Here is a 54,296-nt window from a genome sequence, read left to right as displayed (position 1 = left end):
AGATTCAAAGACCACATAACAAAAACCACAATACTAGGAGCCCTCTTTTGAGTTGTTGGTCAGGGCTGTCCAAGAGACTCCCAAAACATACAGCCTATTGCTAGTGCCCTTGGCTACTCCCAAGAGGTAGAAGGTTAGTCCCTAATGCTGAAGACACCATGCAGTTCAGAAACAAGGCCCAGAGGCCCCTGAGCTGGAACTGACCTTCTTGAGGACTAGCTTTTATAGTACCAGAGAGGCTTTGCAACCTTCCAAAGGAGGGAAGCAACCAATGGTCCTACCTTATTGATGTCTATGAACCACAACAACGACCAGCATGGTACAATAATCCTAAGGGTACTGTAGAGGCACACATACCTTGTCAGTAACCAAAAGCTTTCCATCTCGACTGAAAACTCACTCAACAAGAGGGAAACTATACCTGACACTAGAAACCTAGCTGATTCCTCAGTGCTGGTGAAGTCATGGATCTTGGAAGAGAACCTATAAACACAACTTTACTAAACCAGCATAATCCCTAACAACAATCTATAAACATTTGTACTTCTACCCACAGATAATTATAGTCTTCACTCTTCATCAAGGAAAGTTCTCTTTGCAAGAGATGGAGACCATTAGAGAAAACCACAAGCAATTAAAATGCAGAGTTGTAGAACCCAGTCCCAGGGGATACATCTAAGACACAGCTCCCCCTAACTAAGGCTCAGAGAACACTGTAGAAGAGGAGAATATATAGAGAGATTGTGAGAGCCAGGATCAGGGAGTCTGCTCTGAGATTGTGCCTCCTGCTAATGTCAAAAGCTACACTCATAAATCTTACCAATATAACTGTGAACTGAACAAGGAAGATACCCTTGGACATGCTACAGTGGATGGGGAAAAGCCCATGAGGCCTCATCCCTACAGAAAGAAGTTACAAGCAACTGAGAAATGCTGGGAGTAGGTATTTTGACTTCAAAATTTGAATCTAGGGCTGGAGAGATGGCTCAGAGGTTAAGAGCACCAACTGCTCTTCCAGAGGTCCTGAGTTCAATTCTAAGCAAACACATGGTGGCTCACAACCATCTGTAATGAGGTCTGGTGCCCTCTTCTCTATATACAATAAATAAATAAAATCTTAAAAAAATTTGAATCTAAGGATATGTTGCTTGGAAAGGAGACTCTGTTTTTGTTTCCACAGGAAGCAAAAAGCTATGAATTTGTTCTAGATTAAGATATATCAGGATTGACAGCCAAGACCCCCTAAAAGTTCTCCAATGACACCATGGCCCAGATCATCTAACATCCAAAATCAACTTTAAGGCAACTGGCTCAGAGAATACAGCCTCACAGACTACTCCAGCCAGGATTTGACCATAATCTTAGAAATTTTGTTTGTGTCCCCATAAGATTACCAGCACCCTCTATCAGCAGGAAGCAGCCTAGAAAACTATGACCACATTCCCAAAAAATGGATTATGAATATTTGTTTTTGTTTAGGTTGTTGGTTACAAATTGTTATTGGTCATAGTCAATGTCTTTCTAAAAGAAGAAAGGAGGATATGATATAGAAATATAGGATATAGATATGATAGTATAATAAGGTAGATTATTGAACCTCCTTTTAAAGAGCAACAACATGTTTAAAATATTTTACATTGCTATGGATTTTAGTATACTGATAAAAATTTAAGTTTTTACTATATGTATTTTTACCCTTGTTTAAACTATTATGTTTATGGAACTCATTTATATTTTAATGGATAATTAAGAAATACAGATCAATAGTTAGTCATCTATGAGAATCAAACTTATAGTTATTTTAGTTAAGTTTTTAAGGTATACACAGATATATTTCAATTAAGTAGGTAATTTTCAAACATTTCAAAGACCTACAGAATATGGCATTTAAAATGTTTTAAAAATAGACTTTCTGGACAGTGAGACAAGTCTGCCCATGGCAGCCCCAAATTACTTCAAGGAAGATGATTGGCATCGAAAACACTCCATATGGAGAGTATCGTCTTCTTGGCAAAAATAGCCATTTGGGCAAGAAACTCTTCTTGCCTGAACTGCTTGACAAAATGTTGTATTGACTGTACATGTAGGACCCATAGGAAGGTGACCACTGAACATTGCAAGGTGAGATGGTCCTTCATGTTCCTGCTTTGAATAAGAATCATAATACATTCTGCAGAACACAGAGAAAAGTGGCTGGGTTGAAGATGGATGCCCCAACATTGCAGAAGACGTTTGGATGACTGTCCAGGCAGACAACTGTCTCTGTTATTCTAGGGTTTTGGAAGTTGCTTAAAATGCTCTTCATGTTTACTTAGATAATATTGTATCCTTCTGAGGCCTTTGATGTAGTTGAAGACTAGATAGTTACAATTTTCCTTAGTTATGATAAAAGATAAGTTAGATATGAAGCCTTAGACTCACAAATATAGGATAAATAGATATCTTCTTTAATTTTGCCAAATACAAATAGACTAGGTATTATAATTATAATTCATGCTTGATAACTGTTTTCTTATATGTAATTTTACTATGTTAAAGTTAACATATTCTTTTTGAAAAAAAGAAAAGGGGAGGTGCTGTGAATATCGCTCTGTATGCTTTGAATATGTTGCTCTGGTTGGTTGATAAATAAAATGATGATTGGCCAGTAGCCACTCAGGAACTACCGGCAGGATAAGAAGACAAGGAGAATTCTGAGAAGAGAAAGGCTGACTCAGGAGATGCCAGCCAGCCGTCCAGAGAGCAGCATATAATGGCATAAAGGTAAAGCCATGGAACATGTGGTGACATATGGAGGAAGAGAAATGGGCTGAGTTTAAGTGTAAGAGCTAGTCAGTAGGAAGCCTGAGCTAATGGCTGAGCAGTTTCAATTAATATAAGCCTCTGTGTGTTTACTTGGGTCTGAGCAGCTGTGGACTGGACAGGACACTGGAAAACTCTAGCTACAGTTACACAATTACCATATGCAACAGTGTTTAGACTGAGCAGGTTATATTTTGGAATATAACAGCACTTAATAAAAAAAAGGAGGCCATGCATTTGGAAAAGGGCAAGGAGGGATATATGGGAGGGTCTAGAGGGAGGAAAGCAAGGGAGAAATGTAGCACACAGGTGTTCCAGTTGTGACTTTGAAGCACTGCCCCAGTGAGGCAGCTGGTAACTGCTACACCTACCTATGACCTGCCCCTGGGGCTTGGCCAAGACAGGAGCTCTTAAGACCTGAGATCTGTACATGCTGGCCCTCTTGGCTCCTCATGAATCTGGATGCTGGATTGCAGATCAAGTCAGAGTTCTCCAGAGACCCATTCTGGACTCCACCTCACCTCTCCTGGATCCTGAAACCAACTCCTTTAGTGGCTATAGGTTACCCCAGAATAAACCTCCTTTTAACTACCAGATAAACTACCTGGAGTTGCTCTGCTAAATTCCCACATTATCTGGCACTCTTATGGGGCAAACTCCAAAATCTCAGGTGGCCTCCACCCTCAGCCTCCTATGTGGCTTTTGTGGCACACTTTCCACACTTCCTTGTTTCTTTTCTTCTCTGTCTCTTTTAAAATTCCTGCTTTTCCTGGGGACCTAGTGCTTATCCATTCAACCGATAAACACTGGGTACTGCTCCTTCCTTTCCTTCCTCCTTCCCAGCTTGAGGGCATGTGCAATGCTCTCCAGGTTCGGGATAGCCAACCACTAGCCATGCAGGCACCAGGGAGCACCTCTGTGGTGAGTCTGGTTCCATTACTGATGCAAAATAAGTGGCTGAGTCTGGTCCTGTGGCAAACTTAGCCCCCAGACAGGTGAGAGCCACCATTAATGAGCCCCCTTCCTCCCCTCAATGGTAGATGCAGCTGCTGAGCCTGCACTGGCTCCTGTCTGAGCCCATGGCTTCCACATGTCTCTCTGAAGCCACTCAGAGGCTTCCCAGTTAGAATAGATGAGGAGGCATGGCCTGCCCACACTGCTGCCTGGCTGGGTCCCCAAAGGCACTTCCCCAATGGCTGCTCACAGGTGCTGAGAGGGGCTCTGGGCCAGAGCCTCCACCATTGTCCTCTCTGCCTGGAGCTCTCCATGCCCTGAGATCAGGACACTCAACCCCACATGCTGGCCTCTTGGCTGAGAGAAGAGCGCTGAGTGGCCAAGGAAGCCACAAAAGCCAAGCCTGTCCCTGAAGCTCCTGGGAGACTCAGGAAAATCTGCTGTCACTTCACTGCTGCTGCTGCTCCTCCACACATGCACATGGGACACTCCGTTTCTGCCTGCAGCTGCCACCAGCCAAAGTCTTCAGCAGAACCTTCTTTAGCACTATACTCATGACACCTGCTGCCCAAAATGCGCTACTATACCCCCAAAATCATTGCAAGGATGGTAATACAAGCAAGCCAGTGTTTCATTTCAGCTAAGAGAACTTGATAATTTTACACCTTGAAACTCATTAACAAATTTTTGAATATTTTATATACTATAGCAGAAAATACTACTACACAAGAATTTAAAATCTTTTTTGCCTGTATTATGAATGACATTTTACTGGAAATATATGACCTTCCTAGGGTGTAACTGGCAGGCACCATTTTGGCATTTACCATAATAGTCACACAGCATTCAAAAACTGTTTTAATAATAACAACATAGATGAGTCATTATTTGGACTGATACAGGCTTTACAAGATAGCAATGAAAGCTTACATAAAAAGATTCTTTCTCTGGAATCTGTTAACCAGGAGTTACAAGGTCATAATAAAGATTTACATAACAGACTCCTTAGTTTGGAATCTGCTAATTACATGAATCTTTACTAGAGGAGCTTCAGTCCATTAATAATAAATGTACAGCCGGATTTGATTTTATTGATAATAAATATGAATACTTAATGGATAGCACAATAACCTCTAGGATGAAGTTGTTGCTACTCAGACACTTTATAAGGAAGACAGATTATCATTAACTGATAAAATAAGGTCTATGGAATCATGTGTTTCGGAAGAACATAAAAGGTTGCTTGATTCCATGAAATCTCTGGAATCTCTTAAAACAAAGGAGGTTCATTTGCTAGAACAGACTCTAGGTGCTTGTATGCAAACCCTAGAAGAAACTCTCAGGAAATATGACAAGGGACCTAATAAGCAGAAGGGCAAGATCATACAAGTCATAATTTCTCCAAATTGCTCTCATACAATGGCTTATCCTGTCATCATCCATGAGAAGCCAGCAGAAGATAGACACCCTGAGCCATATGTAGAATATATATTACAACATATTCCAATGAGAATTTATTTTAAACATATGAAGGAAGTGGTAGTCATGTATAGCATATACTCAACAAGTAAGACAGATGTTAAATTCATAGTCTACCTCAGATAGAACCTTACCAGATGACTGGAGTCAGTTGATCTCAGCTGTTCTAGAATATAGCCAGCAGTTGCAATGGAAAAGCTGGTTGAGAGAGGAGGCTATGAACCTGGAACAGCAGGGTAAGGTTTTGAGATCTCCCAAGATCAAATTCTTAGTGAAGGACATTTTGCTGATAGGAATGTACATGTACAAGCCACTTATGATGAGCATACAATATCCCTATGCCATACAGCAGCTCTAAATACTTTGGAAAAATTCCAGAACCAGGAAAACCAACTGAGACATACACAAAGATATTCCATGCACCACAGAACCTTTCACTGATATTTACAAAGGCTAACCACAGCTATAATAAAAGCTATGTCAGATAAAGAAATAAGACAAATATTAACTGAATCCTTGGAATTTAACAATGCTAATGCAGAATTGAAAAGAATATTTACACCATTGAAGGTCAGATCAGCTCCTTCAGAAGATAGGATTCAGTATACAAATGGTGTTGAGTCTCTTAACTATAGTAATGAGGCTTGGATAGGAGAGACAATTCTCAGAGGTGGGAGAAGGCCCCATGTTACCAAATGCTTTAAATGTGGTACATCGTGTCATAAGTAAAAACTGTGCCTGGGTTGCTCCTAGAAGTAATATTCCTTCTAGAAATAACCCAAATGGGAGATCTCAACCTTCTGGATTATGTAGAAGATGTGGCAAAGTCTGACAATGGACCGATGAGTCCAGATCAATAATAGATATAAGAGGCAACCCTTTACCACTGAGAAATGCCTCAAGTGGCCTCTTGCAGGCCCCCAAATTGAACGTGGTCCAAACATTTCCAGCCACTGTGAAGGAAATTCCTCTCCAGGACAATTAAATAACCCAGTGTCTAATGTAAAGAGTGATTCTGCACTGGATGATAGAACAGCTCTGGTAGATGAATCAAAAGTTCCAAAGAACATAATAAAATGAATATTTTGGCAGACTTCCATAAATGGACAAAAACCAAAGCTTAGAGTTGGAATTAATGGCATTGTTCTGGAGGGCCTGGTAGACATGGGTATGGATATAACTATAATTACACCAAAATTATGTCATCCAAATAGGCCTCTTCAAGGGGTAGATGACCAATTTCTAGGGATTGAAACCCTATCTCAGATAAAACAGAGTTCGTGATGGGTTGACTGCATAGGGCCAGAAGGACAGAAGGAAGGCTGAAGGAATATGTGGCAAATGTAGCAGTGAATCTTTCAGGCTGAGATCTGTTACAGCAGTGGAATACCCAGATTAAAATTCCTGCAGTCTCAGGAAGTGAATACAGACCAATGCATGTTTCTAGGTATAATATCATAACATGCTATAAAAAACAGTCACCAACCATTCAGGCTTTACATAAACAGAGCACAACTACTGTTGAATTCTCAGAAGTACCAATACCTCACCTTTCTGTCTGGGTTAGTCAATGGCCTTTGACAAAAGGGAAGCTTCGAGCTTTAGAACAGCCGGTTCAAGAGCGGTTAAATGCTCAACACATTGAAGAATCTACCAGTCCTTGGAATTCTGTATTTGTTATTTTAAATAAGTCTGATAATTGGAGAATGCTGAAAGATCTGAGAAATACTAATAAAGTAATTCAGCCTATGGGCTCCCTACAGACTGGAATGCCCTTGCCATCTCTGCTACTCAAAAATGGCCTATAATAGTTATTGACTTAAAAGACTGTTTCTTTACCTTACCTTTACAGGAAAATGAGAGTGAAAAACTTGCCTTGTGTTGGAGGTGGTGACACAGATTTCTGATTATTTTCTTCCATTTATGACTGAGTGTTGGGCCACCTTAACAGTTACCAGTCATAAGCAGCTTGACTAGATGAGTGTCTGCAGTGACCACAACCCTCTGCAGAAACAAGGTTTCCCTCCATGCTGCAGGCTAATGGCACCAGCAATCTACGGGTATGAACAATGTCTTCAAAGGCAAGTTTGTAAGGATCCTGGCTGGAATATGCAGGTATTTTAAAGGGACTCTGTGCCTTTCCTTTTTCCTTTTAGCTGTCAGAATATTGCAACAAATGTTCCCAAGAAACTGGAGTTTTCCAGGAACCTCATGCTGGGTTAAGAAAAGGTGGTAACCATCCAGAGAAAGACAGTATCTTCCAGAAAAATATTTCACATAGTTTTGACAGCTTATCAGGCCACATACATGAGACACTGAAGCCCAGATAAGTGTGGGTGGGGCCCTATCTTGACTGGCATTGCTTAGCTATGTATACTATTCTGCCCTCTGTTTAACCTAAACCTCCAGTTTGGATTCTGAAGATGGAGTAGAGTTGAGAGGATGTCACTAACCTCTTTGTTTCTTCATGAGGTCCTCACTCTCCCTCACCACAGGTCTTTGCCTTGGCTCACAGTATCAAAAGTTCCTTCTTGTGGAGCAGGTCTGAGCAAGCTGTTTGTGGTACCCATCATAGTCACACCATGACTTCACCAGTGGGCAGTTCTTTTTTTTAAGTGCTAAATACCCTTTATTTGATAATATACATAGATCACAGTAAGTGCCTTTCAATGGTAAAAGGCAGTATCCTTTGACAGGGAATTCTAATTAAAATGACATCATAAAGTCAAGAATAGACAGTTGCTTCCTGAGGTTCTATTGCCTATAACAGGCCAGTGAATACAAACTGAAACACAGGTGAGTCTTTTTGTTTCTGAGAGAGTAACAGAATTTTCCTAGTGTTTAAATATATTCATGTTCCTAGTTATATAAATTTAAGTATAAAACCATTCAATAGGTTTCAGGTGACAACCCATCTTTGTAGAAAGTAGAACTTTAATAAGTCCAATCTGATCTTGAGAAAGGGAGAGCTGTGATAGTATATGACTGGAATTGTTATTTTTTAAAAAGATATCCGCTTTACTACAAGTCAGTTTTACTTAAATCAGGACCGTCCCAACAAAAACATTGTTAGCCATTCATGACCTGAATTTTGATGTATGAATCAAATTATGGTACACATTAAAAGCCATGAGACATTTGTTTTGTAATAAATAAGGCAGTAGAATTACTCAATAGTAGCCTTTTTAAGATAAACTATTAGGTCTGCCCTTTCTCCCTTCTTAATTCCAGCAAAGATAATTTTTGTTCCAGGGATGTACTTTTTGAGATTCTCCAAATACCTCATCAGGGTGTCCTCTCCCCAGGTGATGCCTTTGTTCTTGCTGGCATCTGTGTAAGAGAATTCAGCAGCCTGACCTGTCTTCCTCCCAAACAGACCATGGAGATTTGGTCCAGTCTTATGCTTGCCTCCCTTTTCCAAAGTGTGGCACTGGGCACACTTCTGAAGAAAGATCTTCTTGCCTTTCTCAACATCATCCATTTTTATTTTGCTCCTGGGTGATCAACACCATGATCGCTATGACACAAAGACGGACATCCCGCTCTCTACCAGTGGGCAGTTCTTAACCAGCAGGTTGAGAGTGTGGCCGAGTCTTTAGGCAGGTAGAACTACTGGTGACAAATTTCCCCGGTAGCCTGTGTAGTAGCTACAAAAGTTAGGTACCAGGGAGTCCTCCTTCCCTAGGGTCTCTCTGCCACTTCTCTAATGGCTGCCTCCTTTCCAGACTACTTGAAATCTTCTCTAAGACACTAACTCATTAGACAATGCCACATAACACTCTGCCACACTATTCCACAATATACTTTAACACAGTACTATTTTTATTAACTCAAACATGGATATATGAGTTCTGGTCACATTTACCCCCACTTTTCCTCTAACTTCTCCCCAATTCACCCACCCTTTCCTAGCTTCATCTCTCTTTTTTTTTTTTTAACTCACTGAATCAAGTTTGTGCTAGTTAGAAACTGAAGAATGGGGTCATGCACTCAAGAATGACATAGTACTTTGTTTTTAATCATTACATAATGTTTTATAGTTTTTTGTTGGTTACCCTGTTCCTTCATTAGTTGGTAATGTCTGATGGTATATATTTCAAGTTCTTTTTTTTGCTAAAAAGTAAAAACACTTTGTTTATGTGTATGTGTGTGTCTACATGAGTTTATGTGCACCATGGGTGTGCAGGTGTCCTTAGAAGAGGGTGTAAGATCACTAAGTGTTACAGGCAGTTGTGAATGACCTGATGTGAGTGTTGAGAGCTGAACCAGGTCTTCTGCAAGAGCAGTTAGTACTGTTAACTGCTGAGTGTCTCTACAACTCTTAAAATATGTCTACAGATTAGAAAAGTGTCTGAACATGGTAGGGCATGAATAATTGTTTTTAATCCCCCTGAGCGTACACTAGACACTGGACTATGAACAATGAGTCCCAGGCAGATGTCGAGAGAATGTATCATCCCTAAGGACACAGGATACAGATTTAAAGTGTTCTGCTGTACTGGTTTCCTTCCAGCTACAGTGAGAGGAGGTCAGGGTTCTACGGATTCTGAGGTTCAGTGAATAGTGCAGAGTTAAAGAAGAATGTAGTGTTGAAGGCCTTGATGAAAATTTTATTGCCTAATTCAACTACTGAAATGAACAGTTAAAAATGTTAACATGTAAGTGTAGGTGTTGCTAATCAATGTTGTTGATTGTAAGAAATAGCTTTGAAAGTGTATCAAGGTATCAAATTACCTATTTAAACCAAGGCTCACCCAGAAGACCGAAACACACAGGTAAAAGTGACTGATAATTTGGATGAGGAGGAACAATGGAACCGGGCTTCCCATACACCTCTCCTGAATCCTGTGTTTCTAGTCAGTGTCCTGAGGCAAAGTTTTGTGGTTGTGAATCTTAGACTAATTCCTTCATTTGTGAAATCAGGACCTAAGAAGATGACCTGACTTATTCAAAGTCTACAAATTATGGCTTGTAACAGGACCAAAGTCTCTGAACTCCAGCTCACTGTGTTTCACTAGTTTCCTCCTGTTTCTGATGATGAGAATATAGATTCAGGTGCAATCTCACAGAGACCAGTCCTATGGAGAGTATAATCAGTGGACTTTTGAGATCCTGGAGCCTTGCCTGGTATTCTGCTCTTCTTTGACTGTAGGGGTATAGCCTACCATGTAAAAATCACCTGGCGCCAGTAGTTAATGATAGAAAAGGAAATGAGACTCTTTATTTGAAGAGTTGTTTTATAAGACCCCACCAAGTTGATATGAAACCTTGATATAACTGTTGAATGCAAGCAAAATAGTTGGAGTTTTAAAACATCCATGCTACAATCCACAGCCCCGGAGAAGCTAGGTAACAAGGAGGGCCCACATGATGGATGGGGAAACATGGATTTCCCTGGGAAGGGGAAATAGAAGAGATCCCCTGGGTAGACTGGCAGCTGGATATATGGGTAAAAGAGGGATTGGGTTGGGGGGAGGGGAACAGTAATGAAAGAGACATTTAAATGTGTATGGAGCGCATTTTGGTATCAGGTAAAAACTTGGTGCAAGAGAAACTTCCATGAATATACTAGGACGACCCCAGCTGAGAATCCTAGCATTATTGGTACATAGCCTGAACTGGCCATCTCCTGTAATCAGATTGGTAACTACCCCAAATTTTCATCAGAGAGCCTTCTTCCAGTGACGGAAACAGATGCACAGCCAAGTACTGGGCTAAGCTGAGAGAATTCTGTTGAAGAGAGGGAAGGATTGTGGGAGCCAGAAGGGTCAAGGCCTTCACAAGCAACCCCACAGAAACAACCAAACTGGGCTATCAGCAGCTCACAGGCTCTGGAGCAACAGCTAGGGAGCCTGCATGGTACTGACCCAGGCCCTCTACTGGCTGAAGGTTGTGGAGCTTGAACTACTTGTGCGACTCCTAGTGGTGGAAGTAGGGCCTGTCTCAAAAGCTTGGCCTGGCTTCCAGGAATGCATTCTTCACACTGAGTTGCCTTGCCCAGCCTTAATACAAGGGGTGGAGCTTAGTCCTATCTCAATTTAATATCCCATGTTTTGTTGACACCCATGGAAAGCTTGGCCATTTTTGAACAGAAACAGAGTAGTAGTTGAAAAGTGGGGCGGGGGAGAGGGAGGAGTTAGAATAAGAGGAGAGGAGGGATGGGAAAACTTTTGTCATATATTAAATTAATGAATAAATTCAATTAATAATAGAAAATGAAAACACAATAATTTTTTTATGTGGGTTGGTGTTTTGTCTGCATATATGTCTGTGTACCATGTGTATGTCTGATGCCTGTGGAAGCCAGATGAGAGTGTTGGGTCCCTAGGAAATGTGAACAACCATGTGTGTGTTGGGAGTCAAACCTGGGCCTTTTGGGAGAGCAACAAGTGCTCTGAATGTCTGAGCCATCTCTTTAAGCACCTTTATTCTTTTTAAAATGTATAATTTAGGGTCAGTGAGATGGCTGGGTAGGTAAAGGCACTTGCTACCAAGCCTGATAACCTGAGTTCAATCATCGGAACCCAAATGGTAGAAGGAGAGAATTGACTCCTAAACATTGTTCTCTGACCCTCATATGTGCACCGTGGCATATATCCCCCTCCAAATAAATAAAGATAATAGAGAAATTAAATAGACAAAGGTGGGCAATAGTGGCATATTTCTTTAATTCCAGCACTCAGGATGCAGAGGAAGGCAGATCTCTGCATTCATTGCCAGCCTGGTCTACAGAGCAAGTTCCTGGACACTCAGGGCTACACAGAGAATCCCTGTCCAAAAAACCCCAAAACCTAAAAGACAAACAAACAAACAAAAATATATAATTTATAATATATTTTTAAAAACCAAACTATAATTTTATATTTAATATATAAGAGTAAAAATTCACTAAAATATTTTCCATTATTCATTCCTATTTTAATATGTTTTTCTATATAAAAATTTTATTTTATTTTTGTTCTAAAATAACAAAATCTTATGTTTCATGGTAATGAATTTTCCATGAATATTTTGTTTTGGTTAATCCAAAATCTTATATTCCAAAAATCTGGAAAGCCTAGAAGAGAGACAAATTTCTAAATGTATATGGTCTATCAAAACTAAACCTAGGAATTAGAAACAATTTAAATAGACCCATAATAAGCTATGAGATTGAAGTGATAATTATAGGTCTCTCTCCAAAGAAAAGTTCAGGTCTGGACAGATTCAGTACTGAATACTATGAACTTTTAAAGAAAACCTAACCAATGCTTCTCAGACCCATCCACTAATCACAAACAGAAGGAATGATACCAAACTCTTTCTCTAAAGTCTGTATTGTCCCGATGTCAAACTTTGAGACACAACCAAGAAAAAAGTACAGAACAATTTCCCTGATGAACATGGATGTAAAAAGTCTCCACAAAAATATTTACAAATTGAATCAAAGACCTTTAAAAATGTTATACAAAATTACTTAATTTTCCTGGACTCACAGCAACAGGGAGAAGGTCTCAGCCAAGGGAATCCTAACTTCCAATTGATACAGAACAGGTTGGCTCTGATCAGAAAAGAGAGGACCTGATCAAAAAAGGGAGGACCATTCATTGATTCTTTTGAGCTTCAGTTTGAAGCAGAAGCCCAGTCTAGGGCCTTGTCAGGCTGAACTGGGTGGATCACATGGACCACAGTGCAGACTAACTCCTTGGACTACTTGGACATCCTGGTACCTGACACTCCAGCAGAATTCACTGCATCTTTGAAATTCAATGAGTAACTTTCAGAGTTATGTGTTTGCTAGCAAATATAATTTAAGAATATATTAATTTGACTTCCAACCACATGCTGTGGTGGATGGACATCATTTGTGCCATATGCAATTGTCATATCCCAGGCATCAATGACACCCACATTGAGATCCTGGAAAATATCTTTTAAGGCAAGGTACTGGGTGTAACCATGGAAGTCACTAAATCTTTCCACATCACTGCTCATCTCCCTGATGTTTTCTGATTTGAGGACAACCATAGTGTCTGGGCTTCTCAGGAGAAGACGCTGAAGAGCTTTGTGGACATTGAGGGCCCTTCGGATGAAAAGGTCAATGGGGAAAGGTCTGAAATGCTGACCCAGAGAAATGGCAATGACTGTGTTTTTCTCTCCTCCAGTTCTGTCAATTATCCGTGCAATGTACTCCATCTCTTTGACAGAGTAGACCAATGACCCAATAAGGGGGTAACCATGTTTTGTCCACTGGATGTTGATGTTTTCATCCAAGTCCACAGCGAGTTGGTGTTGCAGTTTTCCAGTCTCATGCAGATCCACAGACCTCAGTGCTGAGAGCCAACAGGCAATCCCAAAACAAAAGGAGAATACAGTTACAGAGATCAACTAGCCACAAATATAGAAGAAAAGATCTGGTGTTTAGAGTTGTATAAACTTATGGTATCTGACACTCAAACAACTCAAAGTGCTTTATGATAAGGAACTGCTCTCTTCCAGAATCATTCAGGTTGAATTGTGCAGGGGATGGCTTTAGCTTTGAACTCAGGTTTACAGGAAGATGATGTGATTAGTGTGTCCATGCTGTTCTCATAGGACATGTTACCTATACCCTGACCTTAAATGAGGGTAGATAGGGAAGGCTATTAATTGATGTTATGTGCAAAAGAAGCCAAGCAAAGCTCTGTAATGGCTCCAGGAATCTAAAACTGTATTCTATGTTCTTCTTCTTTCCCTAAGAGTGGAATGGCACCAAGTGTCTCATCTACATTAGTGACAGTAATATGATGGCTCATTTGTGATGCCCTTTACAAAAGCATTTATCTAGCAGATGCAGCCACTTGCCTCAGTGATATTCACACACACACACACACACACACACACACACACACACACACACACATTTAAACACACATCTATTTGTCATGTTGTAGAAAAGAAAGTCAAGACAGGGTGTCAAATTGCCCAAGATGACAGTTTGTGACTCAAAGGGCACTTATAATCCCCACTTCAACTTTTGAGAAAAAAAATCTCTCTAATCTAGACACCTCTGAAAGTAAGCACACTATGAATAGAAGACAACGTCCACCCTGTTCCATTGTGCCGATTAGACCCTAATCAGAACAGCAAGCTGAGTTGTTCTATCCCTACAGCTTCTGAAAAAATATGTAGTCAGTGACCACATTGAACCATGTCTTAATGGGGAAGGGAGGGCTGGCTGAGAAGTCTAAGGCAGGGAGTGAGGCTACAAGAGAGATATGCTGGAGAGTCTCTGGGGGCGAGTGGTAGAACTAGTGTCTCCCTTGCTTCCAACTCACTCCAGTTCTCTTTTCCCAAGCACATTCTGGCTACAGAATTGAACTTTACATACAGTATACAGTGATCTCGACCCACTGTAACCTACATGCTGAGGGGGAGGGTCATTCACACCTCAGATGCTGCATGACCTATGAAACCTGCAACATTAGGCCACGTGATGATAAAGTTTCACTAGAATCTCGATTTTGTAGCTGAGAGAGACAAAATTATGAGGGGCTGATTGTTTACTGGAAATCATGATCTAACATGTCCTCTCTGTTTTGAATATTTTTACAACTTAGAACCCAGGCCCTGCCTATTTCAGCCTTTATAGGGGACCAGTTTATTATTTTTTTAAATTGGAGAACACAAGATTGGTCTCATATCAAGGCCAGTCATAGCCTCAACCTCGTCTTCAGTGACAAGAGCCAGGGTCCAAGGACATAGAAGAGCAGGAAGTGATGGTTTATTATGTGGTTTAACTTACATAGAATATTGTAATCTGACTTAGTGTTGATGTATTCTTGACTTAGTGAATAGAGAAATAAAACTAGGCTTCTTACAGATAGATTCTAGCCTCAACTCTGATACTAACTTTTGATAACATTTCCAATTGCTGTTGCTTTCTGGGTACTGCCTATGTGTTAGTGTGCCTTGCAGTGCGATAAATACTTGCTGTATGTTAATTTATTTCATTCAAAACAAATACTAGAGATAGTGAATGTTGTTCTAGATCAGTGGTTCTCAACCTTCCTAATGCTGTGACCCTTTAATACAGTTCCTCATATTGTAGTGAACCCCAACCAAAAATTATTTTTGTTGTTACTTCATAAATGAAATTTTCCTACTGTTATGAATCATAATGTAAATATATGATATGCAGGTGTCTTTTGGTGACCCCTGGGACAATGTCTTTTGACCCCTGATGGGTCATAACACACTATTTAACAACCATGGTTCTAGGGAATGATAGTAACATTTTTTTTGTGAATAATGCTGATGGTTTGTGATTAAGACTATAAAACTATGATATAGGAGGAATTTCCTGTACTCTTTTTCCCCCCATGATATTAAAACACAGTTTCTGAAAGAGGTGTGAATTATATTGAGACATACTCTTGATACTGCTTTTGAAGTATTCCATCCACTGGCGGATTGTGGAATCACCCATCAGATGGATGAATTTTCCTCTCAGGCATTCTTTCATTTTGATCGGAGCCAAACTACAGGAGGCTGGAGTCCAGGTGTTTTTCCAGACGTGCCCACTGGGGATTGCAGATGCCTTCCCGAGCTTGCATCTCCCTTTTGCTGGAACAGCTTCTTCTGCCAAGAAATCAGCAAGATCGAGTCTTCTAAAACACCACTCTATTCACCTGTGTTTAAGAGCCTCCCATCTTTTCCAAAGAACCCTCTAGATAGGCGTGTGGGTGGTTGGTGACAATAAAAAGAAGCTTATTAAAGTATCTTCATAATGGAATATTTATTTGCAGTAAAAGTTTCCTGTGATGTGAGTTTCCTAAGTGATACCTATTAATGTTTATATGAAAAGTACATGGGGTTTTTCCTCTCAGAATAAAAAAGGCCTTCAACTAAAATTTAACTATTTGTTAGCCCTGCCATGAGACCAGCCTCATCAATTCTTATATAGGGCGAGAGTTCTTCAATGTGAGCATGTTATTCCACTTGGTTCCTGAGCTTGTTACATGCTCTCATGGTGTCTAAAATGTCACCATGAAACTATGAACACTTTGAGATAAATGCAGGGTGAACTTGGCTATAAATTGGCCAGTTTGCATTGAGAGAGGCCTGGAGGTCTAAGAAGGCCCAGATCTTCCACCTTAATCTCTGGGTAATGAAGAGACCTGGGAAGGTGTGGGGGTGTGGGTGGTTAGGATGGTGTGGCAGCAGATTTGGGGTCACAATTATTCATCACTCTCAAAGGGTAAATTAATATTTTAACAACTACTATGAAGGTGCTGATATACATGGGACAAAAGAAATACCATTTCTCTCCCTCTTCCTCTCTAAGTCAGTCTTTGTCTTTGAGACAGGGTCTCATGTAGTCCAGGTTTGCCTTCAACTTGTTATGTAGGTGAGGATGGCCTTGAACTCCTCATCTTCCTGTTTCCACTTCTGGAGTTAGGAAATTATGGGTGTGTGTTTATGTGATGCTCGTGGACAAGCCTAGAGCTTTATGCCTGCTAGGAAAGCACTACACTACACATCACTTCTACAATCAGAAAAGTGTTTTTCCTTCTATGTGGAAAACTTTCTTAGCAATTAGCAAACTTTCCATGATGAATCTAGATCCAGTTGCCTGAAGTCATTTTAGGTGGTATTTATGAGCTCTTCAGAGAAGGAAAAAAAATGGAATGAGAGAGAGAGAGAGAGAGAGAGAGAGAGAGAGAGAGAGAGAGAGAGAGTAGCAGATACGCATGTGAAGTCCTTTGTAAAAGAAATGGTTGTAAATTGACTCCTAGATGGCACATTGGAGATGTCTAAGTGATAATTCTAGGGAGGCTGTGAAGACAGCAGGAGACGGTGGTGGTGGGGATGAAGAACTAGGTAAAGACTTGGGAGAGAGTTTTGTCGTTTGCAGCTTGTTGTATAGGATGGGCAGATGACCTTCTACCTGAGGAGTCGATTGCTGAGAAATATGGTTACTAAAGCAGGTTTTCAAGTTCCTAGTGAATCCAAAGATTCATTCACATATGGACTTTGTGCCTTGGCCCACCTTATGAAACCCGAGACAGTGACCAAGTCCAGCAGAGAGAAGGACCTTTAAATGGGTCCAGTGTTAAGCACCGCCCGCCAAGCACAGAAGCACTTACTGTTGCATTTGGAGACACTAATCACATTGGATTTTCCCATAATCTCCACACCTATATTTGACCTTAAAGAGACAGATACAGAAATTAATCTGCAATGGCCTCAACTCAAGCATAGTTCCAGAACCCAGATTGGCCAATCCTTCTGCTGCTTCTCAGTGATGATCTAATTTCCCTGCCTAGAATTTCAGGTCATTCAGTAAGTTTCCATTTATTTGTTTCATAGTTCATAAGAGCCAGGGACCCAGAAGGTATGTATGCAAGGCAGTGTATTGAGACACAGAAAGAATGATTAGAACACACACACATACATACATTTCTCTTTCCTTTTGTTCTTAGTCAACCTGCGTTTTTAGGTTCATTGATAAGTATTACTTATCACAAATGTCTGAGGACCCCTGGAGATTGAATACTGTCCCCAAATGAATTCACAGGTCCCCTCTCAAAGGACTCTTCTTACAGAGTCCCTAAGTTACAGTGCTTAGAATACATTCCCTGTATCCTAGATTACCAATTTCTCCCCAGAAATGTGAAACAATAATATTTACCTTTCAAAGAGGCTCCTCTCTTGCTGCCTAAGATAGGAAACTTCTTTGTTCTTCGAATGCATGTGGGTAAGAGCCCCACAGGGTACATTTGGAGGCTTCACACAGTAGAACGCTTCTTGGTCCTGGGTGTCCAGATATTGGCACAGCTCGACACTTGAGTTTAGAATCAAGGCACACTCAGAGTGGACCTGAGAGGTTCCATTTACATACCAGCCAGTGAAGATGATTCTGTCGTAGCCCTGTTTCCTTGCTCTCCAGAGAGCTGACACTCCTTCACTGGGATGGATGAGCAGGATAGACAGGGAGACTGGGCCTTCCCAGAACAGAGTGAAGCTGACAAGGTAGGTGCCATTGTTGAAGTCTGTCACCTTTCCAGAAGCTCCTGCCTTCAGGGCTGGGGAGGACATCCTGGCCCTCAGGAAGTCTCCACCATACTCCTTCCTGCGTCCCAGGTGGTCCCTGGCTTCCACCAGCACATCCAGTTTTTCCCCCATGCAGTGTGTGTCTCGAGGGTTGAGGATGGTGGCTGTGCTGTGTGTGGCGCTGGTGGTGTTGTTGAGATGGGTAAAAGGCCTGGGCGGGATCCATTTGTCTAGTTTCTCTAGGACCTCCTTGACTCTCAGCTCTGTCTCTTTTGGTGAAATCGGTAGGTTCAGAGGCACTGTAGGGCATGAGGATGTTGTGGCCAAATTCCAGCGACTGAAGGACACAGGCAACTTGAACTGAATCCGTACCTGAATGGGCAAGAAATAGAATAGAGAACAAAGAAAAAGTTGCTATTTAATGTAAATAGTCTTGGCAGGTTAACTGATTTTTGTCTTTTATAGAACACTGAGAGGTGTAGAATTCACATTACACTTATATTTTGTGGTCACATATGTTTCACACAGAGATGTCTTTATTTAAACTGTCAGTATAACTCTGGTTTTCAATGACTTACTTTGGAAAACCCATTCAATCTCCAATAGCCCTTGCTAGGATCTTTTTCAAAATGGTGGTGATATGGGGATGGAGAGAGGGCTGAGCAGTTAAGAGTGCTTGCTGTTTCTAAGGAGAACCTGAGTTCAATATCCATTGGCTAGTAACCACTGGTAACTCCAGCTCCAGGTGATGTGACCCCATCTTCTGTCCTCCATAGGAACTGCAATATGATAACTGTAAATCAGTTTTATCAACTGACTCTTTTATGTATCTTGAATGGTTATTGTGAGTATTATGAAATGATATGGTGTGCTGGCTAATTTTATGTCAACTTGACACAAGCTATAGTTATCAGAGAGGAGGGAGCCTCACCTGAGAAAATGCCCCCATAAGATTGGGCTGTACATAAGTCTGTAGGGCATTTTCTTCATTAGTGATTGATGTGCAAGGGCTCAGCTCATTGTGGGTGGTGCCACCCATGGGCTAATGGTTCTGGGTGCTATAAGTGAGAAGAAGCAAGGCAGTAAGCGGCACTCCTCCATGGCTTCTTAATCAGATCCTGAGTCTAGGTTCCTGCCCTGTTTTAGTTCCTGTCCTGACTTTCTTCAATGAGGGTCTACGATATAGAAATATAAGACAAATAAACCCTTTCCTTCCCAAGTTGTTTTTGGTCATAGTGTTTCATCACATCAATAGAAATCCTAACTAGGACACATGGGAAACTTCAGAAAGGCATTGGACTCATGGCAAGTGGGACTGTCTCTACGGTTTGAAAAGATATTTAAAAGTATCCTAGCATGTCCAATGAAGTAATAATAAGATGGATCATTGCTATTATCACTAAAGGAAATGCAAAGTAGCTTGCATGAACCCAATTCTTGTGTAGATAATAATAATAAACTGTGAACAAGAATATTTTTAATAGGCCAGGTGGTGGTGGAGCCTGCCTTTAATCCCAGCACTTGGGAGGCAGAGCCAGGGGGATCTCTGTGAGTCTGAGGCCAGCCTTGGCTACAGAGTGAGTTCCAGGAAGGGCACAAAGCTACACAGAGAAACCCTGTCTAAAAAAAAAAAACATAAAAAGAGTATTTTTAATAAATAGCTCTCTAAAAGCAGTGAAAGCTGAATCAGGACAACTGCAAGTCTGAAAGTGAGCTTGAGCTGTACAACAAGAGAAGGGCTAACCTATGCTACAGAGTGAATCCATGTATCACAAAAACAAAAACAAAGTTCTGCACACAAATAAAAGCAGCTAACCACTATCACCAACTAAAGTCCCACTCCATAGCAGAGAAGCAACTAATGAAATAGAGAAAACAGCAACAAAGCCAACACTAACAAAATAAAATATAAGCCTTAAACGCTGCAATGAATTAAAGTTTGAATAGATATTTAGACTGCCTGGTACTGGAGGAGGGAAATGTTTCCCACTCGTAATTCTCCACAGTTTTCAAAAGGCAGGTCCATTTCAGGACATAGAAGTGAATGTATCCTGTCCTACAGAAGTTTCCTTAAGGCCAGTGCAAACACAGGCTGAGGACCTTGTCAAACAATGGCTGCACTTATCCACAAGCAGCACAGAACAGTGTCTGTGTAAGCACACACGTGAATGGCTGCCTATAACGCCTGCCCTCCCTCTGGCTTCCCTGTCTCTGAGAAGCACCCTCTGCCCTGGGTCCCAGCTCATACATGAAAGGTTTGGGACGTTCCCCACTTGTTGCTGTGTTTAACAAGTGTCGGTAATGTTGGTTTGTTAATGCTGCTTGATAAGCCATATTGAGCACACCCCATCTGCGTTCCAGTTGGTAGGTCTTTGCAACTTACACTTTCCTAGATACACAATATCAAGTAAAACAGAAAAAGAGATTAGTTCCTTACCTTCGATGGGTTTCTGAAAACTGTAAACGAGACCCAGAAGATAACTATGAACAGCAGCACCCACAGTGACTTACGACTGGTCATCGTTTTCATGGTTCGAATTGTCCTATGAGACAATCACAGAAACTCATCACGTAATGAAACAGAAAGGAAATCACACACAGAGGTGGGGCACACTCATGGGTCCTGATTACTTTGCTCTCAGTTAAGTTATTCTCAGGTGACATCTTGGCCCTCCTGGTTGTCCCTGCTGTCCCCCAGCCTCTGTCACCCCATTAGCTCTCAGTTTGGAGCCCACCAACAGCTAAGATACCAAGAACCTGAAGTGGGCAGGACACTCACATCTAGGTGGATCCTCCAGGTTATACCACCTCCAGATTCTCTTTTCTCTCCTCTCAACCACAAAGAGCAGACCAAACACTTCACTTCAAACCATGGCAACATCTAATAGAAAGTGCTCTACCAGCCTTCATGTGGTCCCTTTCTTTATCACCAGTTTTCCCTGAACCTCTTAACCTTAAAGAGAATTACTTTAAAACTCTTACCTATTCCTTAAAAAAAATAAACCTTGAAGCTTTAGCCAGTTTTTCCCTTCATTTATATGAACATTTGACTTTGATACGAAGCCTGACTTATCTTTTGCAGGTAAGATTAGCTGGGTGAGGTTACTGCTCAGTGGTACAGATCTTGGGCACCAGCCCAGGAATATAAGTAAAGACTAATCATATTGTTGAACATCATCCTTATAAAACTTTCTACCCCTCAAAACTTCTTAGAATCACCCTTTGCCCCAGAATTCTAGTTTATACACAAAAAGAGCTAGCACCAGAGAATAAATATTGCCCCTTACCCACTCTACTCCTGGTTTTCATACCTTTAACATAAAGGCCTGGTCTGGTCTCATTTCTAAGAACTGGATGAGCTTGGTGGGGAGGCTCCTTCTGTGGCTGGTAGGGTGCTACCACTGTATGGCCTTCCTGCACCAAAACACACCACAGACACAAGCTGCAGAGCATAGGGTAGAGGCTACTTTTCAGTGGGATTCACACCCTTCACCCTAAGGGGGAATCTGGAAGGCAAAACCACAGTGACCAAGTCAAGCAGAGGCTGAAATGAGGGGCAAAATAATCTGCATCATACTCAAATATCCTTGCAACAGACGAAGACGCTAGGGCTCTAAGTCTGATAAGCAGGTGGTAATACTCCCATAGTAACTTGAACTTGGGAGTTTCTACCTGAGCCTTGTTGTCAAGACCCAGTTACCAAGATGAAAATGCACATTATTCTGTGAACAGTACACTATGTAAAACAGAAATTGAAGGGAAACCATCTTGAATGTGATTGATATAGTGAAAACAGTAATGTTGATTACATCTCAGATTAATAGAGTATGGCAGTCACAGGTTCGAATCCACCTGGGATCTGTGTTCTTTTTCTGATAGAAAGAGTCCCAGGAAGAATAGGTGCCTTGGACACATGCATCAGGCCCACAGGAGACAGCAGTTGGTCCCAGGGGTGGTGGTGGTTTATACGTCTTGCTTTCCTTACCCTTTATAAGAGCTTGTGTGTGTTTGAATACATCACCAACCTCCACTTCTCCTTGCTGTTTTTTGGTAGAGTCTCACGTAGATCTTCCTGCTTTCACCATCTAATCTTAAAAACAACAACTAACAAAAAACATAAAACCAGACAAGTTAGACTTAAGTCCTCTCTCCAAAAGAAAATCCTGACTTTTCAGCATCATTAGTCATGTGCTATCAAATGAGCATAACAATACTTTTTCCATACAAAGGCTTTTGAAAAAACTGTTTTAACTTTATGTGGCTTGGTCTGAGTCTCTCAATTGGAGATTATTCTAAAGGAGTCTATTGGGAAGGAAAATAGTTGGGAAGGGTTTGGTTCAGCTGTTTCTGGGAAGCCAGGTGGTGGTAACTTGCCAAGACCACAGCCTCTCTGAGTCACATGGATTCACAGATTTTAATGGGTTCTTTCCATGGAGACATTGTTACTTTATGTGTATTGACATTGTTTCATGAGACAGGCATACTAGGACTTCCTGTCTTCATGAACTGAGAGTAAAGAGAGAATGAGTAAAAAGAGAGTTTAAATCATTTACCAAGATCATCCAGTGAGTTCTAAAACCAGGGTGAGTCCAAGGTTCATGTTCTCGTGGTCTCTGGCTCTCTGAGCATTTTCTATACTCAAATGTATGTGATGTGACCAGGTTCAGGCAGGTTCCAGGGACTGCTTATTTACTTCCACTATGCTTAAAAGTCTCTCAGTCTCTCTGCATCCTTATGGCTATATTGTGCCCTAGACCCTCCTGTGTAAACCCTCCTCTTCTCTGCTTTTTACAAGCCATGCAGAAGCTCCTCTGCCTTCGTGTGCTGCCTTCCACCATGCTCAGACACATGGAACCAAGAGAACATGGACCAATCTGCTAAAAGAAACCTTTCGTGTAGCTGAAGTTTTCCTATGTCCCACCCGGTCTGCAGCTGCTCAGACCCAAGTAAACACACAAAGGCTTATATTAATTAAAACTGCTTGGCCATTACCTCAGACCTACCCCTGACTAGCTCTTAGATTTAAACTCAGCCCATTTCTGTTAATGTATATGTTGCCATGTGTTCCGTGGCTTTACTTATGTGCCATTACATGCTGCTCCCTGGAGGGCAGGCTGATGTCTCCTGACTCAGCCTTCCTCTTCCCAGAATTCTCCCTGTCTGCTTATCCCACCTATACTTCCTGTCTGGCTACTGGTCAACCAGCATTTTATTAAACCAGTGTACAAAAGCATTATCCCACATTACTTTTGGCCTTTGAGTTCTTGGTGGTAAGCATTTCATCACAGCAGCAACAACTAATACAGAAATGCTGGGAGTCCGGGGAGAAGACTGTTAGCTCTCTTTCAGAAATTTTAGGCAGATTTTCAAATGTATAAAGTGTAGCTGAAGTTTTTCTGCTGGTCCCGCCAGGCTCCCATGGCCCCTCGGTCCTGCAGCTGTTCAGACCCAAGTAAACACACAGAGGTTTATATTATTTTTAAACTATGGCCATGACAGGCTTCTCACTAGCTAGCTCTTATATCTTAAATTAATCCATTTCTATAAATCTATATTTTGCCACATGGCTTGTGGCTTACCAGTACTTTTACATCTTGCTTCTCATGGCGGTGGCTGGCAGCATCTCCTCTGCTCTGTCTTTCTCCTTCCTCTCTCTCTAGTTAGAATGTCTCACCCAACCTTATTCTGCCTCACCATTGACCAAACAGCTTTACTTGTCAACCAATTAGAGCAACATATATTCACAGCATACAGAACAACATCCCCATCATTTCCCGTTTTCTTTCTATTTTAAAAGGAAGGTTTTAACTTCAACATAGTAAATTTATATATAACAAATTTATATATAGCAGTTATCAAGCAAGAATTACAGTTACAATATCTAGTCTATTTTTATTTTGCAAAATTAAAGAAAATATTCTATCTATCCTATATTTGTGAGTCTAAAGTTTCATATCTAATTCATCTTTTATCATAACCAAGGAAAATTATAACTATCTAGTCTTCAACTACATTAAAGACTTCAGAAGGATATAATATTACCTAAGTAAACAGGAAGAGCATTGTAAGCAACTTGCAAAAATCTAGAATGACAGAGACAGCTGGCTACCTGGACAGTCACCCAAAGTTCTTCTGTAATGTTGGGGCATCCATTCTTCAGCCTACAGGCCTAGAGTCTCTCAGTCACTTCTTTCTGTGTCCTGTAGAATATTTGGCAGTCTCCTCTGTGAAGCAGGAACTTGAAGGACCATCTTGTCTTGCAAAGTTCAATGGTCACCTTCCTATGGGTCCTGCATGTCCAATTTATATAACATACTGTCAATCAGTTGATGAAAGGGCACTTTTTTGTCCAGTGGCTACTTTTGCCACAAAGAAAGCAAACTCCATAATGAGTTTCTTCAATACCCATCATCTTCCTTGAAGTATTTGGTGCTGCCAGGAGCAGATGTGTCTCATTGTCTAAGTCTTAAGTTTTTAAAGCTTTTTAAATGCCGTATTCTGTAGTTCTTTGTAGATGTTTGAAGATTACCTACCTCACTGAATTATATCTGTGTATACCTAGAAACCTTAACATGACTACAAGTTTGATTATCATAGAGATTTTCTGGCATTGAAAATGATTGATCCTTGTTTAGGGTTTATTGCTGTGAGAAACACCATGACCACCATTACTTTTTTTTTTCCAGTTTTCAAGATAGGGTTTCTCTGGCTATCCTGAACTTGCTTTGTACACCAGGCTGGCCTTGAACTCACAGAGATCCATTACCTCTGCCTCCTGAGTCCTGGGATTCAAGGAGTGTGTCAGCACAGTCAGGAACATGCCAAGGCCACAGCAACTCTTACAAAGGCAAACATTTAATTGAGGTGGTGGCTTACAGTTTCAGAGGTTTAGTCCATTATCATCATGGCAGAGAGCATGGCAGCATGCAGGCAGACATGGTACTGGGGAAGGAACTGCTGCATCTTGATATGCAAGTAACAGGAAATAGACTATCTCACTGGGAGTAGCTTGAGCACAGGAGACCTCAAAGCCCACCCCCACGATGTCACACTTCCTCCAATAAGGTCACACCTACTCCCACAAAGCCATACCTCCTAATAGTGCCACTCCCCCTGGGGGCCATTTTTTTTCAAATCACCAAACCCTCTTCTAAGACATAGTGCTACCTTTTGAAAAAGGCTTTAGAATGATCCAGAGGTGTGAGTGAAACAGAGAAAACCTCTATGGCAAAGTAGCCCTGACTCCAAACATTACAGATGGACAAGGAATTGAAGACTTTAGTACACTGATGGCAAGCACAGTAACCGTAAACTTTAAACCCAGTCCGATTCCTGTATAAATTAACACAATTCCCCACAGTAAGGACCTAGCATAGGAAGCACATGTCCACTCAAAGTATAACTGTTTGGTTTAGGAAAGGAGCTGACAGAAAATTACCCTTCATCAGTGAGCTTGTTGGGAGAGAGAGCCTTGTAACCATGGAGCCTTGAGGTGGGAGAGCAATTGGAAAGGAAGGAGACAGGGTTCCAAAGCAGAGAGAGGGTTCTCTTCAAATTCCAGAGAGGATTGTTGGTGTGATGGTTCAAGAAGTAAAAGCACCTGTCACCGAGACTGCCAACCTGAGTTCTATTCCCAGGTGGAAGGAGAGAACCAATTCCTGAAAGTCACCCTCTGACTTCTACACATCCACTGTAGCAAGATGTACATGTGGGTGGGTACACACACACACACACACACACACACACACACACACACACACACACAAATGTAATTAAAAATGCAAATAAAACCTGGAGAAGAGACCCGTGAAGAAGGGCAGCTGAAAATAAGATCAGGAGAGGTCCATACTACAAGACAGCATGGCGAGCGGCCAGAAGGAAGGAAGGAAGGAAGGAAAGAAGCAGAAACAGAGAGAGGAAGGATGCTCAATGATCACACATTAGTAATCTACTCAAATCTGTACTATTGTGTACAGAATGTGCCAATTTCAACCCCCAAATGAAACTTGTCAAAAGGCACAGGACAACGTGCCACATTCCTATGTTGTGGGACAAATAACTGTCCCATATATGGCATTGATATGGGAATTTTCTCACAGAATTTCTTTTAAAAATCACTATTATCATATGGCAAAGTCCATAACAAGAAAAATAGACTGGCTGAACATGGTGACACACACTTTTAATTCAGGTACTCGGGAGGCTGAGTCAAGTGGACCTATGTGAGTTTGTGTCCATCCTGGTCTATGTAGCAAGTTCCAGGATAGCCAGGGCTGCACAGAGAAACTCTATCTCAGAAAAAATTGCAGAAAGGTGAACAACATTCCAACTATTGAAGAATGAAAGACAAAGAGACATTTTCCAAAGACAACCAGAGAAGAAGATCATATTAGCTGTAATAAGAATTATGGCCGACTGCCAGGAACCAAGCAACAAGACAAAATCTTTAAAGGCTTAGAAAAAAATCAATGGGTTCCAGAGCCTTAGCAATATGACTTTTAAAAGTGGAGTAGAAATGTTTTCTTTTTAATATAATCCAAGACATAATTCTTTACCAGGAGTTCTTTATCATGAAGGAATACGAAACCAGCAGTCAAGTTAATTCTGTACAAAGAAATATGATTGTGAAAATGAAGAAAAGTGAAGTAGAATTGACTTTCTTGTACTTTCAATTCCTCTAAAAGATAAACAGTTTTATAAAGCAAATATAGCAGGTGCCACCCAGTGTGACTAGTGCATGCAAAGGTCAAATGTATAACAGCAAAGGCCAGAAGAACGCAATGGGGTTAAGTCAAGAAAACCATCTTGAAATCCTTATGTTGCATAGGAAGTAGAATATTATTTAAATGTTCATTAATTAAGAAAAATATTGTTCTTGTCTCTTGCCAAGTGATGTTCTGTGCTGCCAACAAGAAAGCCCTCGCCAGATGCACTCTCTGGACCTCAGACCCGATCCTTCCTGGAGTTACCCATGAAGTTTCTGTATTCTGGTTTATGTGAGTTCTATGACTCATTTGACAAAGTTGTACTGTGACATCAACAAGGTATGAGTTGACACATCAGAGTTCATGGTCACACCCCACTTACCACACTGCAGTGAGTCAGATAACATTCAGACCAAGGACACACATTTCAGGACCATGCCCTAGAAGTTCATGATGCTGTAGATTTCTATTGGCTCCTCACCTGATGACTGTCAAGTGTCAGGTCCTCTCATCTGTCAAGATATAAAAGGATCAGCTGTGAGTCACATGTTTACTCACCAAAGAACCAAAACCAAAACCCAGACTGACAGGTCACCCCGGAACAGCTCCAGGACATCCCTGAGGTCATGATTCGGAGGTGGCAGATGGTAGTACTGTATGGTGCTCTTTTGGAGAAAATGGTATCTTTTCTAGGGTCAAGAATATAACTGATCTGAACAGAAGCTACCACCCATGACTGCCAACTGCTGCAGAATGCAAAGTGTTATGTGGTTGACTATATGTTCTTTAGGCCTGAAGGCACCTGATGCTTCTGTGACTGTGGTATGCACAACTGTTGGCATACATATGCTGACTCCTCAGAACTCTCTTTCTTGGTTAGCAGCCAAGGTTTAGGTGTACCTGATATTCAGTATGCCTATGTTCATCTGCTTTGTTTCTTCATGCCCTTTCTAAGCAGAGGAGGCTATAGTTTATATGCTGAGTATAGAGTGATGGATGACCTTAGTAGTTCTCTGGTATCTTCTGATGCCAGGCTGCCTTTCCACACCTGTAGGCAGCTAGTGTCTAGCTGAACTCTTGACTTTGGGACCAGCTACATGAGCAATGTTCCTGGGCATGGGTTTACAAAGATCTGATTCCATTCTAACCAATGGAAACCTGTGCAAAGATCTAATTAACAGTTTTCACACACAGATTGTATTGTTCAGGAGACAGATTTCCTCCCTCCCTGCCCTGCCTCCCGGCCAGTTTGTCTCCTTTCCTTTCTGCCTTCCCTACCAACTTCTCTCTTTTCTTTCTTTTTGATTCAGTGTTAGGGATTAAACACAGAGCCTTGCACATGCTGGTCTACTTGTTTGTTTTGATACAATGCTATGTTGCTCAAGCTGGCCTTGAACTAACTCTCTCTATAACCAGGCTCATTTTAATTTTGTGATCCTCTTGCCTCAGTCTCCCAAGTACTTGGGATTGTAGACCTGCACTATGAAGCCAGGCTCTGATTCTCCTGGAATGTGGAAATGTGGTATAATTCAGAACCTTCAGTCTTTTACTATAGCTGAAGGAGAGAATCATGCTTCTTAAAAAGTGGTGTGGGCTATTTATATCTTCAGGAATGTGACTTCCTCTATACATTCTTATCTGCAATCAGCCACCCATGAGCAAGTAAAGTACTTGGCTTTTGTAGATCAAGCGATTATTATCTCCAAATCAAGGAAAACTGAAGCCTGTGCTTGGGGCGTATTCACGAATTCTAACTTGCAAAACCAATATCATGCCCATAGAGGGATATTAAGTGTGATTTCTACAGGTCCAATTCAAGAGGGTCATCCAGACACCAAGACATTATGTACAACTCTGGGTCTAAAGGGGAAGTTTTTTCTTGACAAGAAATAGTTCTAAAAAATTCCACTCCAAGATTTCTACAAATATCAGTATAAGATAACAAATTCAGAGACTGGAGAGATGGTTCAGTGGTTAAGACCATTGGCTGTTCTTTCAGAGAACTCAGGTTCAATTCCTAGCACCCACATGATAGCTTACAGCCATTTCCAACTCCAGCCTGGGAGATCTGATGCCTTCTTCTGGCCTTCATGGGTATTACACTCACATAGTATACAGACATATAAGCAAAACACCCATATGCATAAAATAAAAAGGTTAAAAAGAAAGGAAGGAAGAAACTAGAATAACTGGCAAAAACAAATCAGATAAAAGTAAGTTAAGAGTTAAGTTAAAGTAAGTACAACCAGCCTTCCACATCCATTGGTTCTCTCACTCTGGGTTCAACTAACCAATGATGAAAATTTTTGAAACAAAAACTATATCTGTACCAAACATGTGCAGACATTTTTTGTGTTACTCTAAACAAAAGAGCAGAACAATAGTATTTGTCACCTTCCTGTTGATGTGATAGAGCATCATGACCAAGAGCAACTCATGGAAGAAAGTTTATTTTAGTTAGGGTTTCGGAGGAATAAGAGGCCATCATAGGAGGAAGGAGCGGCAGCGTGCTACAGGCATAGTGGCAGCAGCAGAAAGTTGACAGAAAACATCCTCAACCACCAGTTCGGAGAGCGCTCCAAGCCAGCCTCAAGTGACTCGCTTCCTCTAGCAAGGCTGCACCTTCTCAACCTCCCCAATCAGTGCCTCCTCCAACTGGGGACCAATTATACAAATATCTGAGAGCATGGGAAATTCTCATTCAAACCACTACAACACCTATTTTCCTTAGTAATCCTTAGTTGGGAACTACTAATATTACTTTTTTTAAAAGAGGAATTGATAACAAGACATTATGGAGATTAAATGAAATAATAAGAGTAAAACTGTTCAATTATCCAAGTAGAAGGCAAAACAAAAACAGAAACAAACAAAAACAACAAAACACAGCCAAGGGAAGGAAATGGAACTTGGAAAGCGGCTCTCAAGATCTCAAACTTCAATCCAAAAACAGGAATAGCAACCTGAGATCTGAACGACTTCACCCAGAAAGAGACAGACTTGTCCTTGAAAGAACCTGACAGAACAGTGACAAGAAAGAAAATGGATGCTTCTATTCAAAAGAAGCCTGTGGGAATTGCTGTGCATCAGAGTTGTCAATATAGGCTCACATCTTCAAAAAAGATCCACAGACTTATATTTGTACCTATGCAAATGTTTGTACATAGATGTGTCCCCAAGCTCTGGTTTCTGAGCTGCTTTACAATAACAATGCTCAGTGTCCAGACCTTTATTTCTAAACTCTCAACAAAGAAAATCAGAGTTCCTGGGAGAAGCATTTGATTGACTCCAGGACTTTAAGATGGGACATGGTAAGAGCCTGGAATACCTTACAAGGCTTAGGAATTACTTAAAAACAAACAAACAACAACAAAACAAAATAAGAACCAGAGGTTAGGCCAAAATGGCACAGAAGCCTAACCCGAGAGAATCCCAAGTTATTAAAGCTGAAACAGTTCAAGTCACAAAGGGAGGGGGCATTGGTTTTTTTTGAAAATCTGATAAAAATAAACAAATACACTGTAAGTGAGACCCATGAAATAGCTGTCTACTGCAGATGAATTCTAAGTGGCAGTAAGAATAAAGAACACGCAGAATGGCAGGGTGGTAATAATGGCTGTGATTAAGATCTGAGGAATCTGGGGCTGCTTCAGCAGTTAAGAGCATGCACCACTCGAGGAAGATCTGGGTTTGGCTCCATGTTAGGCGGTTCGAAACTGTAACACCAGCTCCAGGGAACCCAACACCTTTTTCTGGTGTCCATGGGCATTTGCACTCCTAGGCACACATCCACACACAGGCACACATACATGCACATAAAACTTTAAAAGAAGTGATCTTGATGAATCCTAAAATTAGTGAGTCAAAGATTGAGAAGAAAGAAGAACATCTTTCTATCAACATATTTTTTGGCTTTCAAAATGGAAAAATGTAATTTTACAGTGGAGAAAATCAACAGATCTTATCATGCCTAATGGATCAAGGCTAACATCACGAGTACTAAGACATATCTGGCTTCATGCATGCTGAATTGGGATGGCTATACTGTGATATTCTTGAGAAAAATATATTGCCTCAGCATACTCAGGAGGATTTGAGGTAGAATAAATTTAAGATGCATTCTACAAAACAGCTGATACCATCTTCCAAAATGTATGAGCAACCACTAGTATACCTCACTCTTAACATTTTTTTATTACATTTAATTTGTGGAGGAGAGGGTATGTACCATGGTATGCCTATGTTGGCTAGAGGACAACTTACTGGAGTAAGTTTTCTCCTTCTACCATGTGGGTCCTGGGTATCAAACTCAGGTCATCGGGTCTGGTGACAAGCATCTTTACTTGTCATCCACTGATCCATCTTATGGGCCATCTTCTAAAATGTGTGATCATGAAAAATAATTATGACAAGTGATTGTCATAGAGTAAAGGAGAGGAAGGAAACCTAACAACTATTAATAAATGCAAGGTGCAATCAGAGATTGGATTTGGGGATTGAAAAGAAACATTGGTGAAAAGCTTATGAAATCCAAATGAAGTTTGGAGCTTTGTTGATAGCCACTAATGCATTATTATATTTTCTTGATTTTACACATTGTTGTACAGATGATCATTCAGTTGTTACTGCTGTCTGAAACTGCTCGAAGGATGTATGAGATCTCTGGGTAGTAACTCTGCAACTTTTCTGTAATTCTTAACTCATTGCAATCATTTGGATGGTGACTGTCCCTCAAGACACATTTGTTAAAGGTTTGGGCCCTAAGATGGTGTGTCTAGTAATTAATGAAGCCCTTGAGAGGTGGAGCCTTGGATTGTTACTGCTGTGACAAGAAATACTAACTTAAACAGGATATATTGGGCTGGGGAAATGGTTTGGTGGTTAAAGAGTTTGTCATGCAAGTGTGAAAACCAGAGTTCAAATACTCAGGCTGCAAGTAAATGCCAGGTGGGCATGGGGACACATCTGTAATTTCAGGCTCAGAAGGCAGACATGGGGAATCTCTAGAGCAAGCTCGCTAGCTAAAGTAGCCAAGTCGGTGAGCTCTGTATTTGATTGAGAGACCCTGCCTCAATGAATAAGCTGGAAAGGCAACTGAGGAATATTGAAGACACCAACCTTGGTCCTCAAATGTGTGCCACACGCAAATGCACTTTCATACATTAAAAGAAAGGAAGAATAAAGATGGAAATATTTCCTTGGGCTCATGGTTTCAGGCCAAGTTTGGCTGCTTCTGTTGATCTGGGAGCAAGGATGTGGGAGGGTCATCACAGAGGCAAGACAGTGCAGCAGGGGAAGCTGCTTACCCCATGGTGGCCAGGAAACAGAAAGACAGACAGAGAGAGAAGGGGTCAGGGCCAGCTATACCTTTAAAACCTTGTCTCACTTCCCTACTTGCTCTAACCTCGATGACCCAAACCTTCTATTAAGGTCATTGATCAGTGGACCAATCCACTGATGAAGGTAAAGCCCTCATGATCCAGTCGCTTCCCCAAAGCCCATCATCTGGCAACAAGCATTTAATCCAGGAGTTTGATATTCAAATCCTAGCAGGCCTTGTACGTCTGTGAGCCATTGGAAGAATGTCCTTTAAGGAAGCAGTGAGACCCCGGGTTCTTCTTGTTGCTTTTTTGTTTGCTGACCAGGAGGTGAGACATTCATCATGTCACATGATCCCTGCCGATGCCATCTTGTACCCCCACCAGAGACCAAAAGGATGGTGATATTTTATTTTTGCTGAAATGTGATTTTATTTGTATGTTAATAAATAAAGTTGCCTGGGGGTCAGAGCTAACAGTAAGCCATAGCAGAAGTCTGGCAGTGGTAGCACCCTTAATCCGATGACATGGCAGGCAGAGTCTGTGTGTTCAAGGTCATAGTCAGCTTGGAGACACACGCCTTTAATCTCAATACCAACCATAGAGACCTGGAGGTCTGTATAGACAGGCAGTGACGAGGAGGTCATGTGGTTGGGTTTACAACCAATGAGAAGACAGAACAAAAAGTCAATAAAAAGACAGGCACACAGGAAGTAGGTCTCTTTCTCAGGGGAAGGACAGCAGTGGCAGCGGGTGGTAAGAAGATGGTCTCAACTTTTGTCTACTGCTCTCTGATCTCTGGGCTTTTAACTCTGCATTTGGCTCTGTGTTTCTTATTTAATAAAACGGTTTGGAATTATATCTACACAAAAGCAAGGGCTTCTCCTGACCATCAACTAGACTCTCCTAAGCTTAGCCCAAAGGAGCCTTTTCTTTTTGTAAGCTAATTGTCTCAGATATTTTGTAATAGTGACAGAAAACTGATTACTGCAGTCATTTGGATGTTAAAATGTGTTAAGAATCTTATCAAATGGAAAAAAATAACAGCTCTCCACAAAGTGATCCAAGTTTTCATGTCATCTACCAAATAGTCCTCAAACATTTCATCATGTCCACACACACACACACACACACACACACACTGGTGTTGCCATCTGTATCATCCCAAATTACCATCAATTCGTGGATATAATCCCATGACTTTAAGCTTTTCATTCTGTTTTGTCTATATTCTATTTTCCACCAATAAGTGTCACATAACTGGGTTTTGTTTCATTATTTTTAAAGCGTGACACTTTCTTTTGGGAGTTAAACCTAGGCTCTCATAAATGCTAGGCAAGCATTCTACCATTGAGCTATAGCCTCAGCCTTATAAAAAGAAAATGTAGCGCTGACTGGCCTCAAACTCATGGTATTTCCAAGGTTGGCTCTCAACTAATGATCATCCCGCTTCCACTTCCTGAGTGCTGGGATTACAGGTATGTACCCCAATACCTGGCTCTGGATATCTTATCTTCTAAGATAAAGTATTTTTTTTTATAAAAAAGATTTATTTTTATTTTTTTAATTCACATGTGCCTGTAACTTCAGCACTGGCAGTTGAGGGTGGGAGACAGGAGGAGGATTCTGGGAGCTTACTGGCCATTCAGTCTAACTGGAATAACGAACTCTATGGGCAGTTAGAAACTGTCTCCAAAAAAAAAGTGAGTTGAAGAATGACAGAGGAAGACAGCTAATGTGAACCTGTGGCCTTCATACACCATGCATAAGTCTATGCACCTAGACATCCAACACACACACACACACACACACACACACACACACACACACACACACAGAGAGAGAGAGAGAGAGAGAGAGAGAGAGAGAGAGAGAGAGAGAGAGAGAGAGAGAGAGTTCTGTAACAGTGTCCTCACTAGAGCATTGACTGCTCCCTTATCACAAAAAGGTGGACACAATTCACATAATCATTCAGCACCAGCTGTGGTGGCACCAGTCATTATCAACAACTCCTGAAAGCAGAGGAGAAACCCCCTGGTGCAAATGAATGAGTCACATCTAAACTCCATTCCATTATCATTACCCACGAGGACACTACTGTCATTTTGTTTGAGATGGTACTTTATCGTATGGGACACTCTCATGCATTTGGGGATGTTCACCTTTCTTTGCCTCTTGCTCTGCATGCCTGTAGGAAGCTGTAACAATCCCTAAGGTTCCCACACAGACGATCAGATCTCACCTTTTGCTGAGAACCTGTAGTCTAGATGATGAGATCTCAGGAGGAAACAACCTTTAATAAAACTGTTTTGGTGGAAGTGATATTTGAGATAATTATGAGTGAGAGAGAACGGGAATGGAAGAAGATGGAAGATCCAAACAGAAGTTCTTAACACTAAAGAATCCTTTCAGATCCATAAATTCACTACCAAGGGCACAAGCTAAGGCTTGGGGTTTGTACTATTCCCTTTCAGAGACATTACCACGAAAATAGTAGAAAATCGAATGCTGGGTGTGACCTATGGGTGTATGTGTGGGCAATACAAACTCTGAGAACACAGTCACTGTATAAGAAAGGGGAAAGATAATAGACCATACAAAATGGAAATCAGAACCAAGCCTGAGCATCATCACAGAGTGATGAGGCAGAGACAGAGAATGTAAAGCAGAAACAGGTGTTCAGAGGGAAAAATTGGTAGAGGAGTCTTAATCTGAAAGTCAATTAGGGAGCTAGAAGGTCAGATTAAAGAGCTCTTCAAGAACCCAATGAGAGTAGAGTTGAGAAAATATGGAAGGTCTGCTGAAAGGTAAGGAATACAAACATCAGTATCTACATATCTATACTTTTAAAAGATAATTTTATTTATATTTTTGGTATATCTGTTTGCCTTCATATTTGTATGTGCACCCTGTAAGTAAAATACCCTCAGATGCCAGAAGAGGGCATTGGATCTGTTTGAACTAGGGCTATTGACAATAGTAAGTCACCATGTGAATGCTAGGAATTAAACCCAGGTCCTCTACATGAGCTTTTAACAGCAGAGCCATTTCCCCAGCATTCAATATCTATATTTAGTAGAAATCCCAGCAAAGTAAGGGGAAAAAAACTCAAAGGAACAGAGAGCAATTCATTATTTTCAAGTATATATGAAGATGAAAAGTAGCTTACATACTGAGTCACAAAGGAAATCTGGACAACTTGCAAATTCCTCATTTAAATGTAAATAAGAATGAAAATGCAAAATATTTGACAATGGATAATGATGAAAGCACTTTATACGGAGCCTTGTACATGCCACCAAATTATATCAGGAAAGAAATAGATATATGTAAATTCTGTTATAAAGTAGCAATGAGAAAAAGACTCAATGGTGCTGGCTTTGGCAGCACGTATACTAAACTGGGAATGAGGCAGGAGATTTGCATGGCCTCCATGCAAGGAAGAAAAGACTAAATAAAACTAGTTACCCAAGTCAAGGTTGGAAAACAACACAGTGAACCCGGGAAGAATGGAAATCAGGAGGTCGTGAATAGGATAAGATACTAATAGCAGATAAAATGATAAGAAACAATGAAAGTGGTCAATAGAATACAAGCTTATTCTCAGAGAAAGAAGGAAAAAGACGAGCAATTTTGAAGTAAAATTGAAAATCAAACAATTATACAAGTAATTGGGGGTGTAACAAAAGGGTCTACCACATCTGACATAGGAAGATTATTGTTTTAGTCATGAGAGAAAATTGGAATAGCTTTATGTTAACAATTTGCAAAGTTTGACATGGAGGATATATTTTTGAGGCATATCACTGCAAAACTAATCAGAGGAGAAATAAAAAGGACCAAATTTAAAAAAAAAAAAAAAAACAAAATCCACGACAGATAATGAATCTGTGCGTGGCAAGCTCCTTCCAGAGTGCAGCCATGGAAAGAGAGGATGAGTAACTTCTACAATGGAGAAATCTGGGCACCCCTACAGCCAGGTGATAAACCTTGGAATTTGAGGGGGAGGGCAGAAAGATGTGGGAGCTAGCAGGAAATGGGGGAAGGGGCCTCTCATTCTGGAGCTATTGAGTCTCTTTTCATAATGTGCCAAGGCTTTTAAAAATGTGTTTAATTTTTAATTTTTATTTTATTTACACATATATTATTTTTTTTCTCTTTTTTCCTTACAGGTCCTTTGCATATGCATTCTGGCTCCCACTTCAGTGTTTTTATGGGATTCCTGAGTGTGCAAACAAATGGAGTCTCTGTGCTCTATCTGTGTCTTGTGCCTCTTCTTAGCCGCTTTCCTTCTGTTGCTTTGTTTTGTCCTATTCCAATGTGTTAGTTTATCTTTTAATATTGTTTTATTATTATCCTTTAGAAGACTGTTTGTTTTCTAATGAGAGACAGGAAGGGGATGGATCTGGATGGGTGGGGAGGTGGGAGGAACTGGGAGGAGTGGAGGGAGGGGAAACCATGATCAGAATATATTATGTGAGAAAAAATGTTTTAAATATAAGGGAAAAAAAGAATTGCAGCATGATAAACACAATCTGCTGGGAGGTTACATAGACAATCCACCTTTTGTAAAGCAAGCTTTCAAATGGGAACGTTTATAGTTAGCTATTAACCAATGGGAACGTTTATAGATAGCTATTAACCATGCTTAAGGCCTAAGTTCCCATGACCTTCAAGGAGACCTTACTCCTTTCCCACATGGAAAACTTCAACTTGCTGGGAGTCTTTTTGAAAAGAGACTATACACTTGGTTTACAGTGAAAATGTCGTTGCCCTCTTGTGCAGCTCTTGTTACTTACTGTATCTATAATCATATCCAACAAGCCACCCTATGACCTCACTGAGCAAAAAACAAGGGGAGACAAATCTCTTAAAACTCTTTCAGCAGCCACGGAAATCCTATATATGGCCATTCTTAAGACATTTAGGGAGTCTCTCTCTTGAGAAGTCCATTCTCACACTCAGGTACACACTAAGCCCCTGTCTTCCTGTTAATAATCATGCTTAAATCTGTGTTGAAATCTTTTTAAAGGGTTATTTTATTTCTAGTTATGTGTACCGTAGGTACCTCTGTCGGGCATGTGCCCTCTGTGCTGGTGCCCTCAGAGGACAGAGGCTTCAGATCCCTGTGGAACCGGGCATACAGACGTTGGGAGTCACCTGTCCCAGGTGCTAGGAATCAAACTAGGTTCCTCTGCAAGAGCAGTCAGTGCTCTCCACCCCTGAGCCATCTCTCCAGCCCCTGAATGTCTTTCCTTAAGAACGCCAACTCTGCTTCACACTGACTGAGTTCTTTCCTGCAGTAGAGTCGAGAATCCCATCTTCCTCCCGGTACAGGTCTCTGAGGAGAATTCCTCAGTGCAGGGCTGTGTCTCCAGTTCCTGCTCTGGGTACTCCTGACAGGACAGTGATTTACCTCACATTTAGGATGTGATGAAAAGGGCACTTTACTTCTCTCGCGTTCTTTCTCCGAGCCGTATAAATGCAGTCTAATGCAGAGAAGAGCACCAGGCAAATCCCTCTTGAGGGACAGCCCTCATAAAATGCCTGACCAACCCTTTTCAAAAGAAGTCATCAAAGGGGGAGAGGGGGATGCCTGCAGGGTGGCTCTTCCCCCTCTCTGCTTCTCGGCCACCATAATGTGAACTGTTGTGCTCCACTACACTCTCTCTGCCACGAGGGACCCGAACCTCTGAAACTATGAGCAGACACAAACCCTTTCTCATGGTGTTTCGGTTAGACATCTGCCACAGAGATGGAAACACATTTCAAAAGGACTCTCACTAGTGTTTCCCGCCATTGTTTGTTGCACTGAAGTTAAACATTTTAACCTAGCTAATCATCCCCATTTCTTCATGTCCTCTTCCACGGCCCCAGTTCAAGAACCTGGTTGAAGTCTCTCTTGGGCAGAGGAAGTGTGAATTCCAGAGCCGCCAACAACTGCTTGAGGCTTTTCCCAAGCCATAAACCTGCAATTTTCTAGGAATCTCCCCAGAAATCCTGTCTGCAGGGAAAGGACTTGTGGCTCCTGGTTCCACCTTGTCAGACTGTAATTCTATTCAAGGTGTCTCCAGAGCCACCTTATGGAACTCTCATAGAGAGACAGGTGGAGGGAGGGTTTCTTAGCAACCTCTTGAGGTGTGTAACTTGAGTTGCCAAAACGGTATCTGTGGCTAATACTAAGACGATGAATTACTTACTCTCACTAGAAGAGCCTGTCTTATTTCCCCATACTTTCTCTTGGGAAGCACATACCGCCACTTGGATGGGTTTTTTCTCTTCTCTCAGCCCTGAAGCCTATATTAAAATCCCTTCAATAACATTTCCAACTTTGCTTCACTCTATCTCTTAGTCCTGAGATTCTTTTCAGTGTTGAAGCTATGAGTTCTAGGTTGGCCTGGACCAAGGTCCCTAAAAATCTAGGGGAGCGCCCCAGTGTGTGGCAGTGTGGAGCTGTGTTTCTGTCCTCTGACAGCTGACAAAACTACCCAAAGTTCACACTTATTTAAAGAAAAACAAGGGCTCTGTGCTTTTCTTTTTTCTTTCTTTCATTTTGTCTTTTAACCATTCTATTTCTTTAGTGTCTGCTGCTCTATTTAAGGCTGTTTATTTCTCCTTAAGCCAATTTTGTCATTGTCTATTATTTTTTAGAAGCTGACTTTTCTACTTGTTTAAAATTTGCTGGTTAATGTATTTATAATGTCCCAATCCCCCTCCCCTCCCCATGCATGCTGTCTGTGCCTTCCTCCATCCCCACATCTTTCTCCTTCTCAATCAGTTCTTAAGAGAATTCGATTTCATTTTTTTTTCAACGATTCCCATTTCAGCTTTGCCAACCACTACCCCACCTCCCTGGACAAAGCACAACTGGGCTTTGTCCCTGATTCCCAACACAGCACTGCTAAGGGTAAGACATGAGGATCACTTGTTACTCATAGGGAACGGTTTGGTTATGTTTAAGTTTACACTTAAGACTGACCTGGTCCGGGGCCCCAACATTGCCAAAGATAGAATTATAAAATAAGAACATTCCGTCACACTCTGGGGGAGGAAGAATAATGAAGACTAAATGATTAAAAACTTCCCAGCAGTGAAACGTGGGAGCGAACGGGTTGGTTAATGCCCTTACTTTCTAAAAGAGTCACAGGAGGTGTGGGTGACCCTCCTCCTCCTCCCTCTCCCTGTGTGTCCTTGCACTTGGTTGTTCATCTTTGTGTCACTGATGATAACCCCTAATGGTAGCTAGGATGCTTACCCCAGTGTCCCGAGCTGTCCGGTGAAACCATCCCAGTGCAAAGCACCCCTCTCACTTCAAAAGGAGCAGGAGACAGTGCATGCTTGAGCCAGCTAGGAGTGACGGTGACCCAGGGACACGGATTCAGGTTGTCCTGAATACTGTGTTCCAATAATGGGTTTTATAGCTACAGAACCAGAGCAAGCCACGAATCAAAGTATTTTCCAATACCTCAGTGGGAAGGCTGGGTAGGAGTGTGACAGCGAAGCAACCAAACTCTCTTGCACTCCCAGATGCTATCCGATGAGAAATTCTTAGTTTTGGTTGATGGAAGCGAGTGGTCTGCTAAGTTCATATATTCCAGAGATTTTTTTAACCTGGTAATCAAAAGAGCATTAAGTCAGACACAGGTGGGCAGTGAGTGTGTATTAAGGGGACTTAAACTAGTCTGAGTATCTTGGCTCTGATTGGCAATGTTCCGACTCATCACAATCATGGAATTCTAATCAGTCAATTAGCCTGGTAGACTCTTTAGACATACGTGTGCCTTGCCCCTCACTCTGCCCCCGGAAACTTCAGTTCACACTAAAATGAAGAGAGGGAGTTTGGGTATCTCAGTGTTCAGCAGGTAGGTCAGACATGTTGGATGATCCAGCCTTGTGCATTTGAAAAGTGCTGGCGATCTTGTGACATGGAACCTTTACCTGAGGACAAGGCTGGGGAGGAGTGTCTATGCTGAGTGACTGTCAGAGCCACAATTCAGTGGCTCTCTTGTATATCCACTTAGTGTCAGTGACCTCAGGGCTGTCTGGCGAATGACACACATTTGGTGTCAGAAGAAAACCTGCACTCTTATCTGTTCCTTTTTGGCTTTTTAAAAAATTTCTTGCTAACGGTTGGGATTGACTGTGTCCTGGTTCCTCTCTCCCCTGCCACTGTCCATCGATTCTTTCGTTATTGACATAGGGTCTCATGTGTGGGTGGTTTGTCCATATGTGTTTTCCACTTGTATGCAGTCCCTGTGCGAGCCAGGAGAGGGTGTCAGATCCTCTGAGAATGGAGTTAAAGATGACTGTGACCTGCAAAGTGGGTGCTGGAAATCAAACCTATGTCCTCTGGAAGAGCAGCCAATGCTCTTAACCACTGAGCCATCCCTCCAGAACCTATTTAATTTTTAAAAGGATGTTCTTTATTTTTTTGAGGATTTCATTTGTGGGTGCTATAATTACATCATTTGCACCTCTTCCTTTTTCCTCTCCAACTCCTCCTATGCCTCCCCTTTCCCTCTCCTATTCATGGCCTCTTATTTTTGTTTTTGCACACACACACACACACACACACACACACACACACACACACAGCCTGCTGAGTCCATTTAGCATTGCTCCTATGTTATATGTTGATGATTTAGGATTGGATAACCTCTCTAGGGCCTTTTCCCTAGAGAAGACTGATTCTTCTCCTCCCGGCAGCCATGGATGAATTCTCTGCTGCTCTTCATCTAGGGGCAGGGCCTTATGAGATTTTCCCCCATCCACACTGGCATGGTCTTGTTTAGGTGACCCTATTTTTGAGATCGAATCATTCTGGAAGTTAGCCTCACCCTGAAGCGAGGAAGCAAAGGGTATTTGGTAAAAGAACCGAGCGGCCGGCAGCACACAGGATGGGAAGGAGGGCAGGCCAGGAACCTCTCTGTGTCTGAGACTCTAGGTATGACAGTGCATTCACACCTTTGCACTCTAGAAACCCTAGGCCTGGTCAATCAAAAGTGCCTCTTTAGCTTATCCTGTTCTGTTGGTGCCAATCCAAGCCCAGTGGTGCCAATCATCTACTTTTCAGATGAAGCCTGAAATCAAGGTAATTATGTAAAATTTGATTTTTTTTAAAAAAAGAATTTTGCTCTTGTAGTCCAAGGTGTTTTGGGACTTGTTACGTAGCCTAAGCGTGGCTCTAGTACATGAGGGCCCTCCTGCCTCAGCCTCAAAGGGCCGAGATTATAGGTTTGAGCCATTATTCTTGGTTCTGAATTTTTAGTGTTCTTGAAAATATTGAGCAAACACAGATGACAATGAGGAGCAAATGCTGATCCTAATTGGATGTCTCCTAGTCTTTCTTAGTCACCTTTCTGTTGCATTGAAGAGACACCATGACCCAAGCAACTCTTATAAAGGAAAGCATTTAATTGGGAGCTTGCTTACAGTTTCAGAGGTTTAGTTCATTGTCATTATGGTGAGGAGCATGGTGGTACCTATGTGCTGGAGCAATGGCTGAGAGATTTATATCCTGATCCACATGTAGGCTGAGAGACAGAGATATTGTGCACGGCATGGGCTTTTGAAACTTCAAAGCCCACATCTGGTGATATACTTTCTCCACCATGCCATAACCACACCAACAAGGCCACACCTATATGAGCCTACGGATCTATTCTTATTGAAAACATCACATGTACTATTCTGCACTGTTTTACTGGTTGTGAACATGAATTCTCAACAAGTGGGTTTCTAAAGACTCACAGGTTGACAAACTGACTGGATTTATAACTTTCAAATTTATAAAAGTGTTTAGAGGAAGAGATTTTTAAACTGTAAAATCTCTCATTCTTGATTTAACAATTTAAGATTTAGAGATGAAAAGGAATCCTAAGAGAATATTATAAACAGATTTACTGGGCCAAACCCCTGGGCAGGACTGTCCATGGAAGTGGCAATGTCCATCTGCATATGGCACTTTTATTTTCCCAGTACACTTAACAGTTTTGTGTTATAGGCAATAAGAAATTTACAGTTCTTCTTCTTGGGGCTCAAGTGTTCTCTAGCCCCATAAGGCAGCTTTACAAAGATTTTCAAAGTTATTTGCTGTTCATATTCCATTCCAATTCCATTTCTTTGTTGTTGGCAGGGTTCTTGTCTGTTTTTTTTTTTCTACCTGCTTCTAGAAAGCTCAGGACTCCAGCTTTCCTAAATAAGGCACAGCTCATGTATTTGTGAGTTAGAGGGACAATTTCTGTAATTCTTGAAGGATGTGCTTCAGTGAGTAGGAGAAGGAGGAGATAAAGCAGGTGTAAGGCACAAAGGCCTCAGAGACCAAACCATGTTCGGTGAAGGTGGCAGTGTACGTACTTGCAGAGGCGGTATTTGAAGCTGGACAGTAGGTCTACATTAGCTTCTAGTATACACTCCTTGGCTCTTTATCCTAAGCGTTTCTAGCCTGAGGCGCCTGCCTACCACACAGATAAAGACACAGCCCACACTGGCCACCAGCTTTGATGAGACGACCTTAGTTGAAATACATGTTCTGCTACACAGAGCGTGGCCTTCCCTACCCCCATCAATGGGTCAGCTTCCAGTGTAGGTAATGGGTCATTACCTACAGCTAACAGCAGTATTGTGTCATCCACATCATCACAAGTATGATACAGTAAGATATATTGAGGTAGTAAGAGAGAGATCACATTTACATAATTTTGATTGTAATATATTGTTAGCAGTGTAATATAATGTAATATATTGTTAGCAGTGTCCAATTGTTCATTAGCTGTTTTGGTTGATATCTTACTGTGTCTGGTTTACAAAATAGACTTTAATATGGGTATGAATGCATGCACATGAAAACAAATAGATGTTCTTTAGCTTATGGTGGATTTAAGTCTCAACAAATCCATTGCAAACTGAAAATATCATGAGACATAAATATATTGATTATAACTAACTTATCAAGTGTCCAAGCTTAGCAGCTTGGTGCATTGCAGAGCATTGGCTCTGTTTCTCCCTTTCCTTCTTCTTTTAAAAAAGTATTTATTTTCTTATATATGCGTGTATGTTTATATGTGATATATGTATGTCTGTGGAGGCCAGAGACATGAACTTCCCCTGGATCTGGAATTATAGGTGGCTCTAAAATGCCTGAGGTGGGTGCCAGGATTCAAACTCTGGTCCTCTGTAAGAGCAGTATGCATGTTTAACTACCAATCCACCTCTCCATCCTCTCCCCCGCCTTTTCTGAGATGGGGTCTCACTGTATAGCTCTGGCAGGCCTGGAACTCACATTATATAGGAGGCTGGCCTTGAGTACATAGAAATCAACCTGTTTATGCTTTCCAAGTGCTGAGACTTTTTTTTAAAGAATCACTTTTATTTGCTATTATTACCCCATGTGTGTTAGGGCAGGTGCATGTGTGCCAAGGCATCCGTGTGGTGGGCAGAGGTCAACTTTTCAGAGCTCCCTTCCACTGTAGATTCCACGGATCAAACTCAGCTCGTCAGGCTTGTTCAGCAAGTACTTTTACCCACAGAGCCATCTCACTTGTCCAGGTTTCCCCTCTGAGTGTGAGCACGCCACTACACAAGAGAATATTGTACTGCATGTGGCCCACGCAATGGTTTCAAAATTCAAAGTATGGTTTTCTCAGAATGGGTATTGCTTTCCACCATCATAAAATCTAAAACTAGTAGGAGGAAGCTCCTACTGGTGTCAGGGGCTGCTGGTAGAGAAGGAGTGGATACTTGCCCTGGTTTCAGATGCTCACTAGATGTCTGGGAATATAAACCCCACAGAGAAGGTGGGAATAGTGTTTGGAAAGTTGTTCAAGTCCTCGGATTCCAAAGACCTCATTGGGTTCTCACCTGGAGGTATATTACCTGAAACAGACATGAGAACTGGAGGCAGGGTGGATGGCTCAGCAGCTAAGAGCATTTGCTGTGCAAGCATGAGGACCCGGGTTTGAATCTTCAGTATCCACATTAAAAAAAAAATCCAGGGATGGCTGAACCTGTAACCCCAACACTGTGGGGTGTAAAGACAGGAGGTTGGCCGGGATTTGTTGCCTGGCTCAAGATTAGGTGACATACTCTGTCTCAGGGGAATAAGACAGTGATAGTGTAGAGTAGGGCACTAGCATCCTCCTCTGATCTTCTCCTGGATACAACACACACACACATGCTGGTGAAACTGTACACACATAAGCATCTCCCCATACACACACACACACACACACACACACACACACACACACACACACACACACATGTTGGTTTAACCGCACACGTGTGTTCGTGTGAATGGCATAACTGTGCGTGCATATGTATCTCCCACATACATACATATTGTGTGTATAGATGCTGGTGTAACTTCACACCCATATGCACAGATCTGCCCCACCCACAGAAGAAACCACAGTACTTTCTAACATGTTGCAACTGTTTCAGGCTTCACAAGTGGGATTACAGCTGGCTGTGGTGGTACATGCCTGTAACTCAGGAAGCTGAGCAGGGGAGGCTTTCCATGAATTCAAGACTGGCATGGGCTTCAGAGTGAGACCTTGTCTTGATCTGCCCTGTCCCCCAAAAGGCATTTGCTCTCACCACTACTTTGAAATCACAGTAATTAGATGCACCACTAGATACTACTATGCAACATTTTAAATAGCAAAGGCATGTGTTCCTATGACCATAAGTAAAATAGTTTGAAAACTCTAGTTCAATGTAATTGCTTCCTTTTGTAATCCTACATATTTTAATTTATACATTTAAGAATACTGTTTGGGGGTGGGAGACCACAGGTCACAAGAGTTCCATGTACCAAATCAACAGAACATTCAGGACCTCTTCCTTAGCATCCACCGTATCTTTCTACTAACTGTGATAAATATTGACAAATATAAGATCCCATTTACAAGTCAATCCCTGTCCCCAAATTTACAGCTGGAACAATTTTTTTCTCATTTAAATCTTGTTCTCAGACAAAAGTAGAGCAGATCACAATGACAGTCTTAGCTGTAGACTATTCTATAGAATGGGCTAGCTTCAAGAACATATGCTTTCTTTTCCTTTTAAATTGTTTTTAAGTGTATGAGTGTTTGCCTACATGTATACATGTGTATCATGTGTGTATCTGGTGCCCACAGAGGCCAGAAGAGAGTATTGGTTCCCCTGGAACTAGAGTTACAGATAGTTGTAAGCTGCAATGTGGGTGTTAGAAACTGAACCAGGGCCCTCTTGCAAGAACAGCAACTACTTTCCACCTCTGAGCCATTTGTTTCTCCAGTCCCAATACATATTTCCTTTAAAGTTTTGTTTTCTGTAAAGTCTATTCTATTTCCCTTTACAGGGAGATCCATGCACACCCCCCCCTTTATTCCTTCTTGTGACCTAGCCTCTCTGGGTCTGTGGATTGTAGCATAGTTATTCTTTACTTTACAGCTAATGTCCACTTATAAGTGAGTATATACCATGTTTGTCTTTCTGAGTCTGGGTTAGCTTACTCAGGATGATTTTTTTTCTAGTTCCATCCATTTGCCTGCAAATTTCATGATGTCACTGTTTTCAACAGCTGAGTAATATGCCATTGTGTAAATATACCACATTTTTTAATCCATTCTTTGGTTGAGGGGTATCTAGGTTGTTTCTAGTTTCTGACCATTATGAATAAAGCTTCTATGAAAATAGTTGAGCAAGTGTCCTTATGGTAGGATGGATCATCCTTTGGGTATATACCCAGGAGTGATTTAGTTGGGTCTTAAGGTGAATCAATTCCCAATTTTCTGAGGAGCTGTCATATTAATTTCCAAAGTGGCTGTATAAGCTTGCACCCCCACCAGCAATGGAGGAGTGTTCCCCTTGCTCCACATCCTTGCCAGCACGAGCTGTCACTTGTGTTTTTGATCTTAGCCATTCTGACAGGTGTAAGATGGAATCTCTGTTGTTTTGATTTGCATTTCCCTGATGGCTAAGGATGTTGAACATTGCCTTAAGTATTTCTATTTGAGATTCCTGGGGATGGGTGGGAATGGGAATAGGAGGGATCAAAGGTGTGTGTGTTGGGGCAGGGATGGAAGTAGAGAGTACTTGGGAGAGACTACTGGACTTGGGGGTTACTTGAGGGGTGATGGAGAAACCTAGTATAGTGGAAATTCCCTGGAAACTATGAGGGTGACCTAAGTGAAGTCTCCAATAATGGGGGACACTAAACTGGCTATCTTCTATAACCAGGCAAGGCTTCCAACAGGCAAGGCTTCATCAACTCAACCACAAAACATTTGACCTACAATCTGTACCACCTGCAAGATGTGCTGGGGAAATGGTAACTCAGAATTTGGAGTCACCAACCAATGACTGGTCCAACTTGAGGCCCATACCATGAGAGGGAGCCCAAGCCCATGCCTGACACTGCCTGGGTGGCTAGCAACCAGAGGCAGACAGTCTAGAGACCCAGGATAGAACCAAACACCACAACTGGAAAAAAAAAAGGTCAATGAAATGATTCCTAATGATATTCTACTATACTCATAGACCAATGCCTAGCCCATTTGTCATCAGAGAGGCTTCATCTAGTAATTGATAGAAGCAAATGCAGAGACCCACAGTCAAACACTAGGTGGAGCCAGGGGATCCCCACAGAAGAGGGGTGGGGGTGGGGGATGGGGTGTGGGAGGCGGGTGGGTGGGAAGGATTCCAGGAGCCAGAGGGGTCAAGGTTACCACAAGAAAACCCACAGAATCAACTAAGCAGGGCTCATAGGGGCTCACAGAAACAGAAGCAGCAATGATGGAGCTCATATAGGTAAGAGCTAAGTCCTCTGCATATATGTTATGGTTGTATAGCTTGATGTTCTTGTGGGACTCCTAACAGTAAGAGTGGGGGCTGTCTCTGACTCTTTGCTTGTGCTTGGGATCCTTTTTCTCCTACTGGGTTGCCTTGTCCAGCCTGATATGAGAGTTTGTGCCTAGTCTTACTGTAACTTGTTATGCCATGTTTGGTTGATATCCCTGAGAGGCATGCTCTTTTTGTTTTTTGTTTTTGTTTTTGTTTGTTTGTTTTGAAGAGAAACAGGGAAGGGGTGGGTCCAGGGGAGAGGGGAGGTGGGAGGAGGAACTGGGAGCAGTGGAGAGAGGGGAAACCTGGGTCTGATGTAATATATAAGAGAAGAATAAAAAATTATTTTCTGCCCAGGGATCCTGTCTTTCTAACACACATTGTTTCATTTGAAATGAACCCCAAAGGGCTATGGATAGCTGCCCCATGCATCACCATCCCCATAGTAATGTAAAACATCTGGATAACCCACAGGCTGGTAGTTTTGTGTAGCTAGGGTGTTCCTGGTCCTGCCTGGCCCACGGTCAGGACAAATCTCTCTCACCCGCCAGTCCCGCAGCCGCTCAGACCCAACCAAGTAAACACACAGAGACTTACATTTCTTATAAACTGCATGGCCGTGGCAGGCTTCTTGCTAACTGTTCTTATATCTTAAATCAACCCACTTCTATTAATCTATAAGTTGCCATGTGGCTCGTGGCATACCGGTATCTTAACGTCTGCTTCTCATCCTGGCAGCGGCTGGCAGCAAAAGAAGAGAATTCTGGGAACAGGAAGGCTGAGGCAGAGAGACACTGCCAGCTGCCGCCAAGACAAGTGAGATGTAAGGTACTTGTGAGACTTTGCAGATGAAGATGCTGAACTCACCTACAGCCTCTTCTGAGCCACCTCCACTGAGCACTCAGGAGCACCTGCGGTTGGGCCAGAGATGGGAGAAAGCCTTTTGCTGTGGTGAAGGGGCTGGTTTGAGGAGAAAAGCACCAGGCCCTCCCAGTACCCTTTGGCATAAGAACAAGCACTTATGCTAGGAGGGCAGGGGGCAGGGGCGGGGGTGGGGGGAGTTGGGGAAGCAAACACTGTGACTCCCAGGCACTTATAAATACTCACTGTGACTCGGGAGATGGAGAGGAAAAGAGCTCTAATTGCCTTAAAGACTTACAGGAAACCAGGCTGGGGAGAGGCAGGAAACTGGTTTGAATTGAGACAGATGGACACGTCCTAATGCTGGGGTTTGGAGGGATGTGATAACAACTTATACAGAAAGATCTTTCCACCTGCAGATGTCCATAAGGAAACAGATACATAAACACAAGCCTGGTTCTGTGCTGAAGGCCTGCTGGATCTGTAAAGTGAGGACATGACTGCTCTAAGGTATGGTTGAGGGGAAGGTTTTTAGTTTTAGATATGAGGGAATACACAGCCAGGGGTATCTGGAAGAGTCCAGAGCAGGAAAAGAAATTAGTAGACCAAATTTAGCCATGCCATAGATGAGAGAGTGGGGGAGAGTGAGGAGGAGAAAGAGAGGAAAACAAAAGAGAGGACCAAGAGAGAGGGGGGGGCAAGAGAGTGCATAGCAGACATGGCAGCATTATATAGGAATGAGAAGCTGGGGGGAGGGAAGCAAAGGTTGGTGAGGTTTAGAGTGGGGGGGCCAGTGAGAAGAGCTGAGAAGAGCCACAGGTGCTGAGTGAGCTGGACTGATGCATTAATCTAATTAATCTTTATCAATAAAAGTCAGGGGTCAGATATCAGGGTAAAAACCTGAACAATCAGCAAGCAGGGGAGCAGCCACAGTCACTTCCTACCTCTCTCTCATTCCTCCATCCCAAAGGGCAGAGATCCTGTCTCCACCGCCCTACCACTTCCTGTCTCCTCTCTGTACAGACCTCCAGACCTCTATGGTTAACCAGTGGTTAGCTCCGCCCTCTGACTCCAAGCAAGCTTTATTTGTCAGAACATGAACAAAATATCATACAACACTGGAGGCCAGCATGTGCTTTGGTGTGCTAAAAGGCACCACAGTTAATTTGTCCCGAATTTCTTTTGGACACGATACTGGAGAGAGGAGAGGCTTTTGTATAGACCGATGTAGACGGCCAGCAAAGGAAACCTCTGTCTAGAAGTGAAAGCACAGGTGCTTCAATGGGGGAAGGTCCACGACAGGTGTTCTTTAATGGGCTTGGTTCTGAGATATTAACGAGAGAGGGATGTTTAGTGGGGGACCTGGGACAGGTTCCACCCAACATGGTAATTAAGCTTTGTAACACATCATGTGACCACATCTTGGGTGCATTTGCACTACTGATTTGATGTTGCCAATTTCTCTTAAATTTGCTGGTAGGAGTGGAGGGATGATTGGAGGGGGTGAGGAGTCATCTTTGATGGCACATATCAGATGTCAATCTTCTGATTCATGGTTGCTTTGACTTTTAGTCAATATCTTGTTCAGAGTCTTATTAAGAAGTGAAATAAGGAGCAGATGCAGAGACCCACAGCCAAATATTAGATAGAGCTCCGGGAATCCTACAGAAGAGGGTGAGGAAGGATTGTAGGAGTCAGAGGGGTCAAGGTTACCACAAGAAAATCCACAGAATCAACTAACCAGGGCTCACAGGGGCTCACAGAGATTGAACCAACAATCAGGTAGCATGTATGGGTCTGAGGTAGGTTTCCTGCATATACATTGTGGTTGAGTAGCATTGCGTTCTTGTGGGGCTCCTAACAGTTGGAGCAGGGGCTGTCTCTGACTCTTTTGCCTGCTTTTGGGATCTTTTTTTCTCCTACTGGGTAGCCTTATCCAACCTTACTATGAGGAGAAGTGCCCAGTCTTATTGCAACTTGATATGCCACGTTTGGTTGATATCCCTGGGAGACCTGCCCTTTTCTGAAGGGAAATGGAAGAGGAGTGGATCTGGGGGAGAGAGGAGGTTGGGGGGATGGTTGGGAGGAGTGGAGGGAGGAGAAACTGTCTTTGGGATGTAATGTATAAGATAAGAATTAAAAAAACTTTAAAAATGAGAGGGACTAATAGACAAACTGAGGGAAAAGAGAAACAGTTGTTTTTCTTCACAGACAACATCATTGTTTACCTAAAACCCCAAAGAATTCATAAAAAATAAAGAAGACAACCAAACACAATAAAACCCAAAACTACCAGAACTATTTAATGTCAACAAGACTATAGGGGTTAAAGTTAGTATAAAGTTTTACTTCTGTTTTACCAATCATCAATTTAAAATTGAAGTTAAAAGTACAGAATGATTCAGAGTAGCAGCAATTTCTGCATGGCAAAAATCAATAAAACACACAAGCTCTGTATGTCACACACTAACGAGCAAATCCTGGCTAAAGTTATCACAGGAGGCATAAATAAATGGGGCATGCTTATGGTGCTTATGACTGGGGAGGTTCAATGTTCATATGACATTAGTTCTGCCCAGATTAACCTACAGACTCAATAAAATCCAATTCAAAACCCAGCAAGGTGCTTTGTTATAGAAATAAGTAGCCTGATTCTGAGACTCAGGGAGAAAGGCAAGGAAAATTGAAGGGCCAGTTTTGAGATAGAAAAACAAGGTTGGTAGACTCTGCAAAGGTCTCTGCCCTCAGGGTACTGAGACAAAAGATGGACACTAACCCAGACAAAGCGACTTTGTCTCCCAGATAGGCAGTGAGCCCAGGATCTGCAATAAACAGTGCATCCAGGATCTGCAATAAACCACTCACCTTAGACTTTGGAAAGCTGCTTGAGCCTTGTCATGGGCATGCACATGCCCCTGTCACATCACAGCTGAGGGACCTCCAAAGCCCTTCACCCTGGGTTTTATTTCTTAGGGCCAGTTGGGTCATTGAGTATAACTTGATTCTAGAAGGGATGAGGACATATCTTGAATTGTTCATACTTTTCGTTGACTCAGGACATGGTATTCTGGATGCATGTTGTCCTAGAATCGAGCAAGATTTGAACAATATTGATTGGCTGAGGCCCTTCAGGGACCTGCTGTAAGGCTCACAACACCTGATCTCAGGATTTTCCATAGAGCTGTAGTAACTAGGACAGTATGGTATTGGTGGAGAGACAGACATGGATCAATAAAGTGAATAGATACTCAAGCACATATGTATGGTCAACAGATTCTTGATAACAGTAGAAACAGTTTAATGGAGAAAATTAGTCTTTTCAAGAAAATATGCTGGAAAATCTAAATGTAAAATAAATTAACCTTGACCCATGTTTAATCACAGAAAACAATTAACTCTAAACATATCATAAACTAAGCCAGACGGTGGTGGTGCATGCCTTTAATCCCAGCACTCGGGAGGCAGGGCCAGGCAGATCTCTGTAAGTTCAAGGCCAGCCTGGTCTACAGAGTGAGTTCCAGGACAGGCACAAAGCTACACAGAGAAACCCTGTCTCGAAAACCTCCCCCGCCCCCCCCCAAAAAAAAAGAAATCGTAAACTTAAATGCAAAATAACAAAAAACAATCTAGTAGCAAGTCTGGAAGAAAATCTTTGTGATATTGGATTCTACAACAATTTCTTTGATATGACATATTAGTATAAAAAAAGTTGATAACTTGGACCTTAACAGAGGTAAAAGCCTGGGGGTTGGGACTGTGACTCAGTTGGTGGAAAGCTTTACTAGCATGCATGAAGTCCAGGGTTCAAGCCCCAGCACTGCATAAAGTGGGAGTGATGGTGCATCCCAGTACTTGGGAGATGGCGACAGGAGTATCGGAAGTTCAAGGCCATACATAGAAAGTTCAAGGCCAGGCTGGTATATCTGAGGCCCTGTTTCAAAAATAGAAACTAATTAAAATTTGCTTTTTAAATTTACTGCCAAGAACACACACAGTATTTTTTCCAAGACTTGAAGATGTGTAAATTCCCAAACACTTAACAATAATGAAATGACCCAAGTTTGGAAAATGGAGATATTTAAAAATATTTCATCAAAGAAGATATACATAATAATATGATACACATAATAATGAGAATATCAAGATGGAAGGAGGACTGTGAAGGGAGAGAAAAAAGATCCAAAGAGATGAGAGAGGAAATAAAAGGGGAAGAAAAAGAAGGAAAATCATTACATGTTTTCTCTCATGTGTGGAACACACACACACACACACACACCCCCCACACACACACACCCCACCCCAAACAGAAGGAAAACTATGTGGGCATGGAAGAAGGAGAGCAGTTTGAGAAAGAGAGGGACCAGAGAGAGTAGTTGAAGGGTTAATGTGTACACATACATTTATAAAATGCAATAATGGAAACTGTTATTCAGTACATTAAAAAATTGATTTCAAAGGATGCTCAGTATCTCCTTTCATTTGGGGAGTCACAGTGAGATTACACACCTATTAGAACACTAGCTCCCAGACTGCATGCAGACATAAACCTTTAATCTCGGCTCCCAGGAGGCAGAGGCAGGAAGACTGTGGGTGTGAAGTCAGCCTGGAGTGCCTATGGAGAGTCTGTCTCAGAGAGTCAAGAGCAGGGGAAGTGCTGTGATGGAGTGCTGAGAGAAAGAGAGAGAGAGAGAGAGAGAGAGAGAGAGAGAGAGAGAGAGAGAGAGAGAGAGAGAGAGAGAGAGAAAGCGCACAAACATAAAAATGGGTGCAGAGACTTTGAGAAGCCTTTTGAGTTTCGTGTAGTGTAAATGGTGTTAAAACAGACTTGTCACACAGTAGTCACAGTCAGAGCAATCAATACACATTTTCGTTCAGCAAAAACCCTGTACATGAATGCTACAGGAGTTATATGTATATATATATATGCAATTGCCTCAAACAGCAGACAATTCCAGATTCCTCCAAATTGGTAAAGGACTGGGACACACCCCGAGGAAGAAATAATAAGCAGTGAAAAGATACACAAGTAGCGAACAGAAGGGATCTCAGTCACTAGATGCTAAGAAAAAGAACATGAACTAAAACAGAAAAATCAATGAGGGGGTTGCCAGGAGCTGGGGGTAGGGACAAGGGTTTGTCACAAAGTGATGGGTGATGGGCTGTTCTATATCTTTAACTGTGGTGGTGGCTACATGCTTGTCAAAAAACCATGAAACTATAATGAAGTGTCAAAATTTACTTCCTATAAATTGCACCTCAATTATTTGACTTAAAAACAAACAAACAAACCTGGATATAGTGCCATTTTCCACACTTGCTCCCTGTGAGTCTATTCTGAAAACACAGAGGAAAAGGATTCTAGAAGCACAAATTCCTTAAATGGCACCCACATGACTACGTATGCACTTCAACTCCTGACATCATCTATCTATTGTCTGCCAAACAAAGCTTAAACTAAGGTGTCATAATAGAAACACAGAATAGCTTTGCTACTATTATTCTTTTTTTATGATCATGACATCATCTTGGAAGATACAAAAAATGTCTATTTGTGGTAAAATTTAAAAATAATTTGCATATCTCTAAAATAGTCTCTTGTTCAATTATTTGATGAGCAGTTTGACCAATCATGACTGTGCATACTTGTAACCCCAGCACTGAGGAGGCAGAGGCAGAAGGATCAAGAGGCCAGCCTTCACCACATAGCACGTGTGATCAGCCTGGGATACATGAGATCCCATCTCAAAAGACAACACAGGGTCAGGGAAATGGATCAGCAGGTAAAGGTGCTTGCTTGCCAAGCCTGATGACCTGAGTTTGATCCCTGGGACCCGCATGGTGGAAGGAGAGAATGGACTCCCACAAATTGTCCTCTCACCTCCACATGCATACACATGCACACAAAATCAGTACATGGAGTTAAAAATTAAAACCCACAAGAATCGAAATGCCAGTTTCCTCTAACAGTGTCTCCAATTGCTTATATCCTTAATCAGTTAACAATGATGTATATGCAGAAATTGTCCAAAGTTCAAAATGCTTGTGGTTTCTATCCTTCCAGCAGGTATGCTTTGTCAAGTACTGATTAAGGCAGTACTTGATGTATTGCTGTTAAAAATGAAAATCACAGAGCTGGGGAGATGGCTCAGCGGCTAACAGCACTGGCTGTTCCTTCAGAAGATTCGGGTTCAATTCCCAGCACCAACATGGCGCCTCACAACCACCTGTAACTCTAGTTCCAGGGGTCCAATGTCCTCTCTAGGCTTCCAAAGGCACCAGGCACACAAGTGGCACATAGACATAAGTACAAGCTAAACATCCACATACATAAGACAAA

The 54,296-nt window shown here is 41.8% G+C and overlaps 2 protein-coding genes across 21 annotated transcripts; both read right to left on the bottom strand.

Annotated features, from left to right (window-relative positions):
- Positions 1-8,257: 8,257 nt before the first annotated feature.
- On the bottom strand, positions 8,258-8,814 carry LOC131914297 (cytochrome c, somatic-like). Its single transcript, XM_059266889.1, has one exon. It carries the CDS (start codon positions 8,714-8,716, stop codon positions 8,402-8,404), a length of 315 nt encoding a protein of 104 aa, XP_059122872.1. The 5' UTR covers positions 8,717-8,814; the 3' UTR covers positions 8,258-8,401.
- Positions 8,815-11,881: 3,067 nt separating this feature from the next.
- On the bottom strand, positions 11,882-48,064 carry LOC131914958 (NXPE family member 4). Of its 20 annotated transcripts, none has more exons than XM_059267789.1 (11): positions 34,515-34,618; positions 27,337-27,466; positions 24,292-24,539; positions 23,497-23,681; positions 22,235-22,339; positions 21,561-21,663; positions 20,687-20,792; positions 17,888-18,621; positions 17,343-17,404; positions 15,628-15,834; positions 12,536-13,547 (listed from the first exon to the last, which is right to left on the bottom strand). In XM_059267789.1, exons 7-11 carry the CDS (start codon positions 20,777-20,779, stop codon positions 13,012-13,014), a joined length of 1,632 nt encoding a protein of 543 aa, XP_059123772.1. In that variant the 5' UTR covers positions 20,780-20,792; positions 21,561-21,663; positions 22,235-22,339; positions 23,497-23,681; positions 24,292-24,539; positions 27,337-27,466; positions 34,515-34,618; the 3' UTR covers positions 12,536-13,011. The 20 variants fall into 20 exon arrangements, 19 of the variants coding, with proteins under 19 accessions (XP_059123784.1, XP_059123785.1, XP_059123772.1 ...); XM_059267793.1 differs by having other exon boundaries at positions 22,235-22,334; XM_059267786.1 differs by lacking the exons at positions 23,497-23,681; positions 24,292-24,539; positions 34,515-34,618 and adding exons at positions 39,738-39,883; positions 47,966-48,064.
- Positions 48,065-54,296: the final 6,232 nt, after the last annotated feature.

Source organism: Peromyscus eremicus, chromosome 7 (genome assembly GCF_949786415.1).
Source record: "Peromyscus eremicus chromosome 7, PerEre_H2_v1, whole genome shotgun sequence".
Lineage (NCBI taxonomy): Eukaryota > Metazoa > Chordata > Mammalia > Rodentia > Cricetidae > Peromyscus > Peromyscus eremicus.
This window is presented reverse-complemented; position numbering and strand designations above follow the sequence as displayed.

Coding starts and splice junctions, on each gene's coding strand:
- LOC131914297 (XM_059266889.1), bottom strand. CDS start 8,716: ATGGATGATGTTGAGAAAGGCAAGAAGATCTTTCTTCAGAAGTGTGCC.
- LOC131914958 (XM_059267783.1), bottom strand. Junction 18,622..20,686: donor TTTTCAGAAACCCATCGAAG/GTAAGGAACTAA, acceptor TTGCCCATTCAG/GTACGGATTCAGTTCAAGTT. Junction 13,548..15,627: donor CTTCAAAAGCAGTATCAAGA/GTATGTCTCAAT, acceptor GTTGGCTCTCAG/CACTGAGGTCTGTGGATCTG.